This window comes from Triticum aestivum, chromosome 6D (genome assembly GCF_018294505.1).
Source record: "Triticum aestivum cultivar Chinese Spring chromosome 6D, IWGSC CS RefSeq v2.1, whole genome shotgun sequence".
NCBI classification, from domain to species: domain Eukaryota; kingdom Viridiplantae; phylum Streptophyta; class Magnoliopsida; order Poales; family Poaceae; genus Triticum; species Triticum aestivum.
In genome coordinates, this window is record NC_057811.1 from 104,591,253 (window position 1) to 104,663,341 (window position 72,089).

General features: G+C 47.0%; 3 protein-coding genes across 3 annotated transcripts; 1 reads left to right on the forward strand and 2 right to left on the reverse strand.

Moving 5' to 3' along the window:
• Window positions 1-25,849: 25,849 nt before the first annotated feature.
• On the forward strand, window positions 25,850-27,870 carry LOC123143875 (uncharacterized). The gene has a single exon (XM_044562873.1). It carries the CDS (start codon window positions 26,906-26,908, stop codon window positions 27,797-27,799), a length of 894 nt encoding a protein of 297 aa, XP_044418808.1. The 5' UTR covers window positions 25,850-26,905; the 3' UTR covers window positions 27,800-27,870.
• Window positions 27,871-30,367: 2,497 nt separating this feature from the next.
• Window positions 30,368-33,616, reverse strand: LOC123143877 (receptor-like protein 2). Its single transcript, XM_044562875.1, has 2 exons — window positions 31,476-33,616; window positions 30,368-31,193 (listed from the first exon to the last, which is right to left on the reverse strand). Exons 1-2 carry the CDS (start codon window positions 33,614-33,616, stop codon window positions 30,368-30,370), a joined length of 2,967 nt encoding a protein of 988 aa, XP_044418810.1.
• A 13,772-nt stretch (window positions 33,617-47,388) lies between these two features.
• LOC123143874 (receptor-like protein 2) lies at window positions 47,389-49,488 on the reverse strand. Its single transcript, XM_044562872.1, has one exon. It carries the CDS (start codon window positions 49,486-49,488, stop codon window positions 47,389-47,391), a length of 2,100 nt encoding a protein of 699 aa, XP_044418807.1.
• Between the last annotated feature and the right edge of the window lie 22,601 nt (window positions 49,489-72,089).

Sequence of the window (72,089 nt, forward strand, 5' to 3'; positions counted from 1 at the left end):
GGGATTTCAGACTAGTGCCCACGTCAAGAGGTATGAGACCTCTGACAAGTTTCTTAAGCCTGCAGACTAAGGGAGAAAAGCTCAATCGTTGAGCATGTGCTCAGATTGTCTGACTACCACAATCGCTTGAATCGAGTGGGAGTTAATCTTCCAGATGAGATAGTGATGGTTCTCCATAGTCACTGCCACCAAGCTATTAGAGCTTCGTGGTGAACTATAACATATCAGGGATAGACATGATGATCCTTGAGCAACTCGTGATGTTTGACACCGCGAAAGTAGAAATCAAGAAGGAGCATCAATTGTTGATGGTTAGTAAAACCACTAGTTTCTAGAAGGGCAAGGGCAAAAGGGATACTTCATGAAACAGCAAATCATTTGCTGCTCTAGTGGAGAATCCCAAGGTTGAACCCAAACCCGAGACTAAGTGCTTCTGTAATGAGGGGAACGGTCACTGAAGCGGAACTACCCTAGATACTTGGTAGATGAGAAGGCAGGCAAGGTCGACAGAAGTATATTAGATATACATTATATGAATGTGTACTTTACAAGTACTCCTAGCAGCACCAGGGTATTAGATACCGGTTCGGTTGCTAAGTGTTAGTAACTCGAAATAAAAGCTGCGGAATAAACGGAGACTAGCTAAAGGTGAGATGACGATATGTGTTGGAAGTGTTTCCAAGGTTGATGTGATCAAGCATCGCATGCTCCCTCTGCTATCGAGATTTGGTGTTTGCGTTGAGCATGATTGGATTATGTTTATCGCAATACGGTTATTCATTTAAGGAGAATAATGGTTACTCTGTTTATTTGAATAATACCTTCAATGGTCTTGCACCTAAAATGAATCTCGATCGTAGTGATACACATGTTCATGCCAAAAGTAATGATAGTACCACATACTTGTGGCACTGCCACTTGAGTCATATTGGTATAAAACGCATGAAGAAGCTCCATGTAGATGGATCTTTGGACTCACTCGTTTTTGAAAAGATTGAGACATGCGAACCATGTCTATTGGTATATATGCATGAAGAAACTCCATGCAGATGGATCGTTTGGACTCACTTGATTTTGAATCACTTGAGACATGCAAATCATACCACATGGGCAAGATGACTGAAAGGCCTCGTTTTCAGTAAGATGGAACAAGAGAGCAACTTATTGGAAGTAAATGCTGTGGATATCGTTATGTTCTTACTTCACAGATGATTTGAGTAGATGCTGAGTGTATTTACTTGATAAAACACAAGTCTGAATTATTGAAAGGTTCAAGTAATTTCAGAGTGAAGTTGAAGATCGTCGTGACAAGAGGATAAAATGTCTGTGATATGATCATAGAGATGAGTATCTGAGTTACGAGTTTGGCACACAATTAAGACATTGCGGAAAGTGTTTCACAATTAATACCGGCTGGAACACCATAGTGTGATGGTGTGTCCGAACATCATAACTGCACCCTATTGGATATGGTGCATACCATGATGTCTCTTATCGAATTACCACTATCGTTTATGGGTTAGGCATTAGAGATAACCGCATTCACTTTAAAAGGGGCACCACGCAATTCCGTTGAGACGACACCGTTTAGAGAAACCTAAGTTGTCGTTTCTTAAAAGTTTGGGGCTGCGATGCTTGTGTGAAAAAGTTTCAGGCTGATAAGCTCGAACCCAAAGCAGATATATGCATCTTCATAGAATACCCAAATCAGTTGGGTGTACCTCCTATTTCAGATCTGGAAGCAAAAGTAATTGCTTCTAGAAACGAGTCCTTTCTCGAGGAAAAGTTTCTCTCGAAAGAATTGAGTGGGAGGATGGTGGAGACTTGATAAGGTTATTGAACCGTCGCTTCAACTAGTGTGTAGCAGGGCACAGGAAGTAGTTCCTGTGGCACCTACACCAATTGAAGTGGAAGCTTATGATAGTGATCATGAAACTTCGGATCAAGTCACTACCAAACCTCGTAGGACGACGAGGATGCGTACTACTTCAGAGTAATGCGTGATCCTGTCTTGGAAGTCATGTTGCTAGACAACAATGAACCTGCGAGCTATGGAGAAGCGATGGTGGGCCCATATTCCGACAAATGGTTAGAAGCCATGAAATCCGAGATAGGATCCAAGTATCAGAACAAAGCATGGACTTTGGTGAACTTGCCCGATGATCGGCAAGCCATTGAGATAAATGGATCTTTAAGAAGAAGACGGACATGGACGGTAATGTTACCGTCTATGAAGCTCGACTTGTGGCAAAGAGTATTTTCACAAGTTCAAGGAGTTGACTATGATGAGATTTTCTCATCCGTAGCGATGCTTAAGTCTGTCGGAATCATGTTAGCATTAGCTGCATTTATGAAATCTGGCAGATGGATGTCAAAACAAGTTTCCTTACCAGTTTTCGTAAGGAAAGGTTGTATGTGATACAATCAGAAAGGTTTTGTCGATCCTAAGGATGCTGAAAGGTATGCTAGCTCCAGCGATCCTTCCATGGATTAGAGCAAGCATCTCGGAGTCAAAATATACGCTTTGATGGAGTGATCAAAGTTTTTGGGTTTATACAAAGTTTGTCAGAAACTTGTATTTACAATAAAGTGAGTGGGAGCGCTACAACATTTCTGATAAGTATATGTGAATGACATATTGTTGATCCGAAATGATGTAAAATTTCTGGAAAGCATAAAGGGTTGTTTGAAAGGAGTTTTTCAAAGGAAGACCTGGATAAAGCTGCTTACATATTGGCCATCAAGATCTATAGAGATAGATCAAGACGCCTGATGATACTTTCAAAGAACGCACACCTTGACATGATTTTGAAAGAGTTCAAAATAGATCAGCAAAGAAGGAGTTCTTGGCTGTGTTACAAGGTGTGAGTATTGAGTAAGACTCAAGACCTGACCACAGCAGAAGAGAGAGAAAGGACGAAGGTCGTCCCCTATGCTTTAGACGTAGGCTCTGCAGTATGCTATGCTGTGTACCGCACATGAAGTGTGCCTTGCCATGAGTTGGTCAAGGGGTACAATAGTGATCCGGGAATGGATCACGTGACAGCGGTCGAACTTATCCTTAGTATCTAGTGGACTAAGGAATTTTCTCGATTATGGAGGTGAAGAGGAGTTCGTCGTAAAGGGTTACGTTGATGCGAACTTTGATACTAATCCGGATGACTCTGAGTAGTAAACCGGATTCGTATAGTAGAGCAGTTATTTGAAATGGCTCCAAGTAGCGCGTGGTAGCATCCACAAGATGACATAGATATTCGTAAAGCACACACGGATCTGAAAGGTTCAGACCCGTTGACTAAATAACCTCTCTCACAAGCATAACATGATCAAACCAGAACTCATTGAGTGTTAATCACATAGTGATGTGAACTAGATTGGTGACTCTAGTAAACTCTTTGGATGTTGGTCACATGGTGATGTGACCTATGAGTGTTAATCACATGGTGATGTGGACTAGATTATTGACTCTAGTGCAAGTGGGAGACTGTTGGAAATATGCCCTAGAGGCAATAATAAATTGGTTATTATTATATTTCCTTGTTCATGATAATCGTTTATTATCCATGCTAGAATTGTATTGATAGGAAACTCAGATGCATGTGTGGATACATAGACAACACCATGTCCCTAGTGAGCCTCTAGGAGACTAGCTCGTTGATCAATAGATGGTTACGGTTTCCTGACCATGGACATTGGATGTCGTTGATAACGGGATCACATCATTAGGAGAATGATGTGATGGACAAGACCCAATCCTAAGCCTAGCACAAGATCGTGTAGTTCGTTTGCTCAGAGCTTTTCTAATGTCAAGTATCATTTCCTTAGACCATGATATTGTGCAACTCCCGGATACCGTAGGAATGCTTTGGGTGTACCAAACGTCACAACGTAACTGGGTGGCTATAAAGGTGCACTACAGGTATCTCCGAAAGTGTCTGTTGGGTTGGCACGAATCGAGACTGGGATTTGTCACTCCGTGTAAAGGGAGAGGTATCTCTGGGCCCACTCGGTAGGACATCATCATAATGTGCACAATGTGACCAAGGAGTTGATCACGGGATGATGTGTTACGGAACGAGTAAAGAGACTTGCCGGTAACGAGATTGAACAAGGTATCGGGATACCGACGATCGAATCTCGGGCAAGTAACATACCGATAGACAAAGGGAATTGTATACGGGATTGATTGAATCCTCGACATCGTGGTTCATCCGATGAGATCATCGTGGAACATGTGGGAGCCAACATGGGTATCCAGATCCCGCTGTTGGTTATTGGCCGGAGAACGTCTCAGTCATGTCTGCATGGTTCCCGAACCCGTAGGGTCTACACACTTAAGGTTCGGTGACGCTAGGGTTATAGAGATATTAGTATGCGGTAACCCGAAAGTTGTTCGGAGTCCCGGATGAGATCCCGGACGTCATGAGGAGTTCCGGAATGGTCCGGAGGTAAAGATTTATATATGGGAAGTCTTATTTTGGTCGCCGGAAAAGTTTCGCACTTTATCGGTATTGTACCGGGAGTGCCGAAAGGGGTCCGGGGGTCCACCAAGGGGTCCACCAGCCCCCGGGGGGGCACATGGGCTGTGGGAGGTGCGCCTTGGCCTATATGGGCCAAGGGAACCAGCCCCAAGAGGCCCATGCGCCAAGAGATAAGATAAAGGGAGAGTCCTAAAGGGGGAAGGCACCTCCGAGGTGCCTTGGGGAGGATGGACTCCTCCCTGGCCGCACCCTTCCTTGGAGGAAGGGCCAAGGCTGCGCCCCCCCCTCTCCCTTGGCCCTATATATAGTGGGGGGAGGGAGGGCAGCAGCAATCCAAGCCCCTGGCACCTCCCTCTCCCTCCCGTTAGTGCTTGGCGAAGCCCTGCCGGGATCCCCGCTACTTCCACCACCACGCCGTCGTGCTGCTGGATCTCCATCAACCTCCCCCCCTTGCTGGATCAAGAAGGAGGAGACGTCGCTGCTCCGTACGTGTGTTGAACGCGGAGGTGCCGTCCGTTCGGCGCTAGGATCATCGGTGATTTGGATCACGATGAGTACGACTCCATCAACCCCGTTCTCTTGAACGCTTCCGCTCGCGATCTACAAGGGTATGTAGATGCTCCCCTTCCCCTCGTTGCTAGATTACTCCATAGATTGATCTTGGTGATGCGTAGAAAATTTTGAATTTCTGCTACGTTCCCCAACAGCCTGGGCTGTAGTTGAGAATGAAACTAATATCACATGGAAGTGGTTTGTTGGGCTGCTCATTAAGGACTTGGAAATAAACAATAATGGAGCTGGCTGGGTTATTATTTCTGATCAGCAGAAGGGCTTGATAAATGCAGTTAATGATTACCTTCCTGCTGCAGAGCATAGGATGTGTGCTAGGCACATTTATGCTAATTGGAGGAAGAAACATAGAGATCATGAGTGGCAAAAGAAATTTTGGGCAGTTGCTAAGGCTTCCAACAGGCAAGATTTCAACTATTATAAGGCCAAGCTTGCACAAGTTACTCCTGAAGGGGCTAAAGACATCATGAGGACTGAGCCAGTGCACTGGGCAAGGGCTTTTTTCCCAGTTGGTTCAAATTGTGAGTCAGTTGACAACAACCTTTGTGAGTCATTCAACCATGCTATAGTTGATGCTAGGTTTTATCCTATTATTTCTATGAATGAAAAAATTAGGAAGAAAGTACTTGTGAGAATTCAGGAACAAAGAGAGAAAGGTGCCAACTTTAGAGGAAAAATATGCCCTGCTGTTTTCAAAAAGCTGAAGAAAAGTATTGCTAGAACACAATATCTTGAAGTGCTCTGGAATGGAGAAAATGGATTTGAAGTGAAGCAAGTGAATGGAAGAGGAAGGCAGTACACTGTTGACCTGGAAAAATGGACATGCTCTTGTGGGTACTTCCAGCTGGCAGGGCTTCCTTGCCACCATGCAATTAGTGCCATCTATAAGTGCAACAAAAATATTGATGATTTTATTGCTCCTTGCTACTTTTTTGAAGTGTTCAACAAAATCTATGAGCATTGCTTGCAGCCAGTGGAGGGTGAAGAGATGTGGCCAGTGTCACCCAATCCTAGGCCAGTGCCTCCTGAATATATTAGGTTGCCAGGAAAAGAGAAGAAAAAAGGAAGGCCTAAAAACAATGATAGGAGAAGAGAAGAAACTGAGCAACCTAAGGGGAAGAAAATGAGCAAGCATGGCACAATTATCAAATGCTCATTGTGTGGTAACCCTGGACACAACAAATCAGGATGTAAACAGAATCCAGAGAGAGGCAAGAAAAAGAATGCACATCTTGCTAGAACTAGCAAGAAAAAGAACCCAACTGAGGTATTTGTTGCTGTCATGTACTTATCGCACATTGCATATTTATCCTGCTTATTAGTCTTTTGTTGGAACTTATTGCATATTTATCCTGAATTTGCAGCAATCCAAAGGAAGTGCATCTGCCTCTGCTTCTGCATCTGCTCCACCAACAGCAACAAGTTCAGTACCAACAGGTCCTTCTGCTGGGACCAACAGGTTTAAGCCTCCAAGAAAGAGAACTGCAACTGCTGAAGCTGGATCATCTGCTGCCCCTACAACATCTACTTCCACAAGGACAGGATCTGGAGCTAAGAGGGGAAGAAGGCCTGCATCATCAGTGCCAAGCTTCAGATATTTCACTTGCAGTGGAAACTACTAGTTATAGTTGAAGAAGGGCTGCATCTAGTTCTTTTGTTCAAGTTGCAATGTTCCAAAACATTTCTGATGTAATGTTGCAAACTTATCTTTTGTTCATGGCTCAAACTAGGGGTCATGTATGTGTGGGAGTATGACTTGTTGCAAACACATTTTATGTGCAATTAACTTGGTCTGGATGATCTTTCTATTATCAGTTGTATTTACTTGTTATTTAATTGATAGCAGTATTTCTAAATGCCATCCTGACAGTGCTATCTAGTGCTTTGTCTTCCAATCTGGATCATGTATGCATTGGAATTATCTTATAACTTGCATCATCTATGCATTATCTTACAAATTGCATCATCTTCCACTTTACTACCAGCAAAGATTGCAAACAGAATGATGGCATAACACAACTTGCACTTCCACTTTCATTGATTCCAAACAGTGGCAAATGCATACAACTTCCAATTTAAACAAAGCATGCAACTTGCATCTTCAGTGCCCAAAAGATCAGTTCATTCTAAACCCTTAAGCATTACTACATTGCATGCAAATAACACTTGCAAATCTTATTGCAGTAGCATCTTCCCTGCAACTAAACCAACCACAAAGACAACAAACAACATGACAGCATTCTGGTATTTCCCCTTCAGTGCATGTATCTCTGCATTTTTCTGCTTCAACTGATCTTGCACAGACATAGCAATTCCCATTCCTCCTGTTTCAGCTTCAGGCAGAGCCAGAACTGCAGTGGATCTTCAATCACAGCAGCACTTCCTTGACCTCTCAGCCTACGCACTTCATCTCGCAAATCACCAATCAAATCACTCCAAAACTTGGGAAGAGGATCATCATGCCATTCCACGAATCCACAACCACCATGTTGTTCAATTGTACCAACAGAAATCAATGCGAGGGGAGAAAAACAAATGAACAGAAAATAAACTTCAAGCTCACCATGGCATCGACGCAGGCGTAGTACCTCCTGCTGGGTTCTGACGGCTCCACGAGATCCACCTTGGCGCCTTTCGACGGGGGTTGCACCAGCAGAGCTTCGCTGGCTCGTACGCCATCGGGTTCTCGCGGTACGGCACCGGCGACCTCGATTCCTCCCCTCTCCTTCCTGCGGCTCGACGGAAGCCGGGAGCACTCGAACCACCCGAAGACCAGGACATTGCCCTCGACGCAGCCGCCGCCGCCGCCCCCTGCGCAATCGCCTCCTCCGCCGCACCCCTTAAAGAATCGCCGCCGCCGCTGCCCAACCCTAGTTTCTCCCCCCAAATCCCCAATCCATTTGCTGTTCACCTCCCGCGCGATCCAGTTATAACCTGGCCCACCTAACTAGCAATCCTGGCCACGTCAGCGTTTTTTGGGCTAAAACGACACTAAGGTTTGATTTAGACCGGGATTAATTAGTTTAGGGTCCGAACGACAGGGATTTCGACTTCAGGGTTTGATTCGCCGAACGTCTATGGATTCAAGGTTTAAAATGGACTTTTTCCCCAGGAAAATCACGCGCGGACGGACGTCCAGCCATACGTGCCGGGGCCACTGGTGGGCACTGTTCCATGTTGTATCCTCTATTTCCGCTGCTTTTGCGCAGACACGCCAGCACATGTTTCCCGAATCCCGATTCGTGAGCCAACGCCAGCGATTTCGGGTGCAGCTGGGCTCGAGCGCTGAATTGCCGCGTTCCATTTTTTGGTGTGTTCTGCATATAACATGTTGATTCAAACTATTCAGGAACACGAAGGTTGGCTATTCCACCGGGCAGGTTCCTTAAATAGGTTCGAATCAAAATATTGGATCAAATTCTGGAATAACCTGTCCCATCGAAGCTAAGGTTTTTTTTTGTGGTGTCTTGCTAGGCATTCGCTGCCGACACATGACGTTCTACGAGATAGAGACATGGAAGTCACCCATAATTGTCCTTTATGCGGTAACCAGGATTCTTGGAGTCACGCATTGATCAACTGTTCTACGTCTAGATGTGTTTGGGCCCTCTCAAAAGATGAAGTGGTGCAATGTTATCTACAAGATTATTTCCAAGTGTCTTGTTAACAGGTTGCAACCGCTCCTCGATGGTATGATTTCCCCTACCCAAAATGCGTTTATTCCGGGAAAGTTAATTTCTGATAATGCTCTTATAGCCTTTGAAGGTATGCATTCGTTAAGTACGCTTAAGGATTTAAGAGGGGAATATTGTGCTTATAAGTTGGACCTAGCCAAAGCCTATGACCGTGTGGATTGGAAATTTTTGCAAAGTATGATGGGTGCGTTGGGTTTTGCGCCGCAATGGATTAAATGGGTTATGACATGTGTTACTTCGGTGAAATTTGCGGTGCGCTTTAATGGTCATTTGCTGCAGTCGTTCTCACCTTCTCAGGGGCTCAGGCAGGGAGATCCTTTATCTCCCTATTTGTTCTTATTTGTGGTTGAGATGCTTTCTTTGTTGCTTAATGACGCATGTGCTAGGGGAGTTCTCCAGGAATTCAGACTGACTAGACGAGCGTCTGGTATTTCTCACTTGAGATGATAGTCTACTATTTTTCAAGGGTTCTTTTGATCAAGCTTTAGCAATTAAAAATATTCTAACGGTGTATGAGAAGGGAACTGGACAGATGTTAAGCCCTGATAAATGTTCCATAATGTTTGGGAAAAAATGCAGCTTGGAGAAACAAGTGACTATTATGGTTATCTTAAAAATTACTGTGGAGGGGTTCGAGGATAAATATCTTGGATTACCAGTCCCAGATGGTAGAATGAAGGCTGGTATGTTTCAGTATACTAAAGATAAGTTTTTGAAAAGGCTTTCTCACTGGATTGAAAAATATGCTTCTTGTGGAGTCAAGGAAGATTTAATCAAAACAGTAATTCAGGCTCTACCTGTGTATGCTATGGGGATTTTCAAATTTCCGGCTTCCCTTTGTGAGGAGTTATCCCAGATTATAAGGAACTTTTGGTGGGGAGATGAAAAAGAAAGAAGAAAAACTCATTGGTTGGCGTGGGACAAACTAACAAGACCAAAAGGTAAGGGTGGGATGGGTTTCCGTGATCTCAGGCTTTTTAATCAAGCACTTTTGGCCAAACAGGTATGGCGGTTGTTGGTTTACCCGGATTCGCTATGTGCGAAGTTGATGAAGGCAAAGTATTACGCTCAGGGACATATTCTTGATACAGTGTTTCCGCATGCTAGTTCTGCGACTTGGCAATGTATTACACATGGCCTGGAACTTCTTAAGAAGGGGATCATTTGGCGGGTATGTGATGGATCTAGTATTAATATATGGAGGGATAATTGGATACCTAGGAGGCATGGTCTAAAAATCTCAGCTAGAAGGCACAATACCAGGTTGAAATTGGTATCTGATTTATTCATGAGCGGTCGTAAGTGCTGGGATGAAATTTTGATCAAGTATCTATTCTATCCACATGATGCGGAGCAAATTCTTAAGATTCGTATTCAGACCTTTAGGGACGGGGATTTTGTTGCGTGGCACCATGAGAAGAATGATATATTTTCTGTTAAAAGTGCATACAATTTTGCGCTTTATTTGAAGGATAGCCAGGATCCTGTTGGCCAATCTAGTGGCGAACCAGAGGGGGAAAGAGGGATTTGGGAGATAATATGGAAGGCTAATATACCTCAGAAAATCAAGATTTTTGCATGGCGAGCTGCTACCAATAGCTTGGCGTTCCAAATGAATAGAGTTAAGCACCATCAGACTGGTTCATGTATATGTTCTATTTGTGGGGTTCAAGATGAAGACATCTTTCATGCTCTAGTGAGTTGTTCAAAAGCTTGTGCTCTTTGATGGCCGTGAGAGAACGGTGAAATATTCCGGACGAAGAATTCTTCAAGTGCACTGGACCAGATTGGTTATTGATTTTGTTGGCGCAATTGGGTTTGCGGCAGAGGGAGCAAATTCTGTTTCTTTTCTGGCGAGCATGGCATTTGAGAAATGATTTAATTTCTGGGAAGGGGAAAGAATCCGTTAATGCCTCTGCATATTTTGTGGACAATTTTTGGACCACTTTTACGTCTAGTCATGACACCGCTCAATTGGACGCTAGCAGCAAAGGTAAGGAGAAGGTGAGCGGAGTTGTAGCGGATTACGCACCGTTAAAAGATCATGTGGTGTGGACTCCTCCCCCTAATGATCATATCAAGATCAATGTTGACGCCAATTTTGTGGAGAGTACTAATGCTGCCAGTGTGGGGGTCGTAGCTCGTAATTCATCTGGAGATATTATTATTTCTTCATGGGACTTTATTGATCGGTGTACCAGTGTGAATGAAGCTGAGCTCCGCGCCTGCCTCGCAGGACTTTATATAGGTATCACCCTTCACCAATCTATTATTTTAAAGACTGACTGTGCTTTCGTACATTCATTTCTTGCAAATGAGAAGCTTGACAGGTACCCTCTCGCTGATCTGATGGATGAGGCTCTGAGTATATCTAGGATGATCCAAAATTTTAATATTGCAAAGATAAGTCGGACTGCCAATGGGGTGGCACATGAGATTGCAAAGTTTAGCTTTAGTACTAGGTCCGATGGGATTCTTTTTAATTCTGTTCCGCCCTGCGTGGTGTATGCTGTAACGAATGATTGTAAGAATTTTTCTTTGGCTTAATTAATATATGGGGTGTTTTTTTAAAAAAAAAGATGAAGTGGTGGAGCATATGATCAAAACAAAGGGAATGCAAAGCATTGGTTGTTCGAGTATCGCATATGGATTTCATGCTGGTATGTGTCACACTTTGGACAATCTGGATGGCTAGTCGAAAGGCTATTCATGAAAATATTTTTCTGCCACAAATGTCCACCCAAATGTTTGTGAAAAGTTTCATTGATGAACTTGATCAAATCACTAAGGAGATGACGCCTAATGCTACAATGCGTGAAATGGATCGGCTACCTTGGTCTCCCTCGTGCACCAGGCTGTCTTAAAATCAATGTAGACTGTGTTTGTTAGTAAACAGGGTCTGCCCGTATCACGATGAAAATTTCATGGGATTATCTTATATTAGTATAAATGGATCACTGATGTGACAATCCTTGAGGGATCTGTGTTGAAGATTCCCCCTTTGTCCCCTCCTCCCTCTCGCGCGACCGCGTTCATCCCCCGCGGGCGGCCGGCCGCGCCGTTCCTCCCTCTTCCCCAGCGCTCCCCCACCCTCCCTCTCCCCGCCGTCGCCGGGCTCGGCCCGGGGCGGCGCCGGGCCGCGGCTTTTCCCCTCCTGCGGCGGATCCTGCGCGAGGCGGCGCTGCTACAGGAGGTGCTTCCAGGCGGCGATGGTGCGGCGCGACGGCGGGCTGGCTCTCGCCGCTGGCGTCGGTGGTCGGAGGCGTGGGGCGCCGCCGTTGGCGGCGGAGCTCCGCTGCGGTGCGGGCTGGCGGCGCCCGCTCGGCCCAGATCTTGGCCGGGGCGGGCCGGCGGCTCCGATCTGCGGCGTAGCTTCCTGGAGGCGGCGGTGGGGCGTCGGGATCTTGGGTGGTGGCGGCGCCATCTTCGGCTTGCTGCAGCGTGGTGACGGAGTCTTTACGGGCCGGCCGGGCCCGGGTGGCCTGGTTTGCCTCCTGTCGTGGCGTCCGGCCGGCTACCGTGATGGCGCTGGAGGAACTGGCCTCTGGTGCGACAGCGGTGGAGGTTGTCCCCTCCCGCTTGGGCGTGGTGCTGCCGCCCCCGGCTCCATGCGTTCACATTCTCCATCCTCTAGGCCTCAATGAGATGGCGTGGGTGGCTTCAAGAACGTGGTGGCGCAGGCGAGTAGGTGGCGTGCTGGGTGGAAGACTCCGGAGCGATTGGGTAGTGGTGTTCTGGGGGTGGGAGAAATCCATGTCGGCTCGTCTGACTCCGACGCGGTGATGCCTGCGGGTGCCGCCACCCCTCCTTGGAGGGAGTCGGGTGACCCCTTTCACCTCCTTCCTCCGTGTGCCGGGGGAATCCCTAGGACATGTCCGGGCAACAGCGTTGCCGTCGTCGCTCTCCTTCCTGAAGGTGTTGCTTGGTACGCGGCGCTCCGGAGTGTTGGGTGCGTGGTGGGACGACTTCAGAGGGCGCAACAGTGGCGGGTCATTCACGTGTCGTCAAGCTGCCATTGTTGGCATTTGTTTCTCTCTTGTTCTTCTTATTTTATCTTTGGGCTTGATGTGTTGTCCGCCCCAGCAATGCTGTGATGATTGCTTTGTAATACAAAGCGGGGGGAAACCCTATTTCGAGAGACAATCCTTGAGGTATTGGCTTGTAGGAAAGCTCAAGCTTTCGCACACGATCTTATGATGATGCGCATATTCATCTCTTCTGATAGCAGTTCAGTTGTTATGCAATCTTGGGTCCTCTATCACCGACGTTTCCGACCCACAAGCGCCAACCAGGCCTAACCGGAGAGCAACGACGATTTATGACAGGCCTTGGGCCCTCTCCTCCCAAAAGACTGGCCTGTTAGGAGGGGACACCCCTGCCCTTATAAGTAGTGTTATGTCTCCTCCCACAACCGATGTGGGACTAAATGTTGGGGAACGTAGCAGAAATTCAAAATTTTCTACGCATCACCAAGATCAATCTATGGAGTAATCTAGCAACGAGGGGAAGGGGAGTGCATCTACATACCATTGTAGATCGCGATGCGGAAGCGTTGCAAGAACGCGGATGAAGGAGTCGTACTCGTAGTGATTCAGATCGCGGTTGATTCCGATCTAAGCACCGAAGATCGATGCCTCCGCGTTCAACACACGTGCAGCCCGGTGACGTCTCCCACGCCTTGATCCAGCAAGGAGAGAGGGAGAGATTGGGGAAGACTCTTTCCAGCAGCAGCACGACGGCGTGGTGGTGGTGGAGGAGCGTGGCAATCCTGCAGGGCTTCGCCAAGCACCGTAGGAGAGGAGAAGGGAGAGGGGAAGGGTTGCGCCTAGAGAGAGGTGTTCTCACGTGTCTGGCAGCCCCAAATACCTCCAGTATATATAGGGGAAGGGGAGGGGCTGCGCCCCCATCTAGGGTTCCCTCCCCAGGGGTGGCGGCAGCCCCCAAACCCATCTAGGGTGCGGCCAAGGGGAGGAGAGGGGGGGCGCCACTAGGGTGGGCCTTAAGGCCCATCTGGACCTAGGGTTTGCCCCCTCCCACTCTCCCATGCGCCTTGGGCCTTGGTGGGGGGCGCACCAGCCCACCTGGGGCTGGTCCCCTCCCACACTTGGCCCACGCAGCCTTCTGGGGCTGGTGGCCCCACTTGGTGGACCCCCGGGACCCTCCCGGTGGTCCCGGTACATTACCGATAACACCCGAAACTTTTCCGGTGACCAAAACAGGACTTCCCATATATAAATCTTTACCTCCGGACCATTCCGGAACTCCTCGTGACGTCCGGGATCTCATCTGGGACTCCGAACAACATTCGGTAACCACGTACATACTTTCCCTATAACCCTAGCGTCATCGAACCTTAAGTGTGTAGACCCTACGGGTTCGGGAACCATGCAGACATGACCGAGACGTTCTCCGGTCAATAACCAACAGCGGGATCTGGATACCCATGTTGGCTCCCACATGTTCCACGATGATCTCATCGGATGAACCACGAGGTCGGGGATTCAATCAATCCCGTATACAATTCCCTTTGTCTATCGGTATGTTACTTGCCCGAGATTTGATCGTCGGTATCCCTATACCTTGTTCAATCTCGTTACCGGCAAGTCTCTTTACTCGTTCCCTAACTCACATTATCCCGTGATCAACTCCTTGGTCACATTGTGCACATTATGATGATGTCCTACCGAGTGGGCCCAGAGATACCTCTCCGTTTACACGGAGTGACAAATTCCAGTCTCGATTCGTGCCAACCCAACAGACACTTTCGGAGATACCTGTAGTGCACCTTTATAGCCACCCAGTTACGTTGTAACGTTTGGTACACCCAAAGCATACCTACGGTATCCGGGAGTTGCACAATCTCATGGTCTAAGGAACTGATACTTGACATTAGAAAAGCTCTGAGCAAACGAACTACACGATCTTGTGCTAGGCTTAGGATTGGGTCTCGTCCATCACATCATTCTCCTAATGATGTGATCCCGTTATCAACGACATCCAATGTCCATGGTCAGGAAACCGTAACCATCCATTGATCAACGAGCTAGTCAACTAGAGGCTTACTAGGGACATGGTGTTGTCTATGTATCCACACATGTATCTGAGTTTCCTATCAATACAATTCTAGCATGGATAATAAACGATTATCATGAACAAGTAAATATAATAATAACCAATTTATTATTGCCTCTAGGGCATATTTCCGACAGTCTCCCACTTGCACTAGAGTCAATAATCTAGTTCACATCACCATGTGATTAACACTCACAGGTCACATCACCATGTGACCAACATCCAAAGAGTTTACTAGATTCAACAATCTAGTTCACATCACTATGTGATTAACACTCAATGAGTTCTGGTTTGATCATGTTATGCTTGTGAGAGAGGTTATTAGTCAACGGGTCTGAACCTTTCAGATCCGTGTGTGCTTTACGAATATCTATGTCATCTTGTGGATGCTACCACGCGCTACTTGGAGCCATTTCAAATAACTGCTCTACTATACGAATCCGGTTTACTACTCAGAGTCATCCGGATTAGTATCAAAGTTCGCATCGACGTAACCCTTTACGACGAACTCCTTTTCACCTCCATAATCGAGGAAATTCCTTAGTCCACTAGATACTAAGGATAAGTTCGACCGCTGTCATGTGATCCATTCCCGGATCACTATTGTACCCCTTGACCAACTCATGGCAAGGCACACTTCATGTGCGGTACACAGCATAGCATACTGTAGAGCCTACGTCTAAAGCATAGGGGACGACCTTCGTCCTTTCTCTCTCTTCTGCTGTGGTCAGGTCTTGAGTCTTACTCAATACTCACACCTTGTAACACAGCCAAGAACTCCTTCTTTGCTGATCTATTTTGAACTCTTTCAAAATCATGTCAAGGTGTGCGTTCTTTGAAAGTATCATCAGGCGTCTTGATCTATCTCTATAGATCTTGATGCCCAATATGTAAGCAGCTTTATCCAGGTCTTCCTTTGAAAAACTCCTTTCAAACAACCCTTTATGCTTTCCAGAAATTTTACATCATTTCGGATCAACAATATGTCATTCACATATACTTATCAGAAATGTTGTAGCCCTCCCACTCACTTTATTGTAAATACAAGTTTCTAACAAACTTTGTATAAACCCAAAAACTTTGATCACTCCATCAAAGCGTATATTCTGACTCCGAGATACTTGCTCTAGTCCATGGAAGGATCGCTGGAGCTAGCATACCTTTTAGCATCCTTAGGATCGACAAAACCTTTCTGATTGTATCACATACAACCTTTCCTTACGAAAACTGGTAAGGAAACTTGTTTTGACATCCATCTGCCAGATTTCATAAATGCAGCTAATGCTAACATGATTCCGACGGACTTAAGCATCGCTACGGATGAGAAAATCTCATCGTAGTCAACTCCTTGAACTTGTGGAAATACTCTTTGCCACAAGTCGAGCTTCATAGACGGTAACATTACCGTCCACGTCCGTCTTCTTCTCAAAGATCCATTTATCTCGGATTTCATGGCTTTTAACCATTTGTCGGAATATGGGCCCACCATCGCTTCTCCATAGCTCGTAGGTTCAGTATTGTCCAACAACATGATATCTCAGACAGGATCACGTACCACTCTGAAGGAGCACGCATCCTCGTCGTCCTACGAGGTTTGGTAGTGACTTGATCCGAAGTTTCATGATCACTATCATAAGCTTCCACTTCAATTGGTGTAGGTGCCACAGGAACAACTTCCTGTGCCCTGCTACACACTAGTTGAAGTGACGGTCAATAACCTTATCAAGTCTCCACCATCCTCCCACTCAATTCTTTCGAGAGAAACTTTTCCTCGAGAAAGGACCTGTTTCTAGAAACAATTACTTTTGCTTCCAGATCTGAAATAGGAGGTATACCCAACTGTTTTTGGGTATTCTATGAAGACGCATTTATCCGCTTTGGGTTCGAGCTTATCAGCCATAAGCATCGCAGCCCCAAACTTTTAAGAAACGACAACTTAGGTTTCTCTAAACGGTGTCGTCTCAACGGAATTGCGTGATGCCCCTTTTAAAGTGAATGCGGTTGTCTCTAACGCCTAACCCATAAACGATAGTGGTAATTCGATAAGAAACATCATGGGATGCACCATATCCAATAGGGTGCAGTTATGATGTTCGGACACACCATCACACTATGGTGTTCCAGGCGGTATTAATTGTGAAACACTTTCCACAATGTCTTAATTGTGTGCCAAACTCGTAACTCAGATATCTCTATGATCATATCATAGACATTTTATCCTCTTGTCACGACGATCTTCAACTTCACTCTGAAATTACTTGAACCTTTCAATAATTCAGACTTGTGTTTCATCAAGTAAACACACTCAGCATCTACTCAAATCATCTGTGAAGTAAGAACATAACGATATCCACTGCATGCCTCAGCACTCATTGGACTGCATACATCAAATGTATTACTTCCAACAAGTTGCTCTCATGTTCCATCTTACTGAAAACGAGGCCTTTCAGTCATCTTGCCCATGTGGTATGATTTGCATGTCTCAAGTGATTCAAAATCAAGTGAGTCCAAACGATCCATCTGCATGGCGTTTCTTCATGCATATATACCAATATACATGGTTCGCATGTCTCAATCTTTTCAAAAAACGACTGAGTCCAAAGATCCATCTACATGGAGCTTCTTCATGCGTTCTATACCAATATGACTCAAATGGCAGTGCCACAAGTATGTGGTACTATCATTACTATTTTATATCTTTTGGCACGAACATGTGTATCACTGCGATCGAGATTCACTTTAGGTGCAAGACCATTGAAGGTATTATTCAAATAAACAGAGTAACCATTATTCTCCTTAAATGAATAACCGTATTGCGATAAACATAATCCAATCATGCTCAACGCAAACACCAAATCTCGATAGTAGAGGGAGCATGCGATGCTTGATCACATCAACCTTGGAAACACTTTCAACACACATCGTCATCTCACCTTTAGCTAGTCTCCATTTATTCCACAGCTTTTATTTCGTGTTACTAACACTTAGCAACCGAACCGGTATCTAATACCCTGGTGCTGCTAGGAGTACTTGTAAAGTACACATTCGTATATCCAATACACTTCTGTCGACCTTGCCTGCCTTCTCATCTACCAAGTATCTAGGGTAGTACTGCTTCAGTGACCGTTCCCCTCATTACAGAAGCACTTAGTCTCGGGTTTGGGTTCAACCTTGGGATTCTTCACTAGAGCAGCAAATGATTTGCTGCTTCATGAAGTATCCCTTTTGCCCTTGCCCTTCTAGAAACTAGTGGTTTTACTAACCATCAATAATTGATGCTCCTTCTTGATTTCTACTTTCGCGGTGTCAAACATCGCGAGTTGCTCAAGGATCATCATCTATCCTTGATATTTATAGTTTATCACGAAGCTCTAATAGCTTGGTGGCAGTGATTATGGAGAACCATCACTATCTCATCTGGAAAATTAACTCCCACTCGATTCAAGTGATTGTAGTACTCAGACAATCTGAGCACATGCTCAACGATTGAGCTTTTCTCCCTTAGTTTGCAGGCTTAAGAAACTTGTCAGAGGTCTCATACCTCTTGACGTGGGCACTACTCCGAAATCCCAATTTCAGTCTTCGGAACATCTCATATGTTCTGCGACGTTTCAAAAACCGTCTTTGGTGCCACAATTCTAAACCGTTAGCATTACGCACTGAACTATCACGTAGTCATCAAAACGTGTATGTCAGATATTTCGCAACATCTACAGACGACGCTGAGGTTCAGCACACCGAGCGGTGCATTAAGGACATAAGCTTTCTGTGCAGCAATGAGGACAATCCTCAGTTTACGGACCCAGTCCGGATAATGCTACTACCAACTTTCAACTAAATTTTCTCTAGGAACATATCTTAAATAGTAGAGCTAAAGCGTAAGCTATGACATAATTTGCAAAGATCTTTTGACTATGTTCATGATAATTAAGTTCATCTAATTAATGAACTCCCACTCAGATAGACATCCCTCTAGTCATCTAAGTGATACATGATCCGAGTCAAACTAGGCCGTGTCCGATCATCACGTGAGACGGACTAGTCATCATCGGTGAACATCTCCATGTTGATCGTATCTTCTATACGACTCATGCTCGACCTTTCGGTCTCTTGTGTTCCGAGGCCATGTCTGTACATGCTAGGCTCGTCAAGTCAACCTAAGTGTTTTGCATGTGTTCCGAGGCCATGTCTGTACATGCTAGGCTCGTCAACACCCGTTGTATTCGAACGTTAGAATCTATCACACCCGATCATCACGTGGTGCTTCGAAACAACGAACCTTCGCAACGGTGCACAGTTAGGGGGAACACTTTCTTGAAATTATTATAAGGGATCATCTTACTTACTACCGTTGTTCTAAGCAAATAAGATGCATAACATGATAAACATCACATGCAATCAAATAGTGACATGATATGGCCAATATCATTTTGCTCCTTTGATCTCCATCTTCGGGGCACCATGATCATCTTTGTCACCGGCATGACACCATGATCTCCATCATCATGATCTCCATCATTGTGTCTTCATGAAGTTGTCACGCCAACGATTACTTCTACTTCTATGGCTAACGCGCTTAGCAATAAAGTAAAGTAATTTACATGGCGTTATTCCATGACACGCAGGTCATACAAAAAATAAAGACAACTCCTATGGCTCCTGCCGGTTGTCATACTCATCGACATGCAAGTCGTGATTCCTATTACAAGAATATGATCAATCTCATACATCACATATATCATTCATCACATCTTCTGGCCATATCACATCACATAGCACATGCTGCAAAAACAAGTTAGACGTCCTCTAATTGTTGTTGCAAGTTTTTACGTGGCTTGTATAGGTTTCTAGCAAGAACGTTTCTTACCTACGTAAAACCACAACGTGATATGCCAATTTCTATTTACCCTTCATAAGGACCCTTTTCATCGAATCCGTTCCGACTAAAGTGGGAGAGACAGACACCCGCTAGCCACCTTATGCAACTAGTGCATGTCAGTCGATGGAACCTGTCTCACGTAAGCGTACGTGTAAGGTCGGTCCGGGCCGCTTCATCCCACAATGCCGCCGAAACAAGATAAGACTAGTAGCGGCAAGAAGAATTGGCAACATCTACGCCCACAACTGCTTTGTGTTCTACTCGTGCATAGAAACTACGCATAGACCTGGCTCATGATGCCACTGTTGGGGAACGTAGCAGAAATTCAAAAATTTCTATGCATCACCAAGATCAATCTATGGAGTAATCTAGCAACGAGGGAAGGGGAGTGCATCTACATACCATTGTAGATCGCGATGCGGAAGCGTTGCAAGAACGCGGATGAAGGAGTCGTACTCGTAGCGATTCAGATCGCGGTTGATTCCGATCTAAGCACCGAAGATCGGTGCCTCCGCGTTCAACACACGTGCAGCCCGGTGACGTCTCCCACGCCTTGATCCAGCAAGGAGAGAGGGAGAGGTTGGGGAAGACTCCTTCCAGCAGCAGCACGACGGCATGGTGGTGGTGGAGGAGCGTGGCAATCCTGCAGGGCTTCGCAAAGCACCGTAGGAGAGGAGAAGGGAGAGGGGAAGGGTTGCGCCTAGAGAGAGGTGTTCTCACGTGTCTGGCAGCCCCAAATACCTCCAGTATATATAGGGGAAGGGGAGGGGCTGCGCCCCCATCTAGGGTTCCCTCCCCAGGGGTGGCGGCAGCCCCCAAACCCATCTAGGGTGCGGCCAAGGGGAGGAGAGGGGGGGCGCCACTAGGGTGGGCCTTAAGGCCCATCTGGACCTAGGGTTTGCCCCCTCCCACTCTCCCATGCGCCTTGGGCCTTGGTGGGGGGCGCACCAGCCCACCTAGGGCTGGTCCCCTCTCACACTTGGCCCACGCAGCCTTCTGGGGCTGGTGGCCCCACTTGGTGGACCCCCGGGACCCTCCCGGTGGTCCCGGTACATTACCGATAACACCCGAAACTTTTCCGGTGACCAAAACAGGACTTCCCATATATAAATCTTTACCTCTGGACCATTCCGGAACTCCTCGTGACGTCCGGGATCTCATCCGGGACTCCGAACAACATTCGGTAACCACGTACATACTTTCCCTATAACCCTAGCGTCATCGAACCTTAAGTGTGTAGACCCTACGGGTTCGGGAACCATGCAGACATGACCGAGACGTTCTCCGGTCAATAACCAACAGCGGGATCTAGATACCCATGTTGGCTCCCACATGTTCCACGATGATCTCATCGGATGAACCACGATGTCGGGGATTCAATCAATCCCGTATGCAATTCCCTTTGTCTATCGGTATGTTACTTGCCCGAGATTCGATCGTCGGTATCCCTATACCTTGTTCAATCTCGTTACCGGCAAGTCTCTTTACTCGTTCCGTAACTCACATCATCCCGTGATCAACTCCTTGGTCACATTGTGCACATTATGATGATGTCCTACCGAGTGGGCCCAGAGATACCTGTCCGTTTACACGGAGTGACAAATTCCAGTCTCGATTCGTGCCAACCCAACAGACACTTTCGGAGATACCTGTAGTGCACCTTTATAGCCACCCAGTTACTTTGTGACGTTTGGTACACCCAAAGCATACCTACGGTATCTGGGAGTTGCACAATCTCATGGTCTAAGGAACTGATACTTGACATTAGAAAAGCTCTGAGCAAACGAACTACACGATCTTGTGCTAGGCTTAGGATTGGGTCTCGTCCATCACATCATTCTCCTAATGATGTGATCCCGTTATCAACGACATCCAATGTCCATGGTCAGGAAACCGTAACCATCCATTGATCAACGAGCTAGTCAACTAGAGGCTTACTAGGGACATGGTGTTGTCTATGTATCCACACATGTATCTGAGTTTCCTATCAATACAATTCTAGCATGGATAATAAACGATTATCATGAACAAGGAAATATAATAATAACCAATTTATTATTGCCTCTAGGGCATATTTCCAACACTAAACCCAACAATCTTCCCCTCACACATCGGTCACCATGGGCCCGCTAACACCAGCGTTTCCAGCCCACCAACCATGACCGACCACCTGTGAGTCCATCGAGATTCATTCCGGACACCTGGGCTCTGATACCAATTGTTAGAATAAATCTGAGGCATACCGTCGATCATCCGAGGACCAAAGCAAGCTAGCATCTGGATCGAGCCAGGAGCTACACCACGTGAAATTGCTATTAGTACTGGGACGTGAGCACGTATGTTTGCTTTGTGTACTTTAGCATCATGGAAAGAAGCTTGGTTATTTTTTCACAAGTCAATCGTACAAAGAATCTGACATCAAGGGGAATCAGGTTTGAGGTGGAGAAGTTCGATAGAACAGAAAACCTTGGGTTATGACAGATAAGGTGAAAGATTTGTTGGCACAATGAGGATGCTTGAAGGCGTTGCGGGATGTCAACCAGTTAAGATGGATGACGAGAGCTGTGAGGAGTTGCACATGGTTGCAGTCAGAAAAGTCGGCTCGGGTCAGACACATAGGGCAGTTGGCCTGGACAGTCTGACGGATCGACGTAAGTCGGTTGGTACAGAAGACGGTGGTGGGATCGTCGATGACGACATAGGTACGTGATGCTGATGGTGACCGACTTCTGGGGCGTGATAGCACGTGGCACTTTCCTGAGGGCTTGTGTGGCTTCGACAAGACTATGGCGCGGGGTTGATTCAAGATGGTGCACATGTGAGCTTGAAGTCGAAGGGGCGCGAGGGTGGACTGATCATCTACCATGGAGTCATGTTGAAGGTGGAGCTGAAGTTTGGAAGACTTCACTTGGTGCTGATTGAGGGGCTACGGCGTAAGTGTGCAGAGAGTCGAAGCCTATTCAGCGGGAAAAGCGAGTGACATGCAGTTCGGACTGGAGCCCAGTGGTCTGATGGATGTGTGAAACTCGTCATTGGTCGGTGATGATCAGTGGTACTCTGAAGTGGGGGTTGAGTGGTGTGGTTCGCGACCCTTGAGACTCAACCGGGACAGCGGAGGCTCGACGCGGTAATAGCGGCGAGGCGTGCAACGCGCACGGGGCATGGAGACGGGCCAGGGCTCTGGTGGTTATACATGTGGTGAGACAACTGCGAATTTGACTCGGAATGACTACAAGCAATGGTGAAATTCCTTCAAGTTTCAGACATGCGGTCAACAAATAAGGAGCGGTGATGTTGAGTTCGGGTAACTCTTATATGTGTGACACCCAATATGTGAGTTGTTCACTTTCACGCAGGTCAGTGATTAGTGTGTGATGGCGTTGGACGGATACTTTGAAAGTTGGGAGCACAAACTAGAGTAACAAGGAACTTAATTTTGCTCGACTGTTGACTATGGTCAAGAAAAGAAGGGACTACAAGTTGCAGGTGAAGTCACATGGAGTCTTTGGAGTAGCAACGGTACTCACGGGATAAGCTCAAGTCCAATGTACATGGAAGTTTGACGCATGGACAAATTCAGGGGTGGTGGAGAATATTCGCCAAGGTGGAGTTTGTTGGAGTTGTGTCGAATATTGTGTACAAGGTAGGTTACAGTTGGACTTGTAATTGTATTGTGTTTAGATAGGATATGGAGTCGTGTCCAAGTAGGACACCTGTATCGTAGGCCTCTCATATATAGTGGGGATAGACACACGATGTAACCTATGCCAACGTAATAACACGGGCATGAGGGGGGAGCCGGTGGCGTGTGCCGGCGCCCGGGCGGCCGGGGTGCGGTATTTGTGACGGTGTCATGGGGAGGAGCGCCCGTAGTCAGGCCCCGGGGATGTAGCCATATCAGTGAACCTCATTAACAAATCTCGTATAAGTTGCCCCGATTGCTCCTCCGATGGCTGGTTTCACCCGTCCCTGCTTGCCCTGCCACAACAGCCCAACGCCCGCATGCTGCTTGTGCCATGGGCCGCTGTCTCCTGCGATCCACAACCCTTTAGCCAGCCCCACGCCTGGGCCTTGACCGCTGCTGCTGACTGCGCTCGTGCGAAGCTGCACGTGCACGGTTCCAACACCAATCTGATCTCGACGAGTCTTCGTCCAGAACGCCCGCGCCGCTAGCTTCGACTGCTACGCCGCCTTCCGTCACTGCTTCCGGTGCAAATCACATAATCACGATCATCAGCACCACCAACGAAATCAACCAGCCAAAGAGCTATCCTCTTAGTAGCACGCGGGGGGAGCCGGCGGCGTGTGCCGGCGCCCGGGCGGCCGGGGTGCGGTATTGTGACGGTGTCATGGGGAGGAGCGTCCGTAGTCAGGCCCTGCGGATGTAACCATATCGGTGAACCTCGTTAACAAATCTCGGTGTCGTGCTCGTGTAATTGCTTTGGTCCTCAAATGATCGACGTTATGCCTCAAATTTATTCTAACATCAGTACGACTAGACGTAGAAATTATGAAGCTGATAGTTTCGCTAAATTTTCTCTGTACCTAGATTTGGTAGGCATGTGTGGCTTGGCTATGCACATGATTCTGTAACAATTCCTTCGACCATTGTTGTCGAATGAAGTGGGATGAGGCTTTCTAAAAAAAGTACCTGATGCAACGAATGGAATAGAGTTATTTACTTGAACACAATCCCCTAAAAAAAACTTACATTTTTTGCAAAGATGAATCGATCTATTATAAAAGTTCATCAGAAACAAAAATAACTTACTTGAACACAATGTTTTTCATCTTCCTTCTCTAACAAAAAGAGTTCATCTTTTGCCGGGCTCACAAAGAGTTTGTTTCCCTATTTTGCGAGGGATGAACCAGTAGAGAAAGGCAACGTTGGACTACAAAGATTATTAGATTATTACACAGTCAATGGCTGACCAGCTTTTCAGGCCCGTGGAAGTGCTATACTCCCTCCGTTCCTATATATGTCCTTTTAAAGATTTCACTACAAACTACATATGGATGTATATAGACACATTTTAGAGTGTAGATTTACCCATTTTGCTCTGTATATAGTCCATAATGGAATCTCTAAAAAGAGAGGGAGTATATATGTGGCCATGCATGCACTTCTATTATACCATACCATCACTCTAATAGCATGACGAAACATGACCAGCAATGAGTACAAGTGGCATGGAGTCTCAAAACTCCAGGAAATGATGGCAAAGAAGGATGAAATTGTTCCAGGAACAGGACAATTATTCAGAATACAATGATCTAGATATATACATAGCTGCTTATATGGCAACCTCATCAGAAAAATGGACATAAAGATCTTCCCATAACCAAGCAGCACATACACTTGTTGGTCAAGACTATCACATATACAACCCATTATTCAACGAACAGGACACAATTATCCAAAATATCATAATTCATAAATAGCTGCTCATATGGCATATCCCAGTCTCAAAATTCCGCGGGCAATGATGGCGCCGAAGTGTAAAATTGTTCCAGGAACAGGACAAAAATTATCCAAATTGTTATGAGTCAAACTACAACTATATAGAGATAAGCGTAGCTGCTCAATATGGCATATTGCAGTCTCAAAACTCTTCAGAAGGATAAAGGGCCCAAAGTTGGTTAGAACCACATCATCTTCTACTCATCCATGCCCTCGAATTCGAATCTACGGCATCTCGTCTTGTTTCCCGCAGTATGCTCGATACTTAAAAGCCTCTGCATTTCGGCAGGAGGATGGTATCCATAGCGCTGCAAATAAAGAGCAATAGCCAGGGTTACTTAATAAACTTTCAACATATACAATGACCACAGTACAGCAAAAAATGCCATTTACTCTGCTCTCAAGACAAGACAGTAAAAATGCAATTTACTCTGCCCTCGAGACAATACAGTAAAAATGCAATTTACTCTGCTCTCAAGAGGACAAACAATATGCGGTTATAAAAAAAAGGCATAATAGTTACAGTATCTCTAACAACAAGTTGTTTTCTGAAGAAAGCACAAGATGAAGAAACTCTTCGTCCAGAGATCCAATCGGTGACAGAACTTCCCAGGAGGAATTCAATGGCTGTCTGTCATTCATCTGTCCAAACAAGTTAGTAACTGAGAGAGAATACGTGGGCATGCAACAAGGCACTGGATGAACGCCTATCGTAGCACCTCAAATATTGAGTTGTTTTCTGAAGATTCAAGACGATAAACTTCATTTCAGAGATAAACTTCGTTTGGATTCTTTGTGTAAGTCTAGTCAAGGGCACATGGAACATTTGAAACATCTGCAAGCAAACAAATGGGAGAAATTCAAAAACCTCAACCACCCTTCTCCCTTTGAAGGAGCGATTTCATGCTGGGATAGCTTCAATCTGTAGCTTCTTCTCATGCATTTCATCAAACACTTGACAAACGCACCAATTGCCTTACCTTTGTCCATATCCACGAGGAATCCCACGAATAGGAAGTAGGCTATGATGATGCTGATCTCGTCGCGTGCTTGGCTTTGTGAAGGTTGGAGGCTCCATCCGTGGAGCGGTGAGCTGCAGCGGCCGAGGAAGATCAGCGATCAGCGCAGGAGGAAAGCGAGAACCCCGGCCGGCATCTCGCCGCCGCCCTTCTTCTGGTCCTCTCCGGGGTTCTTCCAGCCGCGACTCGTGCGCCGGCGCGGTAGCAGAGGTCGGCGGCCACAGGGGTCGCGATGCCGAGGTAAGAATGGCACGCGGCGGCGGGATGCAGGCACAGGCGCGCCACCGCGGGAGACGCCCTGGAGATGTTCGAGGCGTGGGGCCCAGGCCACCGACGAAGAGGAGGAGAGACCGGATACGGTGCGTCGCTGGTGGCTCCGGCGGTTGGACCACGGGCGGCGGCGGCGGCGGCGGCGGCGGTGGTCACGAGTCGAACTCGGATTGCGTGGTTTCTACGCGGCGGGGCATCGGGGTTCGATCTATATCAGCCGGGTTGCGGGGATAGATCGCACTTTTCCTTCTCCTCGATCGATCACGCGACGTTCTTCTGGCGACCTAACAATCCGGGGAGCTTCTCTCGCCGACGGCGAGCAAACAATCCGGCGAGTTTCCTCTTTCTTCTCCGATCATCATTTTTGAATTTCAGCATCGCAATTGTTCAGTTTACTTGTTTCGCTTGTGCAATCACTTGGTCTTTGTGTTCTTTGCTGTGTTCTTTGTTTTGCAGAGATGGCTAGCCATGTCGCTGCGACTCTGCCGCCGCTGTTGCCTACCCCGGCGCGCTGCCTCCTCCTGACGCCTCCTCCGGCGGTGTACACGGCTTGTGTGGAGCTGAACACCAAGAAGCAGCAGCCTGAACGTGCCTCGATGAGCAGAAGCTGGATCAAGGACAAGGCCGACCTTCCTGGGCGTGCTTCCCGGAGCTCCAGCTGGGCCACTGACAAGACGCTCCGTCGTGCCGGAACTTTGAACGGCGGCATCGAGCGCCTCGGCCGCGGGGATACGTCGAGGGAAAACTGGAAGAGGCCGGCCAGCCGCGCGCCATCCGTAGACCGGTGCGAGAAGAAGCCGAGGCCTCCGACTGTGATGGTGGCAGCCTCGGAGGCATCACTCCTCGCCGGCCCGGCGCCGTCGGTCGGCCTGTCGGAGAAGAAGGCAAAGCCTACGACTGAGATGGTGGCAAACTCGGTGGTTGCATCCTTCGCTGGCCCTGCTCTGTCGATCGACCGGTCGGAGAAGAAAGCAAAGCCTGCGACTGAGGCAGACTCGGAGGCGGGGACACTCTTCGTTGGCCCTGTGGCGTCGGTCGACTGGTCGGAGAAGAAGGTGACGCCTCCGACCGTGATGGAGGCATCGTCCTTCGGTGGCCTCGCTCCGTCGATCAACCGGTCCGAGAAGAAGGCGACGTCTCTGACCAAGATGGAGGAGTACTCGGAGGCATCCTTCTTCGCTGGCCCGACATTCATGGTGTCGCCAGACCCGAGCGAGCTGCCCATGCCGACCTTCATCATGTCGCCGGACCCGAGCGAGCTGCCCATGCCAACCTTCCTCTATAAGCACAAGGTGGCTAAAGTGTTAGCTAGACTAGTCGCTTCGATGCTCATTGATCAGCAAGGAGATTGAAGTTGTTTTTAGTGTAGCTAGGTGGAGTAGGCTGATCAGCAAGATTGAAGCTGTTTTCAGTATGTAGCTAGATGGACATGATTAATAAAAAAGAGCTCCACCATTTGTTCTCGAGCTTGGCACTGATCTTATTTGTGATGGCGTGAAATGATGGTGTTGTACATTCTGCAAATAAGGCAAATAGGCGTGAGACAGACACGGCATACTCTGTAAAGTGCAAACAGAGACATTTTCGCAAACACCTTGAGGGCGTGAGCTGACCATGCTCTGGTCGTGGTCGAAGACGGCCAGGCACATTGGGCCGCGTGGTGACTAAGCTTTGACGTGTTGCCATCCTTTGGATGAGCTCCGTCAACTGCTTGATCGCCGTGACCCGTGCGCGTTGGAAGGGCCTGCAGCGGTGTGGTGTGGGAGAGGACAGCTGGTCTTTGCCCAGCAATTGTTCGACGAAACGCCTCGGCTGCATCAGTCGCCACAGGGCGGGCAGCCGCCAGAGCCGCGTTCCCCGACCCCGCTGACCTCCCCGCCGCGTCGGCGTACAACCGGCGGCTCTCCCCGTCGCTGCGGCCCCCGGCTCACCCGCAGGTGCGTCTCACGTCGCCCAGCGGCCAGATCTCCTCAACGCCGCCGACCGCCACTCGCCCTCCTCGCCATCTTCAAGCTCTGACCCGTGGCAGTGCATGAGCCAGCGGCCTGCGGCAGCGGTCGCTATGGCCGGCTGCTGCTGGTGCACTTCAATAGCATGCACACCAGCCTGTTGAATCAACGTCTCTCACTAACACTGCGAACTGGAATTATGCAAGTGGAAGGTGAATTTTCCGCATCTTTTACGCCAACCAAATATGATGCTATCATATACGTATGATTCAGGCCAAGTTGGAATTAGGATATTGATTGTTTGACAATATTGTTTTTTCCCGCTTATTGTAGTCGTAGGTAGAGGAGATACCAAATGTAACATCTGGTTGCACTGAGTTCGTCTGAGTCCGCGTACCAAATTTTGGAAGAGGGTAAGTTCAACCAGGCATTACTACCCAACCTTGCTTGACCTGCTTGAAATCCCACAACTTATGGACACATATGTGACATGCTTTGATAGTCTTGCCTGGGATATTCGTTTTGTATTTCAAGCTGATTGATATTGCGATATGGCATTTCATTCTCATATATGCAAAAATATTAGGTTGCAGTGTTTTTTTTTCAAATCTTAGAGCAAGTGCAGACCTTTTCATTTACAGTAAGTTGCATGAAGTGTATCTTAGAGCAAGTGCAGACCTTTTCATTTTAAAGCTTACAACCTTTATCCCTACAATAGTTTGCAGTTGGAAGACAGTGTTGTGAAGCAAGCTTTTGCCTCTACCTCAGACCAACAAGCCATCTAGAATGGTCATTGTTAAATAAATAGCGGGGTCTCTGTTTGTGTAAATTTGAGATGGTGATGCTTATATTTGTTTCTGGCCTTGGCGCTCAACAATTTTATACAGGACTTATCTGACTAAAAAAAAATGATTCTTCTTTATAACTGCATTCATACATCAAATCAACATACTGCCGCGGTTAGTACTTAATATTTAGGGGGATCGTGTTTGTGCAAAACAGATCTTGCACGCTTGGGTTTATAATTTCATGTCCTTAGAGTATTAAGTGCATAGATAGCTGACATATTTAGTCAATAATACTAGGAACTGATTAACATTGACAATGACAAACCAGTTTAACGCCATTGGCTTTCTATACTAGATTAAGCACCTTCCTATGTTTCTTGCAAAAAAAAAACACCTTCCTATGTAATTCAAGGATGGTCTGATCTCCGATGCACCCTTTTATACCTTCCCTTGCTATACTATTCTACCTTTGCTAGACATTTTTCAACCTGATGTGTTATTCATGCCTAGAATATATGTGCATTCTTTTTACCATGGTACATCTGCTGTCACATGATCTTCTTGATGCATATTCACGATCGAAAATAGATTTTGTGCCTACTTGCTTTCTTATGCACCATGCTGTTAGCTCGTGGGAGAATCAGTAAAAATAATTCTGAGATGAAACAGTATATGATTGTTCTGAAATTAGTGGTTCCACGGTGTCTATATCTAACTTATTTACTTTAGCAGTTCAGGAGGATGCTTTTGGGCGAGACACCCTACTTATGTAGGAAGAAATGAAGTCAGCCTGCACCAGGGCGGTACCTGACAAGTGACAACAACAGGGACACAAAGTTGGTCTGATTGGCAAGGCTTCTGGTTAGCTCTTTACACATGTCAATTTAAACATCTGAAAATCAAGATTTATTTCTGGTTATCACTAAAGAGAAGTATTCTTACTAAATCAGCTTTAGCTAGGAGAGAATGGAAAGAAATGGTCTTTACCTAATCAGCTTTAGGCAGGAGAGGCTACAAAGGAGACGAAAAATGACATTTTTGTGATAAGATATCATCGGAGCGCCTCTTGTGTGCTTTCCCTGTAGATTCTCTTTGCTGGACTGCAGAGTCAAATGTTCTTATTTTCTAAACTCAATATTTACAAATATTAACCATTTGTGAGCGGTAATAACGGTTACATGGTTTAGCCAAAATGTCTAGCTAAGACTTTCTGATCATATAGGACTCCTACTACAAAGAAAACACCGAAGGCAGTCATAAAGATGGTGGCCTCACTACCAATCTGTTTTCTGGGGTCAATGGAAACTGGACTTGCTTCTGCCGAACCACAATTGTTCGCAACCATAGGGCCACGAAGTTTTGGGTTTCCACCAAAGCTAGAATCCGGAAACGTGCTAAACCGGCCCACGTTTGGAATAGTGCCTTCCAGGTCATTATTAGAAATGTTGAATCTGGAGAGGAAGTGCAGATTGTTCAATGCAGCTGGAATCTTACCAGTGAGATGATTACCAGACAAGTCGAGCATCTGCAGGTTCGTGAGGATGCAGATCTGTTCTGGTATCTCTCCAGATAATCTGTTGGAGCTCAAGTTGAGTGAAAAGAGTCCTTGTAACTGACCAATCTCCTCCGGGATCACACCAGTGAAATTATTCATGGCTAGATTAAGCACTTTAGGAAAAGCACTGGGTGTGAGGTACTGCATAAATTTGTTCTTGTTCCAAACAGGCAGCTCAAAGAAGACCTTTGGTGCAGTAGTATTGTCTGATTCTAGCATTGGCATCTCCATTATGGCACTCGGGATTTCCCCTGAGTAGTGGTCGAGGGTGTGGTAGCTGCCATCGTGACAGCATTGACCCAATCTCACCCGACGTATCTCCTGTTTGGCTGCTTGAGTCGAGCTGGCCTGCTGCCATGTCAACGTTTTCAGTGGTGCGTCCGCTTTGTTTCGCTGCCATGGCAGCGTTTTGTGCTGCCATGGCAGCTTTTGTGCTGCCATGGCAGTCGGGTTGCTGACATACACAGAGTTGAGTGTTCCAAAAATGTTGGAGTTTTCATTGTATCAATATTGCTGCAGCTTAGACTGTCCCACATTATTACATACTTTTATATTTCCAGGAAATGGAATAGTTCTTAATTGTACATTATTTTCCCAGAGTTCCAATAATGTTTATGACTCATATCTAGAGGAGAAGCTTATTCACTGGACATGTTGCTAAACCTGAGTAGCAGCCTAATCTGAACAAAGTTGACATAAACAGGTATGTAAAGTGGACTAGTACTAGCCAAAATACCTAAATAGGACTATCTGATCATATAACACCCCTACACCAAAGAAAGCAGTGAAGGCAATCACGAAGGCCACCTTGTAATCAGTTTGTTTTCTTGACAGAATAGTGTCTGCAGGTACTTCTGCTAAACCGCATCCGTGTACGAACATAGAGTCACACAGCTTTGGGTTCCCATTGAAGCTAGACACCTCAAATGTGTTAAACTGGCCTCCAGATGGAATCGAACCTTCTAGGTCATTGTTAGAAACGTTGAATCTGGATAGGAAATGCAGATTGTTCAATGCAGCCGGGATTGTACCTGTAAGATTGTTGCTGGACAAGTCTAGCCACTGGAGGTTTGTGAGACCGCAGATTGATTGGGGGATCTGTCCTACTAAGGCATTGAGACTCAAATTGATGGAAAGGAGGGATTTCAGCTGACCAATTTCCAGCGGGATCTCACCAGTTAACATATTGTTGCTTAGATCTAGCACTTTTGGGAAACCCATTGGTAACCGGTATTGAAGTGACGGAGCCACATAAACTGGTAGTTTGCAGACCCATGGGTCCCAATGGGCTCCATTTTTCTCTGACTTCAGCATTGGCATCTGCATTAAGGCTGTTGGGATTTCCCCCGTCATGCTGTTATTTGATATGTCTAGACACAAGAGGAATTTTAGGCTGCCAATCCAGTCAGGTATCTGTCCTGTTAGTTGATTGTTTTTTAAAAACAATAGCTCCAATTTTTTTAGCTTTGATAGCCAATGAGGTATTTTTCCCAACAATGAGCAGCTTGTTATTGCTAGAACCTGAAGATTCTCAAAACCGGCAATGCTCTCATCATCTGGCATGGTCTCATTCATGAAGTTGAGCCCAATAAGAAGGATGGTGAGATTCTTGGAGCTCCCAAGTATCTGAAGTGTACTTGTGATATTTGTAAGAGTGTTGTTAGCAAGTGATAGGAATGAGAGGTACTTCAGGTTACCTATTGCTTCTGACAGCTGGCCATGGAACTTATTGGAAGATACCCGCAGCGCAATTAGATTGCTGCATGAGTAGATGCTTTCTGGAATTTTGCCACTGAAGCTGTTGTTCATAAGATCTAAATTTTTTAGATTGGGTAGGTTAGAGAAATTGACCTTGGTAAGTTCTCCGCTGAAATTGTTGCTCTTGATGCCAATGGTTATGAGATTTGTGCAGTTTGTCAGACTTGGTGGCAACTGCCCATACATGTTGTTGTTGTTTAAATGGAGTTCCTCCAACTTCTTGAGATGACCTATAGACCCCGGAATCTTGCCACTGATGCTGTTCTCTCCAAGATCAAGAGTACCAAGATTACTGAGTTTGGCAATATGTGAGCCTTGAAGTGTTCCTTGTAAACTGTTCCCGGGGAAGGAGAGGAATTCTAACAAGGTAGCATTGAAGAGTTCATCTGGGAAAGTCCCACTGAGGTTGTTGTGGCCAACCTTGAGCACTCTGAGCATGGAGCAGCTACCAAGTTCAGGGGGAATGCTCCCTCTGAATTGATTGTAACAGAGGTGAAGCACTGCCAAGGATGGCGAGCTGGCACAGAAATGAGTTGGTAGCTGCCCAGTAAAGCTGTTGTTGCTCGCATTGAGTGCAACCAGATTTTTCATCACCTGCCATGTGGAGGATGGAAACTGCCCTGTAAACAAATTGCTTGAGATGTTCAGTACCTTCATCGGCCGGGCATGGGTAGATGACAACTCATGCAGGTCTCCTCCGAGGCGGTTAAAGCTGACGTCTACGATGAGGATGCTCGTGGAGGACACCAGTTCCTGGGGTAGACCACCATACAGCAGATTGTTTGACAGGTTGAGGTGCAGCAATCCAGCGAGGTTCCCAAGAGAAGGAGAGATTTGCCCCTCAAGACTCCTAGAAGCCAGCAAGACATCTGTAACAATCTCATCTGTACTGCAGGTGATCCCTTCCCACTGGCAGCAATCTGTGCCATTCCGCCATGATGCAGTGAGGCCACCGTCTTGCGAGAGCTCGGCAAGGAACTGTCGAAGGGAGTTCTCCTCCTGCTTCGTGCAGGAACTTGAAGGAGAGGCCAAGCAAATCAGCAGCACAAGAGCAAGGCCAAGGGAAGGTATGTGCAATATCTTGTTGTATGGTTTGCTGGGAAACTGAAGTGTCTTCATGGTTTTCTAGTGAAACTAGCATGGGAGCCAGAACTTATGTTGTCCCCTGACTGGATAAAGAATCAATGGAGGTATAATCATCAAAGAGTACGAGGGGAAATAATGAAGCAGATCTTGCTCCCATTTGGCATGTTCTTTGTAGTTTTAGTCGCCACAAAGAAATTTAGGTCAATAAAATTGGATTCTACACAACTGCCCCCAGCTCACCAGGCAGCTTGCTAGTTCGCACTGATGTTTAACTGTTTCACTATTGGTTGCCTGCTATAATCTACTAACAAGTTGCCCAATCTTCCTGAATACCTTACCTTGCAAAAAATTGATTTCTAGATTGGGTAGTCATCCTTGACTTGGTCTTTACTGAATTTTCAGAACACCCCTTAGTTAACTTGACCTGACATCACTTTGCTTACTGGCTCCAGTAAACAAATCTAACCACTTCCCACTGGTAGACCAAAAAGATCACTTCTTGATGCAAGGCACATGCCTTTTGGTGAGCAGGAAAATGTGTGTTTTAAAAAAGATTCATCAAAGGCTGGTTCATGACTTGGCTCTGATGATGCTCGGGACAGAACCATGTATTAATTATATAGTTTAGTACTCCCTCTGTTCTGAATTATAAGATGTTCTAACTTTTTTCTGAATCGGATCGGATGCATATAGACGTGTTTTAGTGTGTTTGTTCACCCATTTCAGTTTGTATGTAGTCCATATTGAAATATCCAAAAACGTCTTATAATTCAGAACAGAGCTGATACTTCAGTTCAACAGTTCTAGCTTTTCGATGATGATGTGCTGATGCTTGTAGTAGGTGTGGATGCATCATATCAGTAGTACTTTTTAGATGCTGCACTCTACTGGATTTCCCCGAAGGAACCGATGATGATGTGCTGATGCTTGTAGTAGGTGTGGATGCATCATATCAGTAGTACTTTTTAGATGCTGCACTCTATTGGATTTCCCTGTAGGAACCATGCTCGGCCTTTGTTGGCTTTATTAATTTAAAGCCGGACGCTGCTTGTGCCTGTTTCTAAAAAAGAAAGAAGAAAAGGGGCCATGCTGCATCATTGATAAGTATACATGTGGTTAATGATTTTCCCCTTCTAATTGAGAAAAAATAAACAAAAAATTGCCGCTACTCTACATAATTAAGGCTTTCAGAAACTACAGAGTTAGCATTGCATTCCTTTGTTCTTTTTTTGGTACCACCGACCTCTCTGTTTTGTGCTGTCTGGTGCAGGATCAGTATCAGTACATGTTATTTATCAGGTACAGTGCCTGAAGTTGTATTTGGGATCAAGCGTGTATTTCAACACGTTGATGGGTTGGGTTGATTTGGCGCATAAGTTCTTCAAGTGTGTCTTTGGTGCAGTCTCCGCAACGTGTCTTCTCGAAATAGGCTTTCGCCCCGCTTTATAGATAAAGCATACGTCCATACAACCAAGTCTCATCCATAGTCATAAAAGGAAACTGCTGGGGCCACAGCACAAACACGCCCAAACGAAAGAAGAAGAAACATAAAAAGGCCGCCAGGGCAAGCTACGAAGCAGACGAACGGTCGGAGAGCCGACGCGCGGAAGACAGCAGAGCGGCCAGGTAGAGCTGAAGCCGGTCACGATCTCTCGGCCTAGCGAGCGGATGCTAGTGCTGCAAGAAGGCAAGAATTTTGAAGAACAAGTCAGAAGCACGCCGCAGGAACACCCGCTCAATCACCATCTTATTGCGAGTAGTCCAAAGAGTCTACATCATAGCCGCGAAGATAAGCCAGAACAGTTGGCGCTTACGGCCAACCTGAGTGGCCCTTACCTGTAGAAACTCTGCAAGGTCATGGGCCTCCCACTCCGGTCCCAGAGCCTCACGAACAAAGCACCAAAGTGCTGTGCTGCTACACACGAGAACAAAATGTGCGTTCCCGTTTCCGGGACGAGGCAAAGGGGCAAAGGCCATTGCCCAGACCATGGCGTTTCAGCACCTCGGTCCCCGAAGGTAACCTTCCACAATGGGGATAACCACTAGAGAACCGGCAGTCGGCATAGCGCCTGATAAGCGGAACTTACGGAGAATTCTCCCGAAGGAGAAAGACTCCAAGAAACAGTGTCAGGATCCTGGGACAGAGGAAGAGGGACTACTTCCCTCAAGTCTGCCCATTCATGCACCTCAGCTGGTCCGAATGAGCGGCAGAACGCAATGTTCCATCCTCATCCAAAGCAGCCGCAGAAACAAGAATAGCCAGGTCGTCACAAATCGCAAAGAGCCTCGGAAACCGCATGCGGAGAGGCTCCCCATCAAGCCAGGGGTCCAACCAAAACTGGGTCCCAGACCCATTACCAACCGAGAACCGCAAACCCAGCCTAATCTCATCCTTGATGGCCTGGACAGATTTCCAAAATTGGGACCCAGCCGAGTGCGAGCAAGCCAAGAGGGGCTGGCCCTGTAGGTACTTGGACTCAATCAGCTGCAGCCACAAACCTCCATCTCCCCGCAAGATCCGCCAAACCCAACGAAGCATGAGCGCCACGTTCATACGGCGAGACGCAGGGATGCCCAACCCACCTTGGTCCTTTGGCAAGCAGATGTCAGCCCATTTCACCATATGATACTTAGGCCGACCATCCCCTGCCTGCCAGAAGAACCTAGCCAACTCCTTGTCAAAGGAACTATGCACACCCTCGGGCAAGATGTACATCCCCATCATATACATGGGGAGGCTGGCAAGGTTAGAGCTAATGAGGACAGTTTTGCTTCCTTTAGATGTGAACCTACCGCACCAGGGCTCCGCACGGGACGCTACTCGTCCCACAAGCGGATCATACCCACTCACCAAAATCCTGGACTCAGCCAGGGGCATCCCCAAGTAAGATATGGGGAATGAAGCCAACCTACAATTGAGGTTATCCGCGATCCCGTGCTGCCCAGCCTCCGAGTAGCCAAGAACCACAACCTCGCTCTTATCAAAGTTAATCTTAAGTCCAGACATTTCCTCAAAGCAGAGCAAAAGGAACTTAAGATTAACAATGTCCGAGTCCGAACCTTCCACCATAATCATGGTGTCATCCTCATGCAGTACACAAAACTGTGACCGAGACCCAACTATCTTGCCCACAGCCACAGGTGATCCCTTGCCAGTTCCCACTCGCAGCAACCTGTGCCATCCTACTCTGCAAAGTTTAGCACGTTCGAACAGAGACATTCTCACAAAGTGCAAACAGAAACGACATACTACGCTAGGAAGTGGCTCAATGTCAAACTGCCACAACTACATCCGAGTACCTGGTGCAAGGATATTCTGTGTGACACACGCATCGATGAGGGAGACCGGGCGAATGTGGGCAATATGGACTTCCGGCAACAACATAACACATGACAGAGAGAGTCTGAATCCCGGCCAGTCCTTGAAGCGAATCAGAGAAGCTCTAATGCTGTTAGAGCTCCTGGTTGAACATACTAGGATTCTGCCTGGTTATGGTTGGAGACAGCCTGACCCAGAATGGATAAAAATAAACACGGATGCAAGCATCTCGCTGACTGAAAACAGAAGTGGAGCGGGTGGTCTAGCAAGAACTCCCTCCGCCTTTGTTGCTGCCTGGAGTAAGCTGCATCATAATGTCACGGATCCGCTTATTGCAGAAGCTCTGGCTCTTCAAGGCGGAGTAATTTTCGGCAAATTTCGGGGTTTTCCGCGAGTGGTGTTTGAAGTAGATTGCTTGGAGTTGGTACAACTCTGGAACTCGCGACAATTTTCGCGCTCTGTTATAGCGCCTATTCTTCTCGAAATTGAAGGGCTAGCCTCAACTTTTCTTAGTTTTGATGTTCAACATGTAATGAGACAAGCCAACAATTCAGCGCACCTATGTGCAAAGCATGCAAGCACACTGGGCGTGACTGATTGCTGGATGAACTCTCCTCCCGGTTTCCTCATGACGAGCCTGCTGGCTGATCGCGCTGGAGCTGGAAATGATTGAATAAAGCTCTATGATTCCCGCAAAAAAAAGTGGAAACAGAGACATTCTCGCAAACACCTTCAGGGCGTACTCGCCTCAGACATGCTCTGGTCGTGGTCGAAGACGGCCAGTCTCCTTGGGCCGCGTGGTGACTAGCTTTGACGAGGAGCTTCGTCAACTACTTGATCGCCTCGGCTGCATATCTGTCTCTCTCCCTCCGGCGGTACTGATCCGGCGCCCTAGCATCTGTCGCCGCAGGGCGGGCAGCCGCCGGAGCCGCGTTCCCCGACCCCGCTGACCTCCCCGTCGGCTCTCCCCGCGCTGCGTCCCCGGGCTCACCCACAGGTGCGTCTCACGTCGCCCAACGGCCAGATCCCCTCGACGCGGCTCGGCGATAGTGGATCCGGCGGCGGTGTGGCCCCTTGGCTGGCGCGGTGCCGGGTGGCAAGGTGGCGGCGGCGGTGCCCTCCCGGCCCAGATCGGGGCCCTTGGGCCCCATCTGGGTCTGGGCGGGCCTGGCCGGGGCTCCTCTGCGGCGTCTCCGGCGGACGGCGGGGCGACTCGTGCGGGGAGTGGCGGCGACAGCGGCTCGTGTACTGCAGCGCGGCGACGGGGGCTTCACGAGCCCGTTTCCGGCTCGGTCGGGCACATCTGGGCCTTCGGCGCGGGGCGAGACATGGTTTCGGGGGGGGGGGGGAGCTGGAGCGGGCACGAGCGCCGGTCGTGGCCATGGGCCACTTCTCCGCCTCCCCTTTCCCCTGGTCGATTAGGTGGCGGGTGCCTGGTTTGCCCCTGTTGCTACGTCCGGCCGGTTCCTGCCATGGGCGGTGGAGGCCGTCCCCTCCCGCGTGGCTGCTGTTGCTGCCGCTCCTCGTTCCTGGTTACCTCCTCTGTTCCTGCCGGTCTCGCTTCGTTTGCCACGGTGAGACGGCGATGGGGACTGCACAGCCGTGGTGGCGCATGTTGGTGGGCGGCGTGTTTGGTGGCGCGCGATGGATCGTCTGGGGTCATGGGTGGTTGGTGGTCAGGAGAAATCCTTGTCGGCTTGTCCGGCACCGACGCGGTGATGCCTGTGGGCGCCGCCATGCCTTCCTGAAGGGCGTCGGGTTTACCCCTTCCCCCGCACCCCTCTGCGTACCGGTGGAAACCCAAGGACTTGTCCGGGCAGCAGCATCGTCGGCGTCGCGATCCTTCTTGAAGGTGTTGCTTGGTATGCGGCGGCCTGGAGCGCTTGGAGTGTGGTGGAATTCTCCGGTGGGCGCAGCGGTTGCGGGTCTCCTTCGTTTTCGTTGATCCGTCGCTGTTCGCATTGTTTCTTTTTCTGTTTTCTCTTTCGTTTCTTTTGGGCGTGACTGTGCTGCTTCCGGCCCAGCACATATCGTTGACTGTATCGGTGATGGTTGCTTTGTAATACAAAGCGGGGGGAACCCTTTTTCGTGATCCCCCCGATGCCGCCGGCCATCATCAAGCTCTGACCCCATGGCAGGGCACCTCAACCTGGGGGTCGACGAGCCAGCGCTGCTGCTGCTAGGAGCCTGGCCCACCAGACACCAAGTCTGTTGAATCAATGTCTCTCACACTAACACTGCGAAATGGAATTATGCAAGTGGAAGGTGAATTTTCCACCAGCTGCTCATATATGATTCAGGCCATGTTGGAAGTAGGATATGGATTGTTTCACAATACGGAGATACCAAATGTAACATCTGGTTGCACTGAGTTTGTCGAGTCCGCTCAGCAAATTTTGGAACAGGGGAAGCTTAACCAGGCATTACTAGCCAACCGCAGTACCTTGCTTGACTTGCTTGAAATCCCACAACATATGCACACATACATGACATGCTTTGATAGTCTTGCCTGCGATATTTGTTTTGTATCTGAAGCTGATTGATATTGCTGATATGACATTTCGTTCTTATATATGCAAAAAAAGGTTGCAGTGTTTTTTTCCAAACCATTTTATTTTATTTTTACCATTTACAGTAAGTTGCATGAAGTGTATCTTAGAACAAGTGCAAACCTTTTCATTTTAGAGCTTACAACCTTTATGCCTAAAATAGTTTGGTTGTGGTTGGAAGGTAGTGTTGTAAAGCAAGCTTTGGCCTCTACCTCAGGCCAACAAGCCAACTAGAATGGTCATTGTTCAAAAAATAATAAGGTCTGTGTATGTGTAATTTTGAGACGGTGATGCTTATATATGCCAATCGGAGTCCGAATACCCTACAAGCTTGAAGTTTGCTCCTCTTGGGTACCATAAGCCAAAGTTTGGGGTATGAGCCAAATATCGAAAGATTCGCTTGACCGCCACAAAGTGGCTTTCCTTAGGTGTGGCTTGAAACCGTGCACAAATTCCCACACTCAACATGATATCCGGTCTAGATGCACAAAGGTAAAGCAAGGATCCAATCATGGAATGATATACCTTTTGATCCACCGCTTTACCATTGGGATCAATGTCAAGTTGGCACTTGGTGGGCATTGGAGTGGAAGCCGGCTTGACATCACTTAGCTTGAATCTCTTGAGCATGTCTTGAGTGTATTTGGCTTGGTTGATGAAGGTTCCTTCTCTTCTTTGCTTCACTTCGAAACCGAGAAAGAACTTCAACTCTCCCATGGAAGACATCTTGAACTTTGAGGCCAAGTGGTCATACCACGCACGTGGGGCTTGTTTAAGGCCATAGAGTGCCTTATCGAGTTGATACACATGATCGGGAAAGTAGGCATCCTCGAACCCAGGGGGTTGCTTGACGTAAACCAACTCATTAATAGGACCATTAAGAAAAGCACTCTTCACATCCATTTGTTGCAACTTAAAGTTGTGATGAGAAGCATAAGCAATCAACAAACGAATGGATTCAAGGCGAGCAACGGGAGCAAAGGTTTCACCGTAGTCTATACCCTCGACTTGGGAGTAGCCTTGTGCCACCAATCTTGCCTTGTTGCGAATGATGGTCCCATGAGTATCTTGCTTGTTCTTGAATATCCACTTGGTTCCAATGACATTGTGGTTCCCCGTTGGCCTTGGCACCAATCTCCACACCTTGTTGTACTCGAAGTTGTTGAGTTCTTCATGCATGGCATTAAGCCAATCCGGATCTTCGAGTGCTTCATATACCTTTTGGGGTTCAACACAAGAGACAAACGCGTGATGTTCACAATAGTTTCCCAATTGTCTACAAGTGCTTACCCCCTTTTGAATGCTTCCAAGCACATTCTTCATGAGATGACCCTTGGTGTTGAGCTTGGATGCAATCTTGGCGGTACGACGCTCTAATTCCTCCTCGGTGGTGGGTTGAGGAGCGGTCACTTGATCATCTTGAGCGCCGTCTTGAGCTTGTTCTTGATCTTGAACTTGTTCGGAGGAGAGAACTTGACCTTGGGCATCACTTGGTGTGTCAACACCGTCTTGAGCATGATCTTGCCCTTGGTCTTGTTCATGAGGTTGAGGGCCTTCACTTTGTTCTTCGGAAGCGAGTGAGCCTTGGGTTGGTGATGGCTCCACTTGAGTGGAGCATTGTCCTCCTTCGGCCACAAGGGGTTCCTCAGTGGGTAGGATAAAACCAACACCCATTCTTCTTATGGCTTGAGGAGGAATTTCATCACCTACATCACAAGTGCCACTTTGCTCCATTTGGGAGCCGTTATTCTCATCAAACTCCACGTTACACGTCTCCTCAATAAGTCCCGTGGATTATTGAGGACACGGTAAGCATGAGAGTTTGTAGCATAACCAACAAATATGCCCTCATAAGCTCTAGCCTCAAATTTAGACAACCGAACACCTTTCTTGAGAATGAAACACTAACACCCGAACACCCGAAAGTACTTGAGGTTGGGCTTGTTACCGGTGAGTATCTCATATGGAGTCTTGTTCAAGCCCTTGCGGAGGTAGAGCCGATTGGATGCATGACACGCGGTGTTGATGGCTTCGGCCCAAAAGTTGTATGGAGACTTGAACTTCGCCATCATGGTCCTTGCCGCATCCATCAACGTCCGGTTCTTCCTCTCCGCAACACCGTTTTGTTGAGGGGTGTAAGGTGCGGAATATTGATGCTTGATCCCCTCATCACTAAGAAACTCGTCCAAGGTGTAGTTCTTGAACTCGGTGCCGTTGTCACTTCTTATTGTCAAGATCTTTGCATTGTGTTGACGTTGGGCTTCATTTGCAAAGTCAATGACGGTTTGTTGGGTCTCGCTCTTCCTCTTGAAGAAATACACCCAAGTGTATCTTGAATAGTCATCCACAATCACCAAGCAATACTTCCTACCCCCAAGACTATCAAAGGATGAAGGCCCAAAGAGATCCAAGTGAAGGAGCTCCAAAGGCCTCTTCGAGTAAATGATAGTCGTGGGAGGGTGAGCCTTCTCATGAAGCTTTCCTTTGATACAAGCACTGCAAGCACGATCTTTAGCAAAACTAACATTCGTTAGTCCACGGACATGGTCCCCTTTGAGAAGACTTTGCAAAGATCTCATATTGACATGGGCTAAACGGCGATGCCAAAGCCATCCCACGTCAACTTTAGCCATTAGGCATGTCGCGGTCTTAGTGGGTCGCTCCGAAAAGTTAATCACATATAGACCGTTCTTGACATGCCCAACAAAGGCTACTTTAAGAGTCTTGCTCCACAAGAGAGCCACGGTATCAATATCAAAGAAAGTGGCAAAGCCCATGATTGCAAGTTGACGAATGGAAAGTAAATTGTATGCAAGGGACTCAACAAGCATGACCTTTTCGATCGTGAGATCATGAGAAATGACAACCTTGCCGAGTCCCAATACCTTAGAGGACGAGGCATCACCCCACTCGACATTGGTGGGCATAGATGGAATCTTGTGCATGTCCACCACCAAGTCCTTGCTTCCGGTCATATGATTTGTAGCTCCACTATCGAGCAACCATGATCTCCCACCGGAAGCAAACACCTACAAGAGATCAATGCTTGGTTTTAGGTATCCATTTTGTAATGGGTCCTTTGATGTTAGTAACAAGGGTCTTAGGAACCCAAATAGACCATTCAATATACTCATGAGGAGAACCAACAAATTTGGCATAAACATGCCCATCACTAGCACGGCATAACACATAAGAAGGGTTAAAGTCGTCGGCTTTGTTGGGAGGGGTGGCATTGCCCTTCTTGACACCGCCACCCTTCGCATTATTCTTCTTCTCCTTGGAAGCACCCTCTTCCTCCTTCACAAAAGTTTGCTTGAGAGGAGGAGGTCGTTTGGTCTTGTCATTCTTCTTCTTGTTTTTAGGCTTGGGTGCGAACCCAATCCCCTCCTTGGCCACAACTTCCTTTTGATTGCTCAAAAGGTCGTTGAGGTTCTTTTCACCTTGTATGCATGACACAAGGCCTTTCTCAAGTTGTTCCTTCAACTTAGCATTCTCCTCAACAAGATGCACATGCTCACAACAAGGGTTAGTAGCATTTGCATTATCAATTAACACCATATGAGGAAAGGTGGCTTTCTCCTTGGTTAGCTTCACTTGGAGTTGATTATGAGACTCCTTGAGGCTAGCATGAACACCCTTCAAGACTTTGTGAGCCTTGTCGAGAATGTCAAACTCCTCTTTGAGTCTAGCAGATCAACCCCAAGCTTTGCCTTCTCGGAGTTTAGCACACGAGAAACAACAAGAGCATGATCAAGGTCTTTCTTTAACTTAGCATGATCATCGTTGTGTGACTCCTCAAGAGCCAAACGAAGACCACACTCTTTGTCAAGAGCATTGGAAAGATCCGAAATCTCATCTGCATAGTCACGACTATGCCCCTCCATCTTAGAGATGGTATCTTCGTGAGCCTCGATCATGTCATTGGCTTCACCAATTTGTTCCAAGAGAGCAACAAAGTGCTTCTTGGATTTACCCTTGAGTTTACCCATAAAGGTCTCAAACTCATTCTCCTCCACATTTGTCCCCTCATGTTCATCAATGCTATCCGAAGAAGGATGATTAATGATGGTAGTTTTGATGTTGGGGGTTACCTTGTTGGTGGCTTTAGCCATGAGGCACTTGGCGGTGATGTTCTCATTGGGTGAGTCAAAGAGAGACACCTGTGGAGTCATTGCAATGGCAACGGAGGCCATGGCAACCGACTCACCATCTTCATTATCGTCATCATCCTCATTGTACTCTTCTCGTACCACCAATGTCTTGGGAGGAGTCTTCTTGGTGAAGTTGCTCTTGTTGGGGAACGACTTGGCCTTGTCCTTTCGGATGAGCTTGCCACCATTGTCTTCCCTCTTCTCATAAGGGCACTCCGCAACAAAGTGGCTCACATTGCCACAATTGAAGCAAGTCCTCACTCGTTGCTTGCCCTTTGCGCCACTTGAATTGTTCTTGTTGAAGTTGGGCCTTGAGTTCTTCTTGCTCCAAAATTGCCTTGAAGCAAGCGCCATGTGTTCATGATAGGCATACTTTGTATCTTCGAGGTTGTTCTCCTATTCTTCCTCCTCATCTTCTTCCTCCATACTAACCTTGGCCTTTAGAGCAAGGTTGGGCTTCTTAACTCTTTAAGAGCGAAGTACCGCATTGTCGGCGGTCTTGTCCAAGATGCTCATAGCAACGAACTCATCCAACACTTCACTTGAGGACAAGGTGTGGATGTCCGGCCTTTGACGAATGACGGAGGACATGGCTTTGTGGTAGGGCATCATTGCTTTGAGGAATTTGCGCTTGATCCAATTGTCATCTGTATCCTTACTTCCATGATCTCGGAGAGAGACCGCGAGTTTGGTTACCCTCCGATAAAGCTCACGAGGTTCTTCATCTTCTTTCATTGCAAACTCCTCGGCCTCATCTTGCACCACTTCATAGTTGGAGCGTTGAATGCTTGCGCTTCCCCGATAGAGGGAAACCACTTGGTGCCAAGCATCTTTGGCCATGGAGTAGGGCCGGAGATGAGGAAAATCTTCGGGTGGGATTGCTTCTTGGATGATGAAGAGAGCATTCTCATTGAATTGATTGTCCACGGCTTCTCTAGGAGAGAGGTTACTTCGATCATGCGGATAGAAACCTTCTTCAATGATTCTCCAAAGGTTAGTGTTCACATGATTTAAATGACGCTTAAAACGATAGACCCAAGAATCAAATTCTACATTCTTCTCAATCTTAGGGGCCGGGCCGGCATGATTCAAATGAGTGGAAGGAAGCGGTCCACCATAGACAAGTGGAGGTTCCACATGGGCAAAGATGTCGGTGCCATTTTTACCACTAGAAGAAGGGGCTTTCTCACTAGTAGCTTCCCCCTTGTCGGAGTTAGCATCCGTCACCTTGTTGGCGGGATCACCCACTTTCAACGGTGCGGTGGAAAGTTTAAGCCCTTTTAATTTATTAAATATGCTTTCGACCTCGGTCGTCATGGAGGTTTTCAATGTGTCCAACGCCACATTGAATTCCTCACGAGAGACCGCAGTTCCCCATCTCCCGTAGAAGAGACCGGATTCGCACCGGAGTGCTCCTCCACACCTTCTACGACGTCAACCATACTCTTCGGACGGTAAAGTCCTTAATAAAGAGACGAGGCTCTGATACCAATTGAAAGGATCGATATAGTTGACTAGAGGGGGGGGTGAATAGGCAACTAACAATTTTTAGCTTTTCTTTACCAATTTAAACTTTGCATCAAAGTAGGTTGTCTAGATATGCAACTAGGTGAGCAACCTATATGATGCAACAACAATAAGCACACAAGCAAGCAAGAGATATAGCACAAATAAGCTTGCACAAGTAAAGGCACGAGATAACCAAGAGCGGAGCCGGTGAAGACGAGGATGTGTTACCGAAGTTCCTTCCCTTTGAGGGGAAATACGTCTCCGTTGGAGCGGTGTGGAGGCACAATGCTCCCCAAGAAGCCACTAGGGACACCGTGTTCTCCTCACGCCCTCACATAATGCGAGATGCCGTGATTCCACTATTGGTGCCCTTGGAGGCGGCGACCGAACCTTTACAAACAAGGTTGGGGCAATCTCCACAACTTAATTGGAGGCTCCCAACGACACCACGAAGCTTCACCACAATGGACTATGGCTCCGCGGTGACCTCAACCGTCTAGGGTGCTCAAACACCCAAGAGTAACAAGATCCGCAAGGGATTAGTGGGGGGAATCAAATTTCTCTTGATGGAAGTGTAGATCGGGGCCTTCTCAACCACTCCCGAGCAAATCAACAAGTTTGATTGGCTAGGGAGTGAGATCGGGCGAAAATGGAGCTTGGAGCAACAATGGAGCTTAGGGTTTTAAGAGGTAAGCAACTCGGGGAAGAAGACACCCCTTATATAGTGGAGAGACAAATCCAACCGTTATCCACCAATCCATTCTGCGCAGCACGGTACTACCGCGCCGGAGCAGCGGTACTACCACCGGCACAAGCGGTACTACCGCGGGGCCATACGGTACTACCGCTCGAACAGCACAGACCTGGCCAGCCCAACCGCACTGAAGCGGAGAGCGGTAGAACCGCACAAGCGGTACTACCGCATCACCTTGCGGTACGACCGCAAGGCAGGGAAGGTCCAGAGAACGAGGAGGCACGGACATAAAAAATTACATCCGTAGCAACTTCCGCTGAGTTGGAGACGATGCAAAAATCCGACACGGTAGTACAGCTGGAGGAGCGGTACTACCGCGTGGTGGCTGAGCCAGGCCAGGGCGCGCGGTACTACCGCGCACAGGGTGCGGTACTACCGCGGAGGGCGCGGATGTAAAAAATTACATCCGCCCCTACTACCGCAGCGCAGCGGCACTTGGCCAGGGGGCTCGCGGTACTACCGTGGAGGGCGTGGATGTAAAAAATTACATCCGCCCCTACTACCGCAGCGCAGCGGCACTTGGCCTGGGGGCCACGGTACTACAGCTCCTGAGGAGCGGTACTACCGTGGGCACCTGCGGTACTACTGCACCGAGGTCCGGTACTACCGCTTCCAGGAGCAGTACTACCGCAAGCCCAGTATCAGCAACCAAGACAGAATGCATAGAGGATAAAACGGAGGATGCTCTAAAGTGCCAGAGGAAAGGCGGTGCAAAGGATGAGAACGTGTACGTGATGATTCCACCCGAACCTTTCCGAAGCGGACCCCCTCTTAATAGTACGGCTTTCCTACGACTCAAATCCACCGGAAAGAAACGTAGAAAAACGCCGTCTTCAATAGTCTTCGAGGGGCACCAAACCGTCTTGTGCCTAGCGATAAAACGTCTGAGAAGCTCAAAGCACACGATTAGTCCGCAAAAGCATTGTCATCAGTCACCAAAACACTTTAGGGATAAATATGCCCTTACAGTGGGAGAATCAGTAAAAATAATTCTGACATGAAACAGTATATGATTGTTCTGAAATTAGTGGTTCCATGGTGTCTATATCTAACTTATTTACTTTAGCAGTTCAGGAGGATGCTTTTGGGCGATACACCCTACTTATGTAGGAAGAAATGAAGTCAGCCTGCACCAGGGGTGTACTTGACAACAACAGGGACACAAAGTTGGTCTGATTGGCAAGGTTTCTGGTTAGCTCTTTACACATGGCAATTTAAACATCTGACTCTAATATAAGTGTTAGAGTACTTCTGAAAATCAAGATTTATTTTTGGTTATCACCAAATCAGCTTTAGCTAGGAGAGAATGGAAAGAAATGTTCTTTACCAAATCAGCTTCAGGCAGGAGAGGCTACAAAGGAGACGAAAAATGACATTTTGTGATAAGATATAATTGGAGCACCTCTTGTGTGCTTTCCCTGTAGATTCTCTTTCCTGGACTGCAGAGTCAAATTTTCTTATTTTCTGAACTCAATATTTACAAGTATTAACCATTTGTGAGCCGTGATAACGGTTACATGGTTTTAGCCAAAATGTCTAGATAAGACTTTCTGATCATATAGGACTCCTACTACAAAGAAAACACCGAAGGCGGTCATAAAGATGATGGCCTCACTACCAATCTGTTTTATGTGGTCAATGGAAACTGAACTTGCTTCTGCCGAACCACAATGGTTTGCAACCATAGGGCCACAGAGTTTTTGGTTTCCACCAAAGCTAGAATCCGGAAACGTGCTAAACTGGCCCACGTTTGGAATAGTGCCTTCCAGGTCATTATTAGAAATGTTGAATCTGGAAAGGAAATGCAGATTGCTCAATGCAGCTGGAATCTTACCAGTGAGATGATTACCAGACAAGTCGAGCATCTGCAGGTTTGTGAGATTGCAGATCTGTTCTGGTATCTCTCCAGATAATCTGTTGGAGCTCAAGTTAAGTGAAAATAGTCCTTGTAACCTACCGATCGCCGCCGGAATCATACCAGTGAAATTATTCATGGCTAGATTAAGCTCTTTAGGAAAAGCACTGGGCGTGAGGTATTGCAGAAATTGGTTCTTGTTCCAAACAGGCAGCTCAAAGAATACCTTTGGTGCAGTATTATCTGATTCTAGCATTGGCATCTCAATTAAGGCACTTGGAATTTCCCCTGTAAGGCTGTTGTTTGATATATCTAGAGAGAAGAGAAAATTTAGGCTGCTGATCCATTCAGGTATGGGTCCAGTTAGTTTATTGCCTTGCAAAAATAGCATCCCTAAATTCGGTAGCTTCGATAACCAATCAGGTATTTTTCCAGACAATGAACAATGATTTATATAAAGAACCTGGAGATTCTTGAAACCATCTGTGCTGACATCCTCTGGCATGGTCTCATGCAGGAAGTTGAACCCAAGATAAAGGGTGGTGAGGCTCCTGGAACTGCTAAGGATCTGAAGTGTTCTTGTGATATTTGTAAGAGAGATATTAGCAAGTGATAGGAATAACAGGGACTTCAGGTTGCCTATTTCTTCTGACAATTGACCATGGAAAGGATTGTAAGATAGCCGTAGTGCAGTCAGCTTGCTGCAGGAGTATATGCTTTCTGGAACTGTGCCGGTGAAGTTATTGGAAAGAAGATCTAGTTTTTTTAGATTGGACAAACTTACGAAGTTGACCTTGGTAAGTTCTCCACTAAATTGGTTTGCCTTGAGGTCAATTGTTACAAGATTTGTGCAGTTGCTTAGAGCTGCTGGCAGCTCCCCTGACATGTTGTTGTGTTCCAAATGCAGCTCCTCCAATCTCTTCAGATCACCTATAGACTCTGGAATATTGCCGCTGAGCTCATTCCCCCCAAGATCAAGGGTGACCAGATTTGTGAGCTTGCTGATGCCATCAAGAGCTCCTTCTAACCTATTGTTAGGCAACGAGAGGTGCTCTAACGAGGTTCCCTTGAAGAGTTCATCTGGAAGTGTACCACTGAGGTTGTTGTAGCCAGCACCAAGCAATTTCAGCGCCGAGCAATTACTGAGCCCTGGAGGGATGTTTCCACTGAGTTGGTTGAAACTGAGCTCAAGCACAGCAAAAGATGGCGTGCTAACACATGGCGTAGTTGGCATCTGACCAGTAAATCTGTTGCTGCTGGCATTAAGAACGACCAGGCTCTTCATCGCCTCCCATGTTGTGGATGGAAACCTGCCTGTAAACAAGTTGCTTGAGATGTTGAGTACCTGCAGAGGCCGCGCAGGGATTGAAGATGTCAGCTCACCCAGGCCTCCTGTCAGGCGGTTGAAGCTGACGTCAAGAACAAGGATGCTGCTGGATGACACTAATTCCAGTGGCAAGCCACCAGATAGTGAGTTCCGGGACAGGTTGAGGCGCAAAAGCCCGGTGAGGTTGCCAAGGGATGGCGAGATGGGCCCCTCAAGGCCTCGAGAAGCCAGCAAAACATCAGTGACCTTCCTATCTTGGTTGCAGGTGATCCCTTCCCATGTGCAGCAGTCGGTGTGGTGCCGCCACGATGCCGTGAGGCCGCCGTCCCGCGAGAGCCCGGCAAGGAGCTGGAGAAGGGAGCTCTTCTCCTGCTCGGTGCAGGAGCTGGTGGGAGAGACCAAATAGACCAGCAGCACCAGAGCCAAGCTAAACGAAGGCATGGTAAAATTCTTGGCGTGCTTGTTGTATGAAATATAATGGCTGCACGGTATTGTGGTGAAACTGGCAATGGTCTAATGAAGAAAGAGCGTGCGAACGGAACTGTCCATTCTGAAATTTGTTGTTTGACAGTTTCTGAAGCAGCTAATCGGATGCATCTTGCTTACAAATTATTCTGTTTGTGACGCACAGAAGCATGACAGCAGACTTTGAAGATTGCAACTGCACTCGTACTCCACTTTAGGACTTTGTGAGAGCTACGGAGCTACTCGAGTTCTTATTGCTTTGTACAAAAAGTCCACCTCACAGAGTCACAGTTTCCCACTTGGAAGGAGGCGATCGTCAGTTGACGGGCATGTGTCTGTGAGCGCTTACGTAGAAGCTCATCTCTGATTCTCTTCTTTTGAGTTATAATTATTTGACATCAACCAAAATCTCACTAAAACGACCAAATGGGTGAAGGTGGACTTTAGAAGGAGAAAGAAGGCCTCGAGGAGGGAGAAAAACCCTTTGGACATGGAATAAGAGTGGCCGGAGGCGATTTCAGAGTCAAATAAGGGTAAAGTCAAAATTATTTACTCCAGCTCTCTCAACTTCAATAGAATGCTACTGGATTCTCGTGAGGCTGCCATCCCGAGAGAGCGGCGAGGAGCTGGAGAAGGGAGCTATTCTCCAGCTCGGTGCAGGCAGGAGCTTGTCGGAGAGACCAAAAAGAGCAGCAACACCAGAGCCAAGCTAAATGACGGCATGTTAAAATTCTTAGTGTACTTGTGTGAAAAATAGTGGATGCACGGTGTTGTGGTGAAACTAGCAACGGTTTAGTGAAGAAAGAGTGTGCGAACGGAACTGTCCATTCTGAATATTTTTGTTGACAGTTTCCTGAAACTGTCCATTCCGAACGCATACTAAACTGCCATTTCCTAAATAAAAAATAAGAGCTGTCCATTCGGATTCTGTCAGTTTTGCCATATATTTTCTGTTGGAATTTTCGGTGATGTCATTTTGATGCGACCTATTTTTCCAGAGTTGCTAATAATATACCGTGTTAAGTCGAGTGCCGAATACCGGTGTCTCACTGGTAGTCGAGTGGCTAATAATATTTCGTGTCAAGTAGAGTGTCATTGTATTTCAATGGGAGTGCATATATATCATGGATCATTGTACAGGTGGCTAATAACATTTCCTTTTAAATCGAGCGTGGATGCTATTAAGGTTTGCTGCTACTCAGATGCAATCTTCTCTTACAAATTATTCTGATCATTATGACGTACAAAAACATGACAACAGGCTTTGAAGATTGCAACTGCACGCCGTACCACTTTACGACTTTGTGGAGGTCTCAAATTCTTACTGCTTTGTACAAAAAGTCCACCTCAAATTCCTAGTATTGCTTTGTGCAAAAAGTCCACCCAAGAGAGTCACGGTTCCCCACTTGGAAGGAGACGATCGTCAGCTGAGGGGCATGTTGTTTTCTTCGAAGATTGTGATCTCATCAGACATAACCCAAATTTTCATTGTGAAAAGACCAAACAGGTGAAGATGAACTTCAAATAGGGAAAGCAGGTCTCGAGTAGAGAGATGAACCCTTTGCACACTAGCTAAAGGCGATTTCAGTATAAAAGAAGTTAAGTAAAAATATTTAGCTTATTCTCTCAACTTCAATTGATCGCTGCTGGGTTTAATATATTTAATATGACTTAGTGATTGGAACACCTATCAGTATAACTTCTAAAAGGTTATTAAAAGGGGGGTAATTTTAATGGGCATGTGTTCTTTTCTAGGTAGTAGTAGTAGGTAAGTTAAAAGGGAAACACGTTGCCTATAATGTTGTAATTCAGAATCAAATTTTGTGATAACCATAGTTTTTACATACTTCCGTGTTGTTTATTGTTCACATTTGGACTGAGCTTATATAGTTGAGATAGCTCATTTTAGTGTGTCATGCTTTGTCAATATCTATTGCGGGGCTTATCATTTTTTGTTTCTAGAGTTGTCAATCTCTCAGTTAAACAACTTACCGGAAACACAAAACATCAATCTCTCAGTTGGTATGAAATTCTAAATTCTTTTTTACTTCCACATGCACATATGTGGTCTCTAGGTTAAGATATGTACAGTTGTGTTTATAAACGAGAATCAGTTTGAGGGAAGACGCCTCTCAAGGGGCGATCGGCTCATATATTTATAGCAAGATTACAAGCCTTGGAGACCAAGAAAGAATCCTATATGCGTATATGTACAACCGTATACAAACGGAATACGCGTGGTTAGCTATACAAAATCATACTCTAACATCCCCCGCAGTTTGTGCGTCGGACGAACGCATAAACTGTACTGAAAATCCTCGAAGAGGTGTGACGGCAAGCCCTTCGTCATGATATCGGCAAACTGCTGCGAAGACGGCACGTGAAGAACCCGAATCTGACCGAGAGACACCTTCTCACGAACGAAGTGGATGTCAATCTCGATGTGCTTCGTGCGGCGATGCTGGACCGGGTTACAGGCCATGTAAACAGCACTGACGTTATCACAGAAGACAACAGTCGCGGACGGAAGGGGACGATGAAGCTCGAGAAGAAGCTGGCGAAGCCAGCAGCACTCGGCCACGACATGAGCCACGGCTCTGTACTCCGCCTCGGCACTGGAGCGAGACACCGTGGCCTGGCGTTTGGAGGACCAAGACACCAGGTTGTCGCCGAGATAGACACAGTAGCCAGAGGTGGAGCGTCGGGTGTCGGGGCAGCCGGCCCAATCGGCGTCGGAGTAGGTGGTGAGCGAGGAGGCCGGCGTGGAGTGAAGCTGAAGGCTGAGGTCGAGAGTGCCATGGACATACCGAAGAATCCGCTTGACGAGGTTGAGATGTGGCTCCCGAGGGGCGTGCATGTAGAGGCACGCTTGCTGAACGGCATGAGCAATGTCAGGACGGGTGAGCGTCAGATACTGAAGCGCCCCCGCAAAACTCCGGTACTCAGTAGCATCGGTGACGAGTGTGTTGGAAATATGCCCTAGAGGCAATAATAAATTGGTTATTATTATATTTCCTTGTTCATGATAATCGTTTATTATCCATGCTAGAATTGTATTGATAGGAAACTCAGATACATGTGTGGATACATAGACAACACCATGTGCCTAGTAAGCCTCTAGTTAACTAGCTTGTTGATCAATAGATGGTTACGGTTTCCTGACCATGGACATTGGATGTCGTTGATAACGGGATCACATCATTAGGAGAATGATGTGATGGACAAGACCCAATCCTAAGCCTAGCACAAGATCGTGTAGTTCGTCTGCTAAAGCTTTTCTAATGTCAAGTATCATTTCCTTAGACCATGAGATTGTGCAACTCCCGAATACCGTAGGAATGCTTTGGGTGTACCAAACGTCACAACGTTACTGGGTGGCTATAAAGGTGCACTACAGGTATCTCCGAAAGTGTCTGTTGGGTTGGCACGAATCGAGACTGGGATTTGTCACTCCGTGTAAATGGAGAGGTATCTCTAGGCCCACTCGGTAGGACATCTTCATAATGTGCACAATGTGACCAAGGAGTTGATCACGGGGTGATGTGAGTTACGGAACGAGTAAAGAGACTTGCCGGTAACGAGATTGAACAAGGTATCGGGATACCGACGATCGAATCTCGGGCAAGTAACATACCGTTAGACAAAGGGAATTGTATACGGGATTGATTGAATCCCCGACATCGTGGTTCATCCGATGAGATCATCGTGGAACATGTGGGAGCCAACATGGGTATCCAGATTCCGCTGTTGGTTATTGACCGGAGAACATCTCGGTCATGTCTGCATGGTTCCCGAACCCGTAGGGTCTACACACTTAAGGTTCGATGACGCTAGGGTTATAGGGAATAGATATACGTGGTTACCGAATGTTGTTCGGAGTCCCGGATGAGATCCCGGACGTCACGAGGAGTTCCGAAATGGTCCGGAGGTAAAGATTTATATATGGGAAGTCCTGTTTTGGTCACCGGAAAAGTTTCGGGTGCTATCGGTAATGTACCGGGACCACCGGGAGGGTCCCGGGGGTCCACCAGGTGGGGCCACCAGCCCCAGAAGGCTGCGTGGGCCAAGTGTGGGAGGGGACCAGCTCCAGGTGGGCTGGTGCGCCCCCCCACCAAGGCCCAAGGTGCAGGGAGAGTGGGAGGGGGCAAACCCTAGGTCCAGATGGGCCTTAAGGCCCACCCTAGTGGCGCCCCACTCTCCTTTCCCCCTTGGCCGCACCCTAGATGGGTTTGGGGGCTGCCGCCACCCCTGGGGAGGGAACCCTAGATGGGGGCGCAGCCCCTCCCCTTCCCCTATATATACTTGAGGTATTTGGGGCTGCAAACACACGAGATGACCTCTCTCTTGGCGCAGCCCTACACCTCTCCTTCCTCCTCTCCCGCGGTGCTTGGCGAAGCCCTGTGGGATTGCCACGCTCCTCCATCACCACCACGCCGTCGTGCTGCTGCTGGATGTAGTCTTCCTCAACCTCTCCCTCTCTCCTTGCTGGATCAAGGCGTGGGAGACGTCACCGGGCTGCACGTGTGTTGAACGCGGAGGCACCGTTCTTCAGTGCTTAGATCGGAATCAACCGCGATCTGAATCGCTACGAGTACGACTCCTTCACCGCGTTCTTGCAACGCTTCCGCATCGCGATCTACAATGGTATGTAGATGCACTCCCCTTCCCCTCGTTACTAGATTACTCCATAGATTGATCTTGGTGATGCGTAGAAAATTTTGAATTTCTGCTACGTTCCCCATCAGTGGTATCAGAGCTAGGTCTATGCGTAGTTTCTATGCACGAGTAGAACACAAAGCAGTTTTGGGCGTAGATGTTGCCAATTCTTCTTGCCGCTACTAGTCTTATCTTGTTTCGGCGGTATTGTGGGATGAAGCGGCCCGGACCGACCTTACACGTACGCTTACGTGAGACAGGTTCCACCGACTGGCATGCACCAGTTGCATAAGGTGGCTAGCGGGTGTTTGTCTCTCCCACTTTAGTCAAAACGGATTCGATGAAAAGGGTCCTTATGAAGGGTAAATAGAAATTGGCATATCACGTTGTGGTCTTACGTAGGTAAGAAACGTTCTTGCTAGAAACCTATACAAGCCACGTAAAAAAACTTGCAACAACAATTAGAGGACGTCTAACTTGTTTTTGCAGCATGTGCCTTGTGATGTGATATGGCCAGAAGATGTGATGAATGATATATGTGATGTATGAGATTGATCATATTCTTGTAATAGGAATCACGACTTGCATGTCGATGAGTATGACAACCGGCAGGAGCCATAGGAGTTGTCTTTATTTTTTGTATGACCTGCGTGTCATTGAATAACGCCATGTAAATTACTTTACTTTATTGCTAAGCGCGTTAGCCATAGAAGTAGAAGTAATCGTTGGCGTGACAACTTCATGAAGACACAATGATGGAGATCATGATGATGGAGATCATGGTGTCATGCCGGTGACAAAGATGATCATGGTGCCCCGAAGATGGAGATCAAAGGAGCAAAATGATATTGGCCATATCATGTCACTATTTGATTGCATGTGATGTTTATCATGTTATGCATCTTATTTGCTTAGAACGACGGTAGTAAGTAAGATGATCCCTTATGATAATTTCAAGAAAGTGTTCCCCCTAACTGTGCACCGTTGCGAAGGTTCGTTGTTTCGAAGCACCACGTGATGATCGGGTGTGATAGATTCTAACGTTCGAATACAACGGGTGTTGACGAGCCTAGCATGTACAGACATGGCCTCGGAACACATGCGAAACACTTAGGTTGACTTGACGAGCCTAGCATGTACAGACATGGCCTCGGAACACAAGAGACCGAAAGGTCGAACATGAGTCGTATAGTAGATACGATCAACATGGAGATGTTCACCGATAATGACTAGTCCGTCTCACGTGATGATCGGACACGGCCTAGTTTGACTCGGATCATGTATCACTTAGATGACTAGAGGGATGTCTATCTGAGTGGGAGTTCATTAAATGATCAGATGAACTTCATTATCATGAACATAGTAAAAAGGACTTTGCAAATTATGTCATAGCTTGCGCTTTAGTTCTACTGTTTAGGATATGTTCATAGAGAAAATTTAGTTGAAAGTTGGTCGTAGCAATTATGCGGACTGGGTCCGTAAGCTGAGGATTGTCCTCATTGCTGCACAGAAGGCTTATGTCCTTAATGCACCGCATGGTGTGCTGAACCTCAGCGTCGACTGTAGATGTTGCGAAATATCTGACATACACGTTTTGATGACTACGTGATAGTTCAGTGCGTAATACTAACGGTTTAGAGTTATGGCACCAAAGACGTTTTGAAACGTCGCAGAACATATGAGATGTTCCGAAGACTGAAATTGGGATTTCAGACTAGTGCCCACGTCAAGAGGTATGAGACCCCTGACAAGTTTCTTAAGCCTGCAAACTAAGGGAGAAAAGCTCAATCGTTGAGCATGTGCTCAGATTGTCTGAGTACCACAATCGCTTGAATCAAGTGGGAGTTAATCTTCCAGATGAGATGGTGATGGTTCTCCATAGTCACTGCCACCAAGCTATTGGAGCTTCGTGATGAACTATAACATATCAGGGATAGATGATGATGATCCTTGAGCAACTCGCGATGTTTGACACCGCGAAAGTAGAAATCAAGAAGGAGCATCAATTGTTGATGGTTAGTAAAACCACTAGTTTCTAGAAGGGCAAGGGCAAAAGGGATACTTCTTGAAACAGCAAATCATTTGCTGCTCTAGTGAAGAATCCCAAGGTTGAACCCAAACCCGAGACTAAGTGCTTCTGTAATGAGGGGAACGGTCACTGAAGCAGAACTACCCTAGATACCTGGTAGATGAGAAGGCAGGCAAGGTCGACAGAAGTATATTGGATATACATTATATGAATGTGTACTTTACTAGTACTCCTAGCAGCACCAGGGTATTAGATACCGGTTCGGTTGCTAAGTGTTAGTAACTCGAAATAAAAGCTGCGGAATAAACGGAGACTAGCTAAAGGTGAGATGATGATCTGTGTTGGAAGTGTTTCCAAGGTTGATGTGATCAAGCATCGCATGCTCCCTCTGCCATCGAGATTGGTGTTAAACCTAAATAATTGTTATTTGGTGTTTGCGTTGAGCATAAACATGATTGGATTATGTTTATCGCAATACGGTTATTCATTTAAGGAGAATAATGGTTACTCTGTTTATTTGAATAATACCTTCAATGGTCTTGCACCTAAAATGAATCTCGATCGCAGTGATACACATGTTGGTGTCAAAAGAAATAAAATAGTAATGATAGTACCACATACTTGTGGCACTGCCATTTGAGTCATATTGGTATAGAACGCATAAAGAAGCTCCATGTAGATGGATCTTTGGACTCACTCGTTTTTGAAAAGATTGAGACTGCGAACCATGTCTATTGGTATATGTGCATGAAGAAACTCCATGCAGATGGATCGTTTGGACTCACTTGATTTTGAATCACTTGAGACATGCAAATCATACCACATGGGCAAGATGACTAAAAAGCCTCGTTTTCAGTAAGATGGAACAAGAGAGCAACTTGTTGGAAGTAATACATTTTGATGTATGCAGTCCAATGAGTGTTGAGGCATGCAGTGGACATCGTTATGTTCTTACTTCACAGATGATTTGAGTAGATGCTGAGTGTATTTACTTGATGAAACACAAGTCTGAATTATTGAAAGGTTCAAGTAATTTCAGAGTGAAGTTGAAGATCGTCGTGACAAGAGGATAAAATGTCTGTGATATGATCATAGAGATGAATATCTGAGTTACGAGTTTGGCACACAATTAAGAAATTGTGGAAATTGTTTCACGACTAATACCGCCTGGAACACCATATTGTGATGGTGTGTCCGAACATCATAACTGCACCCTATTGGATATGGTGCATACCATGATGTCTCTTATCGAATTACCACTATCGTTTATGGGTTAGGCATTAGAGATAACCGCATTCACTTTAAAAAGGGCACCACGCAATTCCGTTGAGACGACACCGTTTAGAGAAACCTAAGTTGTCGTTTCTTAAAAGTTTGGGGCTGCGACGCTTATGTGAAAAAGTTTCAGGCTGATAAGCTCGAACCCAAAGCGGATAAATGCATCTTCATAGAATACCCAAAACAGTTGGGTATACCTCCTATTTCAGATCTGGAAGCAAAAGTGATTGTTTCTAGAAACGAGTCCTTTCTCGAGGAAAAGTTTCTCTCGAAAGAATTGAGTGGGAGGATAGTGGAGACTTGATGAGGTTATTGAACCATGACTTCAACTAGTGTGTAGCAGGGCACAGGGCAAAACTCCGGTACTCAGTAGCATCGGTGACGAGTGTGTTGGAAATATGCCCTAGAGGCAATAATAAATTGGTTATTATTATATTTCCTTGTTCATGATAATCGTTTATTATCCATGCTAGAATTGTATTGATAGGAAACTCAGATACATGTGTGGATACATAGACAACACCATGTCCCTAGTAAGCCTCTAGTTAACTAGCTCGTTGATCAATAGATGGTTACGGTTTCCTGACCATGGACATTGGATGTCGTTGATAACGGGATCACATCATTAGGAGAATGATGTGATGGACAAGACCCAATCCTAAGCCTAGCACAAGATCGTGTAGTTCTTCTGCTAAAGCTTTTCTAATGTCAAGTATCATTTCCTTAGACCATGAGATTGTGCAACTCCCGGATACCGTAGCAATGCTTTGGGTGTACCAAACGTCACAACGTAACTGGGTGGCTATAAAGGTGCACTACAGGTATCTCCGAAAGTGTCTGTTGGGTTGGCACGAATCAAGACTGGGATTTGTCACTCCGTGTAAACGGAGAGCTATCTCTGGGCCCACTCGGTAGGACATCATCATAATGTGCACAATGTGACCAAGGAGTTGATCACGGGGTGATGTGAGTTACGGAACGAGTAAAGAGACTTGCCGGTAACGAGATTGAACAAGGTATCGGGATACCGACGATCGAATCTCGGGCAAGTAACATACCGTTAGACAAAGGGAATTGTATACGGGATTGATTGAATCCCTGACATCGTGGTTCATCCGATGAGATCATCGTGGAACATGTGGGAGCCAACATGGGTATCCAGATCCCGCTGTTGGTTATTGACCGGAGAACGTCTCGGTCATGTCTGCATGGTTCCCGAACCCGTAGGGTCTACACACTTAAGGTTCGATGACGCTAGGGTTATAGGGAATAGATATACGTGGTTACTGAATGTTGTTCGGAGTCCCGGATGAGATCCCGGACGTCACGAGGAGTTCCGGAATGGTCCGGAGGTAAAGATTTATATATGGGAAGTCCTGTTTTGGTCACCGGAAAAGTTTCGGGTGCTATCGGTAATGTACCAAGACCACCGGGAGGGTCCCGGGGGTCCACCAGGTGGGGCCACCAGCCCCAGAAGGCTGCGTGGGCCAAGTGTGGGAGGGGACCAGCTCCAGGTGGGCTGGTGCGCCCCCCACCAAGGCCCAAGGCGTAGGGAGAGTGGGAGGGGGCAAACCCTAGGTCCAGATGGGCCTTAAGGCCCACCCTAGTGGCGCCCCTCTCCTTTCCCCCTTGGCCGCACCCTAGATGGGTTTGGGGGCTGCCTCCACCCCTGGGGAGGGAACCCTAGATGGGGGCGCAGCCCCTCCCCTTCCCCTATATATACTTGAGGTATTTGGGGCTGCAAACACACGAGATGACCTCTCTCTTGGCGCAGCCCTACACCTCTCCTTCCTCCTCTCCCGCGGTGCTTGGCAAAGCCCTGTGGGATTGCCACGCTCCTCCATCACCACCACGCCGTCGTGCTGCTACTGGATGGAGTCTTCCTCAACCTCTCCCTCTCTCCTTGCTGGATCAAGGCGTGGGAGACGTCACCGGGCTGCACGTGTGTTGAACGCGGAGGCACCGTTCTTCGGTGCTTAGATCGGAATCAACCGCGATCTGGATCGCTACGAGTACGACTCCTTCATCCGCGTTCTTGCAATGCTTCCACATCGCGATCTACAATGGTATGTAGATGCACTCCCCTTCCCCTCGTTACTAGATTACTCCATAGATTGATCTTGGTGATGCGTAGAAAATTTTGAATTTCTGCTACGTTCCCGATCAGTGGTATCAGAGCTAGGTCTATGCGTAGTTTCTATGCACGAGTAGAACACAAAGCAGTTGTGGGCGTAGATGTTGCCAATTCTTCTTGCCGCTACTAGTCTTATCTTGTTTCGGTGGTATTGTGGGATGAAGCGGCCCGGACCGACCTTACACGTACGCTTACGTGAGACAGGTTCCACCGACTGACATGCACCAGTTGCATAAGGTGGCTAGCGGGTGTCTGTCTCTCCCACTTTAGTCGGAACGGATTCGATGAAAAGGGTCCTTATGAAGGGTAAATAGAAATTGGCATATCACGTTGTGGTCTTACGTAGGTAAGAAACGTTCTTGCTAGAAACCTATACAAGCCACGTAAAAAAACTTGCAACAACAATTAGAGGACGTCTAACTTGTTTTTGCAGCATGTGCCTTGTGATGTGATATGGCCAGAAGATGTGATGAATGATATATGTGATGTATGAGATTGATCATATTCTTGTAATAGGGATCACGACTTGCATGTCGATGAGTATGACAACCGGCAGGAGCCATAGGAGTTGTCTTTATTTTTTGTATGACCTGCGTGTCATTGAATAACGCCATGTAAATTACTTTACTTTATTGCTAAGCGCGTTAGCCATAGAAGTAGAAGTAATCGTTGGTGTGACAACTTCATGAAGACACAATGATGGAGATCATGATGATGGAGATCATGGTGTCATGCCGGTGACTAAGATGATCATGGTGCCCCGAAGATGGAGATCAAAGGAGCAAAATTATATTGGCCATATCATGTCACTATTTGATTGCATGTGATGTTTATCATGTTATGCATCTTATTTGCTTAGAACGACGGTAGTAAGTAAGATGATCCCTTATGATAATTTCAAGAAAGTGTTCCCCCTAACTATGCACCGTTGCGAAGGTTCGTTGTTTCGAAGCACCACGTGATGATCGGGTGTGATAGATTCTAACGTTCGAATACAACGGGTGTTGACGAGCCTAGCATGTACAGACATGGCCTCGGAACACATGTGAAACACTTAGGTTGACTTGACGAGCCTAGCATGTACAGACATGGCCTCGGAACACAAGAGACCGAAAGGTCGAACATGAGTCGTATAGTAGATACGATCAACATGGAGATGTTCACCGATAATGACTAGTCCGTCTCACGCAATGATCGGACACGGCCTAGTTTGACTCGGATCATGTATCACTTAGATGACTAGAGGGATGTCTATCTGAGTGGGAGTTCATTAAATGATCAGATGAACTTCATTATCATGAACATAGTAAAAAGGACTTTGCAAATTATGTCATAGCTTGCGCTTTAGTTCTACTGTTTAAGATATGTTCCTAGAGAAAATTTAGTTGAAAGTTGGTAGTAGCAATTATGCGGACTAGGTCCGTAAGCTGAGGATTGTCCTCATTGCTGCACAGAAGGCTTATGTCCTTAATGCACCGCACGGTGTGCTGAACCTCAGCGTCGTCTGTAGATGTTGCGAAATATCTGACATACACGTTTTGATGACTACGTGATAGTTCAGTGCGTAATACTAACGGTTTAGAGTTATGGCACCAAAGACGTTTTGAAACGTCGCAGAACATATGAGATGTTCCGAAGACTGAAATTGGGATTTCAGACTAGTGCCCACGTCAAGAGGTATGAGACCCCTGACAAGTTTCTTAAGCCTGCAAACTAAGGGAGAAAAGCTCAATCGTTGAGCATGTGCTCAGATTGTCTGAGTACCACAATCGCTTGAATCAAGTGGGAGTTAATCTTCCAGATGAGATGGTGATGGTTCTCCATAGTCACTACCACCAAGCTATTGGAGCTTCGTGATGAACTATAACATATCAGGGATAGATGATGATGATCCTTGAGCAACTCGCGATGTTTGACACCGCGAAAGTAGAAATCAAGAAGGAGCATCAATTGTTGATGGTTAGTAAAACCACTAGTTTCTAGAAGGGCAAGGGCAAAAGGGATACTTCTTGAAACAGCAAATCATTTGCTGCTCTAGTGAAGAATCCCAAGGTTGAACCCAAACCCGAGACTAAGTGCTTCTGTAATGAGGGGAACGGTCACTGAAGCAGAACTACCCTAGATACCTGGTAGATGAGAAGGCAAGCAAGGTCGACAGAAGTATATTGGATATACATTATATGAATGTGCACTTTACTAGTACTCCTAGCAGCACCAGGGTATTAGATACCGGTTCGGTTGCTAAGTGTTAGTAACTCGAAATAAAAGTTGCGGAATAAACGGAGACTAGCTAAAGGTGAGATGACGATCTGTGTTGGAAGTGTTTCCAAGGTTAATGTGATCAAGCATCGCATGCTCCCTCTGCCATCGAGATTGGTGTTAAACCTAAATAATTGTTATTTGGTGTTTGCGTTGAGCATAAACATGATTGGATTATGTTTATCGCAATACGGTTATTCATTTAAGGAGAATAATGGTTACTCTGTTTATTTGAATAATACCTTCAATGGTCTTGCACCTAAAATGAATCTCGATCGCAGTGATACACATGTTGGTGTCAAAAGAAATAAAATAGTAATGATAGTACCACATACTTGTGGCACTGCCATTTGAGTCATATTGGTATAGAACGCATAAAGAAGCTCCATGTAGATGGATCTTTGGACTCACTCGTTTTTGAAAAGATTGAGACATGCGAACCATGTCTATTGGTATATGTGCATGAAGAAACTCCATGCAGATGGATCGTTTGGACTCACTTGATTTTGAATCACTTGAGACATGCAAATCATACCACATGGGCAAGATGACTAAAAAGCCTCGTTTCAGTAACATGGAACAAGAGAGCAACTTGTTGGAAGTAATACATTTTGATGTATGCAGTCCAATGAGTGCTGAGGCATGCAGTGGACATCGTTATGTTCTTACTTCACAGATGATTTGAGTAGATGCTGAGTGTATTTACTTGATGAAACACAAGTCTGAATTATTGAAAGGTTCAAGTAATTTCAGAGTGAAGTTGAAGATCGTCATGACAAGAGGATAAAATGTCTGTGATATGATCATAGAGATGAATATCTGAGTTACGAGTTTGGCACACAATTAAGAAATTGTGGAAATGGTTTCACGGCTAATACCGCCTGGAACACCATATTGTGATGGTGTGTCCGAACATCATAACTGCACCCTATTGGATATGGTGCATACCATGATGTCTCTTATCGAATTACCACTATCGTTTATGGGTTAGGCATTAGAGATAACTGCATTCACTTTAAAAAGGGCACCACGCAATTCCGTTGAGACGACACCGTTTAGAGAAACCTAAGTTGTCGTTTCTTAAAAGTTTGGGGCTGCGACGCTTATGTGAAAAAGTTTCAGGCTGATAAGCTCGAACCCAAAGCGGATAAATGCATCTTCATAGAATACCCAAAACAGTTGGGTATACCTCCTATTTCAGATCTGGAAGCAAAAGTGATTGTTTCTAGAAACGAGTCCTTTCTCGAGGAAAAGTTTCTCTCGAAAGAATTGAGTGGGAGGATAGTGGAGACTTGATGAGGTTATTGAACCATGACTTCAACTAGTGTGTAGCAGGGCACAGGGCAAAACTCCGGTACTCAGTAGCATCGGTGACGAGTGTGTTGGAAATATGCCCTAGAGGCAATAATAAATTGGTTATTATTATATTTCCTTGTTCATGATAATCGTTTATTATCCATGCTAGAATTGTATTGATAGGAAACTCAGATACATGTGTGGATACATAGAACACACCATGTCCCTAGTAAGCCTCTAGTTAACTAGCTCGTTGATCAATAGATGGTTACGGTTTCCCGACCATGGACATTGGATGTCGTTGATAACGGGATCACATCATTAGGAGAATGATGTGATGGACAAGACCCAATCCTAAGCCTAGCACAAGATCGTGTAGTTCGTCTGCTAAAGCTTTTCTAATGTCAAGTATCATTTCCTTAGACCATGAGATTGTGCAACTCCCGGATACCCTAGGAATGCTTTGGGTGTACCAAACGTCACAACGTAACTGGGTGGCTATAAAGGTGCACTACAGGTATCTCCAAAAGTGTCTGTTGGGTTGGCACGAATCGAGACTGGGATTTGTCACTCCGTGTAAACGGAGAGGTATCTCTGGGCCCACTCGGTAGGACATCATCATAATGTGCACAATGTGACCAAGGAGTTGATCACGGGATGATGTGTTATGGAACAAGTAAAGAGACTTGCCGGTAACGAGATTGAACAAGGTATCGGGATACTGACGATCGAATCTCGGGCAAGTAACATACCGATTGACAAAGGGAATTGTATACGGGATTGATTGAATCCCCGACATCGTGGTTCATCCGATGAGATCATCGTGGAACATGTGGGAGCCAACATGGGTATCCAGATCCCGCTGTTGGTTATTGGCTGGAGAACGTCTCGGTCATGTCTGCATGGTTCCCGAACCCGTAGGGTCTACACACTTAAGGTTCGATGACGCTAGGGTTATAGGGAATAGATATACGTGGTTACCGAATGTTGTTCGGAGTCCCAGATAAGATCCCGGACATCACGAGGAGTTCCGGAATGGTCCGGAGGTAAAGATTTATATATGGGAAGTCCTGTTTTGGTCACCGGAAAAGTTTCGGGTGCTATCGGTAACGTACCGGGACCATCGGAGGGTCCCGGGGGTCCACCAGGTGGGGCCACCGGCCCCAGAGGGCTGCGTGGGCCAAGTGTGGGAAGGGACCAGCCCCTAGGTGGGCTGGTGCGCCTCCCACAAGGGGCCCAGGGCGCAGGAAGGGGGGAAAGGGGAAGCCCTAGGCTCAGATGGGCCTAAGGCCCACCTAGTGGTGCGCCCCCCTCTCTCCCCCCTTGGCCGCCCCTCCAAGTCCCATCTAGGGCTGGCCGCACCCCTTGGGGGGAACCCTAGATGGGGGCGCAGCCCCTCCCCCTCCCCTATATATAGTGGGGGGTTTGGGGCTGCCATAGACATGAGAACATCTCTCTCTTGGCGCAGCCCTACCCCTCTCCCTCCTCGTCTCTCGCAGTGCTTGGCGAAGCCCTGCTGGAGTGCCACGCTCCTCCATCACCACCATGTCTTTTTGCTGCTGCTGGACGGAGTCTTTCCCAACCTCTCCCACTCTCCTTGCTGGATCAAGGCGTGGGAGACGTCACCGGGCTGCACGTGTGTTGAACGCGGAGGCGCCGTGGTTCGGTGCTTAAATCGGAATCAACCGCGATCTGAATCGCTACGAGTACGACTCCTTCATCCACGTTCTTGCAACGCTTCCGCATCGCGATCTACAATGGTATGTAGATGCACTCCCCTTCCCCTCATTGCTAGATTACTCCATAGATTGATCTTGGTGATGCGTAGAAAATTTTGAATTTCTGCTACATTCCCCATCAGAGTGGACCCTCACCGGCAGAGAGCTTGCAACGTGTGTCGATGGGCGTCACACACGGGTTGCAATCCATCATACCGGCGCGCTGAAGAAGGTCGATGGCGTCTTGACGCTGCGAGAGTAGCATCCCCGAAGTAGAGCGGGAGACCGAGATCCCGAGGAAGTAAGACAAGTCCCCGAGATCGGTCATGGAGAACTCGCGGTGGAGCTGGTCGGTGATGTGTTGGAGAAGCCCGGCGCTGGAGGCGGTGAGGATGATGTCGTCGACGTAGAGAAGCGGGTAGGCCATCTCGGTACCGTGCCGAAGCACGAACAGAGACACGTCGCTCTGGGAAGCCACGAACCCAAGGCGATGAGCATGATGAGCGAACCGCTGGTACCACGCGCGGGGCAGACATGCTGAGGCCGCGTGGGGTCGACGAAGCCGGGCGGCTGCTCACAATGAACCACCTTAGCAAGATCGCCATGGAGGAAAGCGTTCTTGACATCCAACTGATGAACCGGCCAGTCATGGGAGACGGCAATGCTGAGCACAACGCGGATCGTAGCCGGTTTGACAACAGGACTAAAAGTCTCGTCGTAGTCAATACCAGGCTGCTGAGAGAATCCACGGACCACCCACCTGGCCTTGTACCGAGCAAGACCACCATCAGCGCCGAACTTATGCTTGAAGATCCACTTGCCTGAAACAACGTTAGCACCAACCGGACGAGGAACCAGAGACCAAGTGTGGTTCTGAATGATAGCATCGTACTCCTCGGACATAGCAGCACGCCAAAGAGGGTCCTGAAGAGCGGAGCGATAGGTTTTAGGAATGGGTGAGATGATGGAGTGCTCGGTCGACAGATTGAGTTTGTCAATCGGTTGGACGATACCACGCTTGGCGCGCGTGAGCATGGTGTGAGTGTTGATGGCAGGAGCGGTGCCGCTACGGGAGCGACAGGGAGGGGGAGGGGGTGGCGGTGGTGGTGGTGAAGACGACTGGCCGGGAGACGCGGGTGGCGTTGGCGCGGGTGAGGCAGGCGCGTCGGTGATGCGCGTGGGGGTGGGGAGGCCGGGCCATGCATAGTGGGCTGGGCCGGGGAGGCCAGCGCCATGCTGGGCTGGCCCGGTGGGGTTGCGATGACCGCGAGAGTCGGGTGCGTGGCGGCTAGGTCGAGCAGGAAGTCGAGATCGTCCGGGGATGGAGTGGTGAGATCTGCGGCAAAGGGAAAGGTGTGTTCGTCAAAGACGACGTGACGGGAGAAAATGACGCGGCGGGATGACAAGTCAAGGCATCGATAGCCGCGATGTGATGTAGGGTAACCGAGGAACACACACGCAGTGGAGCGCGGAGCCAGTTTGTGAGGTGCTGTGGCTGATTGGTTTGGGTAGCACAAGCACCCGAAGACGCGAAGGTCGGAGAAGGAGGGTTTTTGTTGGTAGAGGAGGGTATATGGGATGCGGAATTGCAGGGCTTGGCTAGGACGGCGATTAAGTAAGAAGGTGGCGACAGTGAGAGCCTCGGCCCAGTAGGAAGGAGGCATGTAAGCCTGGAAGAGGAGGGTGCGGGTTCTGTCATTGAGTGTCGGATAGACGCCTCTCAAGGGGCGATCGGCTCATATATTTATAGCAAGATTACAAGTCTTGGAGACCAAGAAAGAATCCTATACGCGTATATGTACAACCGTATACAAACGGAATACACGTGGTTAGCTATACAAAATCATACTCTAACAGTAAGTTCATACAACAGTGCAATTAGCTTAGTTTAGTGAGAAAAGGTCCATACCAACTTTTCTCTAGCTCACACTAGTAGAAAACAGGGCTTTCGTTCGGGCCAGATAAGCCCATTAGTCCCGGTTCAGTCACGAACCGGAACTAATGCAAGCATTGGTCCCGGTTCGTGCGGCTAAAGGCATTAGTCCCGGTTTGAGACACGAACCGGGACTAAAGGGTGTGATGCCCTTTAGTCCCGGTTGGTATCTCAAACCGGGACTAAAGATTAGACCTTTAGTCCCGGTTTGAGACACGAACCGGGACTAAAGGGTGCCCTTTAGTCCCGGTTCGTGTCTCAAACCGGGACTCAAGGGCCCATTTCCAAACTCTACCCCCTGGTGGATCGCCTTTTCAGTTTTGTAAAAAACAAAAGAAAATGATAAGAACTTCAAAAATTAAAATCCTTCGAGATTTAGTTATCTTACTACATCTACTAGTTAGGAAAATTTAAAAACTTAAATTTGGACATGTTTTACAAAAAGTGTAGGGAAAATGTAAAACGGCTATAACTTTTGCATACGATGTCGGAAAAAAACGTATAATATATCAAAATGTTCAGCACGAAAATCCGCATCCGATTTTGACCGCCTACGGCCTGTTTGCAAATTTTTAGAATCCTCAAATTCTAAAAAGAAAAAATGCTCAAATTTCAGTTTTTTTTTGAATTTTCGTTAAATCTGGTCAAACTATGGTCAAACTACTTATTCAAGAAGTATTAGTGTTACTAAATAATTATTCAAGAATATTAGTGTTACTAAATAATTATTTCAGTTTTTTCAATTTTGGTCAAATTTGGTTAAACTATGGTCAAACAATGGTCAAACTATTTATTCAAGAAATATTAGTGTTACTAAATAATTATTTTGATTTTTTTGAATTTTGGTCAAACTACTTATTCAAGAAATATTAGTGTTACTAAATAATAATTGTTTTTTAGAACAATAGTTTCAAACTCAAACAGTGAAATGTGTGACTTCATGCTCAAGCTAAACTCATGAGGGTTAATAGGATTGACAACTTACTATTGTCAGGAAAACAACAAGTGCAGATTTGGAAACAAGGGAGAATAGAACCCGGAAGTTAAGCGTGCTCAGGCAGGAAAAAAATTCAAAAAAAATTCAAAAAAAATCATAAAATTTCCTTTAGTCCCGGTTGGTGTTACCAACCGGGACTAAAGGTGGACCTCTAGGCAGCGGCCACGTGGACGGCCTTTAGTCCCGGTTGGTGTAAGAACTGGGACTAAGGGGGGGGGCCTTTAGTCCCGACCCTTTAGTCCCGGTTCCAGAACTGGGAGTAAAGCCCTTATGAACCAGGACAAATGGCCCTTTTTCTACTAGTGTCAGCTCGCATAAACACATGGCAACCAATTGTATAATACTTAATATTATAGCAGAAATCCCTTTTGGAGCTCGGCCTCCAGTGAGGCCTACAAATTCAAATTTGAAATTTCAACAAAATCCATATTTTTACATTTTAAAAAATTCTCAAAAAATACAGATGTACATGAAGGCATAACACACATGTGTGTAAATTTTCAGTTCAAAATAAATTGAAATGAGGGCTGTGCAAAAAAGACAAATCTGGGGTTGTTTAACACATGGTACTATTCATCCTCCCAGGCCATGAATTTGTCTTTTTTGTACAATTTGCAACTCAAGGTATTTCATCATGAATTTTTACACACATGTGGGTTACATCCTTACATACACGCATATTTTTTCAGAATTTTTTGAACATAAAAGTTTGAATTTGAATTTTTCAAAAATAAAGGCCTCCATGGAGCTCGGCCTCCAAAACGCCTCTCTCATATTATAGGGGTGTATATCATTGCGTGTAAATGCCCACTTGTGTCTCCTCAAGTTCATTGCTCTACACGAATCGGATTTGGACTAGGAGTCTGACCGGATCTCCTGCCGCCTGGAGCCCTCGGGCCGATTCTCCTCCAAGTCTCTATACGAAGCTATTGCGGCCTCACCTGGCCCGGAGGCCCTCACAGCGCTCTGGGCAATTACACTGCCTTTGAAGATTAGGATCTTCTTGTGGCAATGGATCCGCGGCCAGTTACCTTCAGGGGTGGAGGTACTAAAGCGCAGTGGGCCTGGTGACGGGATGTGCCCTCTATGTGCGATGGCGGAGGACTCGAACCATATCTTCTTCACATGCGTCTTTTCTCAGTTCCTTTGGAGCTGCTTTCGGGGGGGGGGGGTAATTGGTGCAACACCAACTTCCCCGACCTATTCGCGGAAATACTAGCCTCCCCGCCCCCGTTGTGTGTGTGTGGGGGGGGGTAATTAGGTGGCTGGCTATCATGGTCTTGGCCTGGACGTTGTGGACGGTCCGTAATAAACTTGTCATCCCGCGGACCCCCCCCCTGCGACGTGCTACTAATGCTATCTACAAAATTTCTGGTTATTTGCAGTTTTGGCGGCCGCTTAGCCGCCCTCAAGACCGAGACGCAATCGACATCCTCATCAACAATCTTCGCGCGATGGCTCTCCGGTTGGCGCCGTCGTTCCCTCTGTTGGGGAACGTAGCAGAAATTCAAAATTTTCTATGCATCACCAAGATCAATCTATGGAGTAATCTAGCAACGAGGGGAAGGGGAGTGCATCTACATACCATTGTAGATCGCGATGCGGAAGCGTTGCAAGAACGCGGATGAAGGAGTCGTACTCGTAGCGATTCGGATCGCGGTTGATTCCGATCTAAGCACCGAACCACGGCGCCTCCGCGTTCAACACACGTGCAGCCCGGTGACGTCTCCCACGCCTTGATCCAGCAAGGAGAGAGGGAGAGGTTGGGGAAGACTCCGTCCAGCAGCAGCACAACGGCATGGTGGTGATGGAGGAGCGTGGCACTCCAGCAGGGCTTCGCCAAGCACTGCGAGGGACGAGGAGGGAGAGGGGTAGGGCTGCGCCAAGAGAGAAATGTTCTCATGTCTATGGCAGCCCCAAAACCCCCACTATATATAGGGGAGGGGGAGGGGCTGCGCCCCCATCTAGGGTTCCCCCCAAGGGGTGCGACCATCCCTAGATGGGACTTGGAGGGGCGGCCAAGGGGGGAGAGAGGGGGGCGCACCACTAGGTGGGCCTTAGGCCCATCTGAGCCTAGGGTTTCCCCTCCCCCCCCTCCCTGCGCCCTGGGCCCCTTGTGGGAGGCGCACCAGCCCACCTAGGGGCTGGTCCCTTCCCACACTTGGCCCACGCAGCCCTCTGGGGCCGGTGGCCCCACCTGGTGGACCCCCGGGACCCTCCCGGTGGTCCCGGTACGTTACCGATAGCACCCGAAACTTTTCCGGTGACCAAAACAGGACTTCCCATATATAAATCTTTACCTCCGGACCATTCCGGAACTCCTCGTGACGTCCGGGATCTCATCTGGGACTCCGAACAACATTCGGTAACCACGTATATCTATTCCCTATAACCCTAGCGTCATCGAACCTTAAGTGTGTAGACCCTACGGGTTCGGGAACCATGCAGACATGACCGAGACGTTCTCCGGCCAATAACCAACAGCGGGATCTGGATACCCATGTTGGCTCCCACATGTTCCACGATGATCTCATCGGATGAACCACGATGTCGGGGATTCAATCAATCCCGTATACAATTCCCTTTGTCAATCGGGATGTTTCTTGCCCGAGATTCGATCGTCGGTATCCCGATACCTTGTTCAATCTCGTTACCGGCAAGTCTCTTTACTCGTTCCATAACACATCATCCCGTGATCAACTCCTTGGTCACATTGTGCACATTATGATGATGTCCTACCGAGTGGGCCCAGAGATACCTCTCCGTTTACACGGAGTGACAAATCCCAGTCTCGATTCGTGCCAACCCAACAGACACTTTCGGAGATACCTGTAGTGCACCTTTATAGCCACCCAGTTACGTTGTGACGTTTGGTACACCCAAAGCATTCCTACGGTATCCGGGAGTTGCACAATCTCATGGTCTAAGGAAATGATACTTGACATTAGAAAAGCTCTTAGCAAACGAACTACACGATCTTGTGCTAGGCTTAGGTTTGGGTCTTGTCCATCACATCATTCCCCTAATGATGTGATCCCGTTATCAACGACATCCAATGTCCATGGTCAGGAAACCGTAACCATCTATTGATCAACGAGCTAGTCAACTAGAGGCTTACTAGGGACATGGTGTTGTCTATGTATCCACACATGTATCTGAGTTTCCTATCAATACAATTTTAGCATGGATAATAAACGATTATCATGAACAAGGAAATATAATAATAACCAATTTATTATTGCCTTTAGGGCATATTTCTAACAGTCTCCCACTTGCACTAGAGTCAATAATCTAGTTCACATCGCCATGTGATTAACACTCACAGGTCACATCACCATGTGACCAACATCCAAAGAGTTTACTAGAGTCAACAATCTAGTTCACATCATTATGTGATTAACACTCAATGAGTTCTGGTTTGATCATGTTATGCTTGTGAGAGAGGTTATTAGTCAACGGGTCTGAATCTTTCAGATCCGTGTGTGCTTTACGAATATCTATGTCATCTTGTGGATGCTACCACGCGCTACTTGGAGCCATTTCAAATAACTGCTCTACTATACGAATCTGGTTTTCTACTCAGAGTCATCCGGATTAGTGTCAAAGTTCGCATCGACGTAACCCTTTACGACGAACTCCTTTTCACCTCCATAATCGAGAAAATTCCTTAGTCCACTAGATACTAAGGATAAGTTCGACCGCTGTCATGTGATCCATTCCCGGATCACTATTGTACCCCTTGACTAACTCATGGCAAGGCACACTTCATGTGCGGTACACAGCATAGCATACTGTAGAGCCTACGTCTAAAGCATAGGGGACGACCTTCGTCCTTTCTCTCTCTTCTGCCGTGGTCAGGTCTTGAGTCTTACTCAATACTCACACCTTGTAACACAGCCAAGAACTCCTTCTTTGCTGATCTATTTTGAACTCTTTCAAAATCATGTTAAGGTGTACGTTCTTTGAAAGTATCATCGGGCGTCTTGATCTATCTCTATAGATCTTGATGCCCAATATGTAAGCAGCTTTATCCAGGTCTTCCTTTGAAAAACTCCTTTCAAACAACCCTTTATGCTTTCCAGAAATTTTACATCATTTCGGATCAACAATATGTCATTCACATATACTTATCAGAAATGTTGTAGCGCTCCCACTCACTTTATTGTAAATACAAGTTTCTAACAAACTTTGTATAAACCCAAAATCTTTGATCATCTCATCAAAGCGTACATTCCAACTCCGAGATGCTTACTCCAGTCCTTAGAAGGATTGCTGGA

Excerpts from the sequence above, each read along its gene's own strand:
- LOC123143875 (XM_044562873.1), top strand. The coding sequence starts at position 26,906 with ATGGCTAGCCATGTCGCTGCGACTCTGCCGCCGCTGTTGCCTACCCCG.
- LOC123143877 (XM_044562875.1), bottom strand. The coding sequence starts at position 33,616 with ATGAAGACACTTCAGTTTCCCAGCAAACCATACAACAAGATATTGCAC. Across the intron at positions 31,194-31,475 it reads GATCAGATAGTCCTATTTAG|CAACCCGACTGCCATGGCAG; the intron begins GTATTTTGGCTA and ends TGTGTATGTCAG.
- LOC123143874 (XM_044562872.1), bottom strand. The coding sequence starts at position 49,488 with ATGCCTTCGTTTAGCTTGGCTCTGGTGCTGCTGGTCTATTTGGTCTCT.